At 41.4% G+C, this 71,735-nt stretch overlaps 2 protein-coding genes across 6 annotated transcripts; one reads left to right on the forward strand and one right to left on the reverse strand.

Annotated features, from left to right (window-relative positions):
• Nucleotides 1–11,493: 11,493 nt before the first annotated feature.
• Nucleotides 11,494–31,856, forward strand: SLC46A3 (solute carrier family 46 member 3). Of its 5 annotated transcripts, none has more exons than XM_050713468.1 (6): nucleotides 11,494–12,041; nucleotides 18,940–19,152; nucleotides 24,364–25,237; nucleotides 25,560–25,643; nucleotides 27,063–27,219; nucleotides 29,174–31,856. In XM_050713468.1, exons 2-6 carry the CDS (start codon nucleotides 18,961–18,963, stop codon nucleotides 29,259–29,261), a joined length of 1,395 nt encoding a protein of 464 aa, XP_050569425.1. In that variant the 5' UTR covers nucleotides 11,494–12,041; nucleotides 18,940–18,960; the 3' UTR covers nucleotides 29,262–31,856. The 5 variants fall into 5 exon arrangements, with proteins under 5 accessions (XP_050569425.1, XP_050569441.1, XP_035398401.1 ...); XM_050713484.1 differs by lacking the exon at nucleotides 11,494–12,041 and adding an exon at nucleotides 18,225–18,296; XM_035542508.2 differs by lacking the exon at nucleotides 11,494–12,041 and adding an exon at nucleotides 18,615–18,786.
• Nucleotides 31,857–33,892: 2,036 nt separating this feature from the next.
• POMP (proteasome maturation protein) lies at nucleotides 33,893–41,591 on the reverse strand. Its single transcript, XM_035542511.2, has 6 exons — nucleotides 41,511–41,591; nucleotides 40,330–40,427; nucleotides 39,486–39,546; nucleotides 38,056–38,157; nucleotides 36,094–36,187; nucleotides 33,893–34,413 (listed from the first exon to the last, which is right to left on the reverse strand). The coding sequence occupies exons 1-6, from the start codon at nucleotides 41,511–41,513 to the stop codon at nucleotides 34,346–34,348; spliced, it is 426 nt and encodes a 141-aa protein (XP_035398404.1). The 5' UTR covers nucleotides 41,514–41,591; the 3' UTR covers nucleotides 33,893–34,345.
• Nucleotides 41,592–71,735: the final 30,144 nt, after the last annotated feature.

Consider the following 71,735-nt stretch of genomic DNA (forward strand, 5'->3'; position numbering starts at 1 on the left):
ATGCTCTTCCATTTGTCGAGTTATTGGGGAATCCCCAAGAATAAACCTGACTTCTGGGGGGATTGCAGCTGCTTCCACAGCAGCGGTCCCTGGTGAAAGCTGCAGTCCGCAGGCACCCCAGGAACCCCGCAGGGACCCTGCTGTTCCTCCAGGCTGTCCCCGGTCAGCAGGGGGCAACACAATCCCAAAAAACACGGGAAAACTTCGCAGGGAATGCGCAGCCCCAGCCCACACCTCCCTCTGCTAACCTGAGTAAGGATGAGGCTTCAATCTACCGCAGCAAATGAAACGTTTTGTATCAGTAAAAACTCTTTCTTCCAGCTGATAAACAGATGAAAGAACACGACATAAGCAAACTGCATACAGTTATCAACATCCCAGTAAAATATTACAGACTTTCTGTCTGTAATAACCAACCAGCAGCAGGCTACAGCAAAAACTGTGAGCCGGCTGCATGCACTTTAAAGATGAGTTCAGTGCATGAAAATGGGGCAGACGCTAAGCTGGAGAAGCAAACGAATGGAAGTTCTGGTGTGAGGTTGAACAGAAATTGTAAGAAAGCAATTTTCATGACTGATGGCAATGGTACAACTCTGGGATGCTCCTCTCCTGGAGCACGGACCTCACGTCGGGCTGGGGTTCAGGTGAGGGCAGGCATGTCCGCGGTGAGGATGCTCAGTGGAAAAAGGAGGAAATGGCAGATAGGAAACGTGGCAAGAGAGAGGCATCCATGGGAGATTTCTGGGCCTTTATATGTATATATATATATATATATATATATATATTATTTTTTTTTAAATAGCCGCTGTCTGTATGCCAAGTCTTAAAGAACATAAAAACCATATCAGCTTGGATAAAGTGCCCATTTATGTTTTTCTGACAATGACCAGAAGTAGACACCTAGATAAATGCTTAAGGCAAGGAAACTCCTGTAGAGATACTGCCCAGAATATCCTGCGGCCATGTATGTTCTCTGTCAATCTCCAGCCTAGATATTCAAGTGAAAACAACTGTAACCATCCCATGAGCTTTTTCTAAATTTGGGAACCGTTTCTATCCCCTTTAAGTTCTTAGTACTAGATTTGGCATCAGGGACTGCCTGAATGATGGGTGGTATTCACCAGCCCTTCATTGATTCCCCTGGTGACTCTTTAAACTCTTGGAGACCTTTATCATTCCTTCTTTATTCCCCGTCCTGGAAAGGAAAAATCTCGCAAGTGACCGCCTTCTTTCCCATTCTGTGACACAGCATCCTGCATCTTACTGCAATGGCATCTGTTCGCATCACATTCCCGTGGTTGGAGAGGCAGTTCCAAGTTTCCAAGCCATGCACAGCTTTTCTGCTCTCCTCAGAACTGTGCCATGACAGCATTTCAGACATAATGCAGTTGCTATGGAATTCAGTTTCTCTATTGCTGTTAAAGGCTCTTGCTCGTTTAGCAGCATGCTTCTCGATGGCCAGGGCTTGGAAGTGTCTCCAGCATGTGGCACACCAGAGGCAACTGCTGGTGCCTCTTCAGGTCCTGATGACCCAATTCTCATTTTCCATATGGGTTCCGACAAAACAGCCACCCATTTTTTTTTATTCTTCTCTTTGTGGAGCATGATGAGCTACTAAAGATTTTTGAACAGAAATTTCCATTTTTGGAACGGGAAAAGGCATAAATGCAATCTGTAGCTTTGCTTGCTACCAGGCTGCTCACTGCCGCCAAAAGCATTTCTGCAAACACCACAGCACCCTTTGCTGCTTACTGAACCCTATCTCTGAATTGATGCTGGAGAGTTTAAAAAATGATTTGTGACTCTTACGTTGTTGGCTGCCAGGGAAAATATAGCATCCCACTGGGTCAAAGGAACCAGCAGCCTCACCAAAGGATGACCAGACACAGCGGACTGCCTCTTGCCTGTCACTGCAGAGCCTCCTGTGAAATCAGAAGAAAACTGGAGGCTGTCAGGGGACATTTACTCAAATTAGCAGGGTCAAAATATCAGGCTCCAACCAAAAATGTGTAAAAGTGATGCACTCTAGCACTCGGCTAGCACTCACCTCAGCTGGTAAGCATCTGCTTGACTAGAGAACACTGATTTTGTCATAGAAGAGATAGGAAATAGTGAAAGTAATGTGTGTGCTTTTTTATTAAATAAAAACAAGAATAATCCTTAGCTTACAAAACAAGTTGGACCTGTTTGAGTGAATAACACGTTGGCAAACCAGGGTAAAGTTTTGTGATGCCTGCCAGCCGCCCACAGGCTGGGTGGTGGTGGTCAGAGGAGCAGAAGTCCTTCCCCCACTGGGGCTGAACCTGGAAAACATGATTTGGAAGAGCACCTCTGGATTTGCTTACAAAAAAGCAAATTACAGCCTAGGTAGGTCAAAAGAAAGATTTGGAATATTGGAATGGGATATCGTCCAATCTGCTCCATCAAATCAATATAGGAGGATGGAAATCCCTATTAAAAAAAAGGGACTTTGGTCAGTGCTGGGCTCAAAAGTATGTTCAGTGTTTTCTCATCTCTGGGAAGATCTTTGGGGGTGTACGGGGCTGTCCTGGGAGTTGGGAGCATGTGGTTACACATCGCTGTGGTTAGTTAGGCAGCCTGCCATGGGGCCAGGAAAGCCCCAAATTCCCAAAAGTAGCTAATTCCCACAGGGCGACACTGCACTGCTGCAGAGCGTGAAAATCCCTTCCAGCAATCTGCTGGTGTGGGAGGGTCCTCATCAGCCCCCCAGCATGGTCAATGAGGAGGCACAGATACATTTAAGAATGCAGATTTGCATTCTGATGCATGGAAGTACACAAAACTCCGGCTATTTAAGGTGAAAAACAAATACCCTGTGTGGCCTAGCATTTTGTCTGTATGCAAAAACTGTGTCAGCACCATGGAGGCTGGTGTGTGCTTGTGATCTCCCACCAGACGTCATGGTCCTTTGATTAGAAAAAAATAAGAAACCCCCTCCTGTACTGTCCCTGGGGGATGTTTAATTTGGATGTCTTCCCTCCCTGAAATCCCCTTTTCACTAGGGGAGGTGGTATTTAAGTGCTCTGACGTTTGCCAGCTTGTGCCCAGCACAAGGACCTAGAAATACCTCTGTGAATATTTAGAATAAACAGCACGGGAAAACAGCAACAACAACAGATCACATTAGGAAGGTTCCAGCATTCACCTAGAGTGTCCCGTTCCCTTTTTACTGAGTGTGTTAGTGGGCTTGTGCCCACCAAAGGGCAGCCGTGGCTTCGGAGGAGCCGCATGTCCTGAGCTGCGCATCCTCTGCCGGCGCAGCGCAGGGAGGCAGTGTTGCATTGCCCGAGCTGAAATTCTCTCTGTTTCCCCCCATAACTCAAGGGAAAGCATCACTCTTAGAACTGATTCAGAGCAAGAGACTTTATTCAACCATCTTTGTTTTACCAGCGGGAGCTTTGTGATTTCCTGCCCTATTTGGAACAACGTGCCTGGTAATACTTTAAAGTCATTTGGAAAAGGAGAATGTGTGTATTGAGCCCTGCTACTCCTGCAGAATAAAGAGAATTTGGGAACAGTTTATTTATTTATTTATTTTTTGCATGTAGATTATGTTATCCAGTTGACGGGGAACTGTTACTGACAGCTTCAGGGATGGAAATGTGTTTGCTGTGGATTAGACAGACTTTATTGCTCCTGCTCCTAATCACATCAGTGCTAAGGAATGGAAAGTTTGTTTTGCAGTTGGAAAACCAATTAATCTAAGTCTAGAATTAATCTGCCCTCTAGAAACAGGACTCCACTGTATATCTGTTGCCAGTGCTCCCTTGGTGAGCCGTGGTGAGCAACAGGTGCTGTCAGAAAGTGCTCCATTCACCGCCGTAGCAGACTCTGCCCTAAGATGCACGCGCTGCTGCTGTTTGAGTGGCACTCCAAATCTTGAATTATTCATCACAGGAGTCTGCAAATGAAGAACCCAAACTCTGGGGACTCTCCATAAGTACTTCCTGAAGTTTGGCTAATCACACGAATTTTTCATTTGTAGTTGATAATACCTTTGTAGTTGATAATACCAAATAATGCTTTAAGGATATCAGAGGTCATGCAGCTCCCTGTGACACATTTGCTACTCTTTTAATTTTCCAGACCACAAAACAGGATGTGTAATAATCCATCTAATCCTTTATTCAGCCAGAGGGGAAAAAAAAAATCACAGCAAACCAAAAATACACCTTGATGCTCTTTGCTGAGGCTTGTTTACCTGCAGGGCCTGGAATTTCAACCTTCTTGCTTAAACAAGCTTCACTCCTTGGGATAAGGCAAAAGCTGTTCTCGTGACCAATCCCACCAGAGAGCGGCGGGACATGGGACATGTTGAGTGGGTCTCCACGCACCTCCTCCCAGACTCTGGTCACCCAGACCCACTCCTGAGAACTGTTAGGCTACGTGGGCTGGTACTGCTGAATTGCCTTTCCAAATCGATGCTCTGGAGCCCCAAGTCAGGTGCGGGAGGCAGCAAACATGGACCATTAACCCGTCTGCTCACTGGGTGCCTGCTGATACCCACGTCCAGCTCTGCCGTAGCTGCTAGAAATCAAGGCATTGTTGACTCGAGGGTGGACAGAGAAATGAAATGGTGGAGGCACCTATGACTGTGAAACCTGCATCTGGATATAATTTCTAAAAGGATCAACTTTGTGCTTGGATCTGTAGCCACTACTTCTCTTCCTTTTCAAAGTGTTTTACACAGGAAAAGAAATAAAATCCCTGACTCCTAAATTCATCGCTTTCTCCTGTCACATGGCCACAGCTGCTTTGTAACCTGGAAACCCATCTGAATTTCCTAACTGATAATTTTGTCACGTATTAGCATAATGGTTCACATAAATAGACTGCTTGAATATGAATGCAGCCATGGCTGTCACTCTTCACCTGCAGCAGGCATGACGAATGTGGTGGGTCTGTTAGTGATCGTTCATCTTCGTTTGCTCAGCCTTTGCAAACCCTTATTTGCTTGAGAAGGGATCCTACTGTAAGTAGCAGTGCCCTGACATACTGCGGTGTTTTATTGTCCCAAAGATGTTGCCATGCCCAAAAGATCTGAGCCGTGTTTTTAGGTAGGAGTTTAAGATAAATCAACAGCCAGTGCAGGTGGTATTGCTGTTTCCCCACTGGAAATAAAAGTCTGAAAGTAAACAAAAGAGCTGAGATATTTGTACTGCTCACCTTCAGAGTTTCTTTATACGATCACACATAATGCACAGTGTGCAAGTAGGATTCTGAGGCAGTATTTCTCCTCCTGCTCCTGAACATGTATTATTCCACTTCCTGCCTTCATACGTGCATTTTCACAGATTCGCTGTAAGAAAAGTGCCTGTGTGCCATTCAACAACCAATTCTAGCACTGCAACGTGTGCTCCAGAGTGTCTGCCTGACACTGCTCTCACATCCTTTCGATATGTATATGAAGGAGGCAACAAGAATAGTGCCAGATGGCAATGGGAATGGAAATGATATGACGTACGTACGTGATGCAATTTTCTTTTTTTTTCTTTTTTCTTGTGAATAAAGCATCTTGTGAAAAGAGGAATTAGATGCGGTATTTATAACAGCCCTTCATAAACATCCCCAAATTCCTAGCAGAAGACAAAAGGCATGAATCATATCACAGCAGGCGCTATAGCTGGGGAAGTGGCCTTTATGAAGATTGCTTCCGTAATTTGGGCTCCAGAATGAAAGAGAGCTGCTCTTACAAGATCTGTAGGAAGTTGATAATGGCTTATTTAATTGTAGTATCACTAATAAAATCTGGGTTTTCATCAAGAACATTTCCTTAGCTAAAAATGCCACGATTCTTCAAGCTGTGGTTTGATCCTGTTAATTTTGTCTATAAATGATATAAAGCCAAAAAAGCAGATTGGGACACTATAGTTTCCTTTAAAAGGAAACTTTTAGGCTGTGGCTGCAATCTACACTTTACAAGAAGGTAAAACCCACAGTAAGTGATTTGGTAGGCAGAAATAAAACAATTACTCATAAAACTGAAATTGGAAAGCGTGGAAAATTATTCTCTATATATTAAAGAGGAAGTGGGACTATACTTTGCTCTGTATGACTTGACAGCTGAATATCTCCCATCAATTGATAAGAATTAAAGGTGGTTCTCTTGCATCATTTTCCCTTGGTTTGGTGATAATTTTTATGTTCTTACTCTAGAACAGCAGTTGGCCTCATTGAACTTGGATTATAGTGCTTGTACCAGAAGAATATCACCACGTTCATACTATTTATGTAGGGAAAATCCTGAAATTGAAAGGATTTCAATAAGGCTGTAGGTCAAGTGATCTAAAACAACTTGTGATGACTATGCTAAAAATTATAAGACCCTCTAGATCCCCAGCATTGATGGATACCAACTATCAAATCAAAGGGATCTACACACACCAATCACTTTCTGATGTAGCTGGTTTCTGGCGTCTACACCAGAAAACAGTTGATATGAATATAATTTATTATTAGAATTTAAATGCAAAGTATTAGCCTACCTGCTTTTCCCACTATTAAATAGCAAAAAAAATGGCAAAGGTGAGAGTAAATCTTAGGTGATCCAGTGATGCCAGTTCTGGTTTATACCTAGATTTTTCCATCTGAAAGCGGGTTGTGATTTTTTAGGAAGCAAAACAGTTAGGGGCATCAGTGAGCTGTACATATTGTTGCACCCAGAGAGCTGCCAGATACGTTCCCTGTACACCTACAACAGAAAAGCACGGGACAGTGGCTCCTCTAAACCATAGGGCGATGCAGGGCAGCAATGGCCAAATAATACCCAACAACCAGGTGCTGATTTTACCACTATTATCACTGAGTCCGTGATGCTGCCATGGTGCCCTCTTTTTGTGTGCCCTGCCTGGCTTAGTCTGGTGTTTCCTTACTTTTGTGCCACCCATCCCCACTGAAGAGTCCACAGCTGGACCCAGATGATGCACAGAGGGCACAAAAGATGTATGCACCACAAGGGTGAAGAAACTCCTCTTCTTGCATGCAGACGTTTTGGCAGAGCCCGCCTCACCCTATTTAAGGTGCTCAGCAGTTGGGCACCACCAGCCATCGTACTTTGTACCAGTTATTACAGCAGAATTGCCAAGGGTCAGGGCAGAGAGTCAGGCAGAGCCCGGTGAGGGATCCTGCACAGCCTCGGTGGCTAAGCTGCAGGAAGGCCAGAAGGAAGAGGAGGCAATGAGATGCTAATAGGAAGAAATATATTGCCTAGAGGACCGGTCTCCAGCTCATTAGGACTGCAGTCGCCAGGGGAAGATAAGGCTGGGGCACTGCTTGGCACTCTCCCATCAAATTGAGGAACTGCAAACGATAGCTGACAACAGCTCTAAGGAAAAGGATGGATAAAAGCAGAGCTTTGGCAAGCAAAGCTTCAAAGCATGAAAAGGCAAAACATTCTCAAAGCCCTCTACTTGCAACAAATATCAGTCTGCATGCAGATCACTCCCAACAATAAAAATTGCCTCGAGGGGATAGGCAAGATATTATGATAGGCATGAAATCAAATACTGCCAGCTATGCCACCACAGTCACATGTAAGGCATGGCGGAAATGATAACCACTGCTCCATAATGGCAACTTTACGTGCCGTGTGATATCGCACAGCATTCAGAAAGTTGATCAGCATGAAAAACAGGGTGGGAGGGAGGGAGGGAGATTTATTACACAGAAATTTACAGCTTAGTCATGGCTGAAATGCTATTGCTTTTATGCGAACTGTTGGAGTAAATTTGATCGCATTCAACACTTTGCATATTTTCATCAGCAGGGGAAAAAAGATCTATAGGCAGTAATTTGGAAAATAAAAACTCAAAATGCAACCAGAAAATAAACATCACCTGTCAGTTTTTACTAGCTGAAGAAAATGTCGGGAAAAAATGGCTTTTGGGGGTAATTATTATCTCAGTTTCAGATGTGCTGTCTGGTGGGACTCAGCGACTGCGACAGGCTTGCTCTGATAATGCCAGCAGTGTCACAACGCTCTGAGACTGACAGCTTATTTTCTCATGACTGCTTGAAACATAGAGGACTAACTCATACCATCTCACACGAGCCAGCGATGAGGAAACCGAAGCCCTTAATACTTCGCTGCAGCTGCATGCAGCAGATTCCCAGGGGATGTTAGAGCATCCATGGCTTCTCACCTTTCTGAAGGAACTGCAACCGTTTTCTACCTGCAACCTTGTCGTCCTGCTGAGAGCTTATATTTCTACAGCACATCCAGTATCGAGGGGGAATGAATAAGATGTCATAACAAGCAAACAGCTAGTTGCTTTGTCTTCCTAAATTCCTTTACCACTGCAGAACACATTAATTTATTATAATAGCTACACTCATGTCCTAATCTGCATCCATGGCATTCATTCCATTATGCGCTGTGATGATATGGTCATTGCACAGGTATTATTGTTAACTGCCATGAAACATCACAAAGCACTTTTGGGAGGAGGTATAAAATCAGTAGTCCTACAAATCCCACCTTGTTCACGTTTTTTCCATTGCAAAGTCATATTTGAAGAGAATTTTCATTGCATTTTTAACAACAGTTTTCCCATACACTGCTCAAAAACTATATTACTGTTCAACAGCCTGCTGATTTTTCATCATTCAGTAGAGGGTTAGTGTGTTGCTTTTCTTCTCTAGCCGCCTGGAGGTGGCATGGGACAGCTGGGGTGTAGCTGCTGCAGGGACACGAGCAGTATCTGATGCCCTATGTCTGCAATTATCTGATGCCCTGTGTCTGCAATAACGGGGATGTCATGTGAAATGCTCTGATTGCAGCAAGGCTTTCTTTGTTTTAGCCTTCTTAGATCTGTTGTAAGCGGGAAGAGAAAAATTTCACTTCACAGCAAGTGATTCTTTATCTCCCTCTTGCCTTTCCTAAACTACAGCATATATGAGTTTCCAGCTCATAATTACATATATTGAGTTGTACCCATGTAAAAAATGGAGAGGAGAGGAGAGGAGAGGAGAGGAGAGGAGAGGAGAGGAGAGGAGAGGAGAGGAGAGGAGAGGAGAGGAGAGGAGAGGAGAGGAGAGGAAAGGAGAGGAGAGGAGAGGAGAGGAGAGGAGAGGAGAGGAGAGGAGAGGAGAGGAGAGGAGAGGAGAGGAGAGGAGAGGAGAGGAGAGGAGAGGAGAGGAGAGTCCGTCCTTCCTTCCTTTTCACGCAGTATCTTCTACCTGAATTCAGACGGTTTCATCATACAGGACCATAACACCATGTCACTGAGCAGAGGTGCTCAGAGGGCAGGTCTCCCTGGAACTGGGATATTTTCACTCACCTGCATTGGGCTGCTCTGGACTAGCCCCTAAGGATGGTGAGCAGTGACACTGTGGCTGTGCCTTCCCTCCCTTTTTCCCAAAGATGAATGGCTTTTCATCACAGTTAGAGCCCACTGCAGTCTTTCAGCTGAACAAGAACCAACAAAATGCAGGTGGCCTTAGCTTTGTGACCTCGAGATTACCCCATCAGAAAATCTTTATCGCTAACATAAAGTATATAACTTAAGAGAAACACCAGCAGAGCAACTTCTGTCTCTGAGGCTTCTCCCCAGTATTGCCTTCATCATTCTGACCTCCCAGCATCCTCACAAAAGCTGTTTCTTTTAACAAATCTGACCACTGAAATGGATGTAATCAAATGGGACTTTCTGGAAAATATGCCCTGCTTTTTTTATGGTAGGCAGTGTGATTCTTTTATCTTAAAATTTACTCTAAATTTCTACCGTTTCACATTAGATTTCATACTATGTGATCCCAAAATTGAGCTGAATTTTCTACTAGCTTGGGAACAAAATCCACTCGCTCTTGAAATGCTGAGAATAATAGCCTTCTCTCTTTCATGCGGTGTTCTCTGAACCCTGAAAGTACACCCATTTCCTTCAGTTGTTCTTGCTATAAAGGTAATTAGTATAACGGGTTTGTAAAAGTCTGAGGTGATTTCACCAAAAAAGTGTGAAGTGTTTTCTAGGAACTCGTCAGCAATGAACTGCGAAATTGTATTGGGCTTAGGCTGAAGAATTGCACTATAATGAAAAATTAAATCAGTCTTTGATCGCTAGTTATGGGATACTTAACATTTTAAAATGTATTTTGCTCATCTCAATTAAAGCAGTCTTGAGGCTATATTCATTTTAGCAGCTCTTCAAAGACATGTAAATAACACCAATCTTACTAAGCAGGAAGACTCGTGTAGTGCAGAATAGTTAGAATACCAAATTTTCACCAGAAAATGCAGAATCCTGATGTGCTGATTACAGCTGCAATTAATAGTGTCAGCCTAATGGGCATGCATGCACTGACAAATTTGATTTATAGCTACCAGGTCCAAATGCCATGTATTTCTTAAGATGCCTGCTCAGGAAAACTAGTAATTGTCATTTCTGGCCAGTCTCTGTGTGCCCATGGGCCTGATAAGTTGCAGAATCTTCTCATCCTCACAGTAAATAAAAGTATTTTAAATATTTCAGGTTGGGCTTTTATTGTAACCACTGTAAACAAGCGTGGACCGATTTCTGAAACCTCCAGAAAACAATTCAGCCCCACCTCATGGGGCTGAACACCTTGATGTTCCATTACCTTTGACTACAGTCCTGTTGCTTGCATGTCCCACAGCATGACAAATAGTAATGCTTAGGCAAATTGAATTCCTACTTTAGTTTACTAAGGGACAGAAAAATAATTGTAGAGGACAAGTGACGGCAGAAGCAGAGGAAAGCAGCAGAGGTGCATCTTGATGCGCAGCAGGCAGGGGTTTTCCTTCGCGGCTCTGCCACCGACTGCCAGATCATGTTGCAGGAGAAATGTGTTCCAGATTAGCTGCAGGCATTATAATCACACTTAAATCAACTTAAATAGGCTTTCTCCTGAAGTCGTGTTTTCATACTGGCTCTGCATGGCAGAGGGAGATAGCCTGTAGCTGTCGTGTAGGCATAACACGACAGTGGGGTGGTCAGGCACCGTCTGACCTGCAATAAATCTTACCAGCCAAAGCAGCGTTGGTGGTTTGGATCCTGGATGAAGCACTTGAAATTGGATTTCCTGTTTTGTTAGCCCAAGGCCTAAGGACAAAACCAGTGCCAGTTGGAAATGTTATTCCTGACTAGAGATTAAAAAGAAATAACTAAGGGTGGAGAGGAGATGACAAAAAGTAAGATAATGTTTTGCTTGATTCTCACAGTAAATCCATTAATATCTTATTAATAATTATAGTCATCAGTGATACTTTGTGCACATGCTAAAAAGTCAGGTCAGACAGCCTGCCAGTCCGACACGAGCAGCTTACACCCAAGCTGTGCACATGGGCAGAGGCTGGTAGAGCTCCTGGGGCATCCCAGAGGAGCTCCAGGCCCTCAAGAAGGCAGAGCCAGGCGTGGAGCTGGTGCCTCCAACAATTCCTGCACAGTCATTTAAAGACTAAATAAAAGTCGCAGCCAGGAAATATGCAATAGAAAAGACAAGCTTAAGGCTGTGATATTTCTGAATGAGCATGTCTCCATTTAACTCTTACAGCATTTTCATTTATTTATGTATTTAAAAAAAATAGCAATGTATTTAGTGATGTTATAGTCAAGTCATCAGAAAGCCTAAAACCATAGATGAGGGAAAATTCAAGTATTCACTGTCTCACATGGCCAGCTTCTTCTGAAATGCACGTTATTTGTACTCAAATACACTGTGATTTTATAAATCGATTTTATTATTTTCTTTGAATTACTGAAGACATTTAGTAGTGTCTTCACTAACGTCTTTCTGTTTTAAAAATAACAGAAATGTTCAGTTTTGTAAGAGAAACTTTTCCTGCATTGTCCCAGAGAATGAATACAAGTTTGTGCTCAAAAAATCCTTCTTGTAGAGGAATTTTTCTCAACATAAACTTGAATAAACTCTGTCAATTCTAAAAAGAAAAGGTACGGGAAAGTATAACCACTTCAATACTGAGGCTGAATCACCAGTGCTGAAATAATGCATGCGGATGGAGCAGGACAGGCAGAAAGTGAAACTGGTGCGAAACAAAAGTGAAGGTAAGTAAACCTTACTGCTTTCACCTAGAGGGGGTGGAGAGCAGCTAGACCTGCTGGTGACAGCTTGACTTTTTGCTTTCCAGCTCCTTTTTGTATTCCTCCTGCCTCCACCAAGGGGGCTCAGCTGCTTCTGTGAGGTGTCAGTGCTGGGGAATCAGGCATGGGAAAACCAGGAAGTTATTCCCAGGTCACAGGCATGCCAGAGGGACAGGAGCTGCTGAGGCCATTGCAAGACCTCAGCCAAAGAGAAGCGGTCAGAGCAGAAGGGATGTACGAAGCTGGGCAGAAGATGCACCAAAGGAGGGCACAGGATAGCAGGGATCTTGAAGTAGTCATGAAGAAAACCCTCATGACATAGTCGACAAGAATGAGAAAGTAAGCAGCAGACAACAGCTGCCTGGAAAGAAAAGGAACAAAGAGCTGAAAGAGTCAGACGATGTTTTTCCTGGTTGTTTTTCAAGAAGGCTGGATAAATTTTGCAATCAAGTCCCAAAGTGCTTTGCTAGCAATCCTTTTTCGCATTAAGCAGTTAAGGCATGATATGCAAACACAGTCGGGGGAGCAGACAGCACAGCTCTGAACAGGAGGTCACTGTCAAGTCTGTTTTGCAAAAACCCTTGTTAGCTTCCCCACCACAAACCTTACCTTAAAAATAGACAGAAGGCAAAACTTGCTGCCCACAGTGAGGCAAACCTCGTGCTCAGCAAGTTCTGATCAAGTTCAGAGAGCCACTTGCAAAGCTTTCTGGAAAATACTTGTGCCTTCTCCTAGAAAAAAGCAACTCGAACAGGCCTATGCAGAAAGCTAAAAGTTTCTCCAGTATTGTCATTCAACTTCTCACCAGACTTCTGGAAAAAAGGAAAATAAATAAATAAATAAATAAAAATACAGCTCTAGACCACATTAAAAAAAATACACTGGCTCCTACTGTAACAAATCCTCCAATTTTAACAGTGCCAAGTTAATATGTAAAATTGAGTATAAAACGGGAGATTTCCCACTCACATACTATCACATCCACAGTCAAACCACTGAACAGCATGAGCCTTTTGGCCCTTCCCAGAGGCATAAAAAGTCATAGAAGATGATCTCTACTCGCTCTCTGGATGTGGTTGAGAGCCTGTATCTTGACGAAGATAAGGCAGCCCCTAGCATGGAATAAAAAGAAAGGGCATGAAATAACAAGACGGTTTTCTGAGCAGGATGTATGCACCTTAAAGGAGAAATTTCCGGTCTGTGCTATCGCCCACCTCAGCTGTGTGCTACAACTTGGCGACCCTCTCCCATCGCATACTGAGTAGCCAGAAGCCCATGTAGTTCAAATTCCCCTCTCTGACTAATGAGAGCTGCTTAGGAAACGGGATGAAACCCAAGCAAATGTTGTACTGACTGTTCTCGGTGTACCTTCCCTGCTTCTAGGAATCAGCAGTTCAGGAACAGTTTGAACCAGGAGCTGCATCCGTCACGGTCAGGCTGCCGTGGCGAATGTGTCCCCAGAGGATGTGTTACCAGGTGCTTAAACTTGGCTGTCACACTTGTTATTAAACCAGGTAAGCTGACGACCTCCCAGTAACAAGTAGCAATGTTTCCCCAGGAATGGAGCTGCTCTATCTATTATTTACTTTCCCTGTGGGGCTAGTAAACAGCTTTCAGTACTATTGTAAAAGCAATTCACTTCTTATGATGCCTAAAGCTGGATCCACGTGCCTCTCTTGAGGGTGATGGGAGACAGTAAGTCCTCGTCTCTGAAGAGGGAGTGCAGCCAGCCAGTCCCACCCAGTTTGCTAGGAGTGAAGAGCACTTTTCTCTAGCAAACTGCAATATTTGTGGAGTATGGGAGATAAAGTCCCCTGAGACAGTCTCCTTAGTTAGGTCTCTGCTTGTATCAGGTAACAAGGAACACCAACTCAAAAGTAGCACGCAAGATGTTTGAAAAAGAGCAGATAAAGTTTAATGGCATTCTACAGCAGCACAGCGGGTGACTCAGTGGCAGCTACTCCAGCCCTGCTTCAGCTGCCTGTTTTCAGTTCCTCATTTCAAGGTATTGTTTACATCAAATAAAAAAAAAAAAAAAAGAAAAAAAAAGGAAGAAAAGAAAGAAAAAAGGGGAAAAAAATAAAGAAACCTATCAAGTTCAAAATTTTTGTGCAAGCAGAATGCCTTTGTCCACTTCTGCAAAGGGGTGGAGTGGAATAAGTTCCAAAGAGAAAGCACTTTGCTGATTCACTTTGAGCAGGAATGCCAGCAGCCGCTGCTGATCAACCCCACCCAACGAGCAGCTTAGCAGGGAGGGGGCAGAGAGTGACAGGCAGGACAGCAATACCAATGTTTATTTTTAAAAGTGGTTTTGCCTTATAAGATGGTGCTGGAATGGAGAAATTAAGAGATGCAGTCTGACTTGTGCAACCTACCTCATGTACATGCAGTGGAAAAAAAATATATATATGTCTACTACTTCTATGCAACCGGAAGCAACATAGGAAGGAAAACAAACAAACCACAAGCAGAACCAAGCAGCTGCATAAAATAAATTTCAGCTCATCAAGGTGCCTGAAAGGCATCCACAGCAGGTTTCACAGCTCCATGAAGCTTTGTTTCGGACTTGATGCAAACACAAAGGGCTATCTATGCAGGCCACACCTGAACCTGGTTTGAAGAACAATTCTGCCCCAAGTCATTTAAACAAAAAATCCACCAGAGTGAATGGCTTTGAAGGCAAAAACCTGAATCTGAGATATGACATAATCAGAGACAAGAACTGAGGACTTGTAAATACCTAAGTATGAGAGGAAAGGTAACTAAAAAGCAAAAATACTGAATAGATTTGGAGATGACTGCTGTTATTTGGTGTGCGTGAATGAGAAGCCAGCAAGAAAATTTGCTTTGTTAAGATCATCTAATTCAGAGAAAATAAATATATCCTGAGGCCTTACAAATGTCTGAGGACTCAAACACGCACAGATTTTCAACACAGTATTTAAGAACAGCAACAAGTACCATGTGACATGGAAACTACAGTGAATCCTCAACCTGTGACAGAGGAGTTCAGAACACTTCTGTAGTCAGCAACACTGGCTTGGTGGGATGCCCTCATTTGTAGGTGTTACCTTTCTGGCATCTTCTTCCACACCAGATGAACTCAGTCATGTTGTTTCAGATATTCTGGACTCCAAAAAAACAAAAATGTTACTGTTTTTGATTATTTACATCTAGTTATACCCTGGGACCAAAGGAGACTCAGACCAAACGCTACACAGTGTGGATGGAGCCAGTTGGCTCTGGGAGAAGATGGGGGTGAAGGTGAGAGCCTCTCTGCTCTGCTTGGGCTGCAGGTCAGGGCCACCTGATGGGAGAGATGCCATTAGTAAACAGTCAGAGACCGGAGATGCCATTTTTTGCCTTTAAACCCTGAAAATTAGTGATGATCTGCATTGAATGAAAATTAGCAACGTGAAACTGGCACAGGTTGAAACTCTGGGTTGGATTATGGTAATTATTTATCTCTTTTTACAGAAGAAAGTTACTTCAAAAATGTGTGGATTTTTTTTTTTTTTTTGCACAATTTTTCCCTAGCATGTTTTCTTTCAGCCTCATATTTAAATCTTCATTACTACTCTCTGTTGTTACGGCTTGCATTCAAGCTTCATCAGTCACCTATGCTATAATAAACACAAAATGAACAGTTGCACCTAAAACCCTGCATGCCTCTGCAGAATTACACAGCTTATTCCTTTCTCCTTTTCTGCAGCCGTACTATTTGGAGAACTTCTGTCATGTATCTCTATTTGCCATGCTAGCGAGCAAGATGCAAGGTATGCAAGGTTTCTGCAGAGCTGAGTTTCTTTAAAACTGACTGTGCAAAAAGTGTGCTTTTTTCTTCCCTCTTTGATTTTTTTTTTTTAATTTGTGCTAAACATTGTTATCAAGACAGTCTTGAAACCATGAGCTGAATACTACCAGATACTAGTACTTCTTACTGTCATTGTGTAATCCACTAATGATATGTAGAAGGCTAAGGTTCTCCATGAACTCAGTAGATTGTTAACATGGAAAATTAAAGTCACCTCAATTTAAAGAAGTACTTAATATCTTAGAAGGCAATTAAAGTCACATTTTACATGGCAGTACTATTTATTAAATCACTACTAATTCTTTGAGAAAAAGTTCAACAAATGAGATGACCCAAATACCTCCAAATTAATTTTCATTGGAAGAACTCGCTAGAAAAAATAAATGCATTTAAAGAATTATTGATTTTTGAAAATATACCTTTCTTCATAAAACTATCTGGGAATGTAATCATAGCAATCACTGAATGCCAAGATCTTGCCACAGAAATTATGCACAATTTTTTGAAGTGCAGGAGGCTTTATTTGAAGATTTCTAACACTGTCTTTGCCCTTTGACCAGTGCTGGTGTGATCTCTTCAAAGGCTCCTAATGTTCTGAACTTTGAATTTCATTACATACCTCTCCTGTAACATATTTCTGCCTGCAATGAGAATGGTTCAAATCCTTCTAGCAGTTTTTTTCTGTGCCCTGACAAGCGAGGTACCACCTTCAAAGATCAGTAATCTGTTTGCTTTTTAAGATTGTTTGACTGAAAGCTTAGCAAGTGCCCCCAGAGAGGTGACCTCCACAATGAATGCCACACACACTGCTTCAATTCCTCATGCACTGAGGATGTCAGTAAACAAACAATACACACTCCAGAACAGATACCACATGCCTGTGACCTTCAGGAAGACTGTTCACCAGCACATCACTCAGATTTGGGCCAAATTTTGACTACTGGTGACTGGGGAGAGCAGCAGCTACTTTGCTATATATTTGCTTCAGAGGATAAACACCACCCAACAAAGTCTGACCTTAAAGGTTTAAAATCATGCCTGCTGCATTTATGAACGACATGCTGGACCTAGCGAGAAACCTAATGGGACTCTGGCATCCTTTTGTGCAAACAACACAAAGCTTCCAAGGGTTTAAAATCCCATCTTCACCCCACCCAAAGAAATGTTAACCACTGGCTGAGTGACCCGAACAGCCCCGCTCATCTTGCAGCCTATTCGCATATAACCCTCAAGTGATCACTTTTGCTTTATCTCGTGACAAACAAAACATTGTCACAGGACCGATCACACTTTGGACCTGGATGGGAAGAGGAGGACAGCACTCTCTAGAGCTGATCTCAGGCCACAGCTGTACTTCTTTTGAATCGCTGTGTCTGCGAGCAAGCCTACATGTGAGACCAAACCATCCGAAATAAATGATCGAGGCCACTGAGCTCATACTTTGGGGTGATCCTACACTAAGAGATGTAACAGCCCACCGCTGCCCCCAAATTTGGGGCTGACTGATGTGTCACATGCCAGTGAAACACATTCAAGCTTTGAGGTCTTATGACCCATGTTGCTGTTTTTAAATAAGTTTATGAAGGAACTGAAAACTCGTGAGGTAATGAAGCCCTGCTTCTTGTTTTAAGAGAAAAACTACATCAGGAAACCTTCGAAATTTTGACATTGTGATAAATTAGCGGGTGTTTGTTCATTGTCTCTAAAAGGAATGCAGAGAATATACTGAGAAGATAAGGTTTCACAATTTATGGCCTTGTTAAGGGGGAGGATTAAGAAAGTAGATAGTGGGGAAGGGGGTGCTGGGCAAACATCCTTGATGAAATAAAGACTCTGTGATCGCAAGGCATCGCTTCACTACCCCCTTTCCTGAGCACGAGCATAACGCATGAACACTGAGAGAGGAGCGACGACCCCCCAACAACGGACTGCGCAGCCTCAAGAGATTCAACAGGAACTTGGATGCTATAAAACAGCGATGCGAAAAAAGGAAAGTTGCGTGCCGTGGCGGAGCGGAGACTCCCTGGCCGCCCAGCGCTGTTTTGCTTGTGCCTGCTTACTTAATTAATAAAATATTTTTGATAGACCAGAAAGTCTCACTTGAGTGGTCTCACTTATGACAGACATGTTTTTAGCAAATACATCTTTCTGCAACATTGGTCATCAATAATCACAGATTCACAGAATTGTAGGGGTTGGAAGGGACCTCAAGGGATCATTGGGTCCAACCCCCCAAAGTATTTAAGGCTGAAAGGAGGTCCTTTGGGCTTCAGTTTTGCAACTATGTCTCCCGTCCTTGTCCACATTAGCATGCTCCAGCCCTTGAAGGTGTAAATAGTTGCCATCTAAACAGCAGCACCACAGCTCCACAGACACCACCAACACCCAACTGCTGGGAAAATGAGGTGTATGAACCAGAGACGGACCAGTGGCTACCAAACGTTGCTGGCACACACCATGTCAAGCCAAAAGCGTGAAAGCGGAGAAGCCCAAGCAGCAGTATCGCTCAGCCCACTAGAGGAGGCTGCGAGCGGGGCGAACACTGGGGCCCGCTCAGCCACCACCGCCCTCGGCGGCGCCGCCCCAGCCGCCCCCGAAATGGCGGCGCCGCAGCCGCCCGCCTTCTTCCTCCCGGCTGCAAGGGGCGGGAGCGGGCCGGCGTCCCCGCCGAGGACACTCCTCCGGCGGAGGGACGAGGCCGCCCCTGCCGGCTCGCCTCTCGGTGTCGGGCAGCGCCGGCACAGCGGGCCGCGGGGCGTGGGGGCAGCGCCGGAGGGCAGGGGGCGGCCGGCTGAGGGGAGCCGCCGAGCCGGGAGGCACCCGAGGCGGGCAGGTGCACCGGCCGCAGGCCGAGGGGCTCCTGAAGGGAGATAAAATTACCGGGTGCTGCTCGAGGTGGGTGTTTTGTGGGTGAAGTTCGGACTTCTGCCCTTTCAGGACGGCTGGCACACGCCGGAGCTGAGCCTGCAGGTATGACAGTCGTTTTGCTTTCTTTCAGTGAATTCTCGTGACCTTTTTTTATTTTCTTTCCTCTTTTCTGGTGCACAGATTTAAAAGCCGAATCCCGAAATGGGGAAGGTTTTCTTCGTGGAGCCGGTCATTTTCATCTACATGTTTGCTTCCTACTTGACCAGCCCGGTGGTGCAGCAGTTTATTTACCGGAGGCTGTGGGAAGAGGAGTACAATTCCACTTTCATTAGCAGTAGTAATACTAGTTATTGCGAGCAAAACAAAAGTAGCACAGCTTATATCAAGCAGAAGGTAAGAGCGAAGAAAAACTACAGTTGTAAGTATATGAAATGAAACTTTCAGCCAGTAGGTACTGCCTCAACATAACCTCCTTGTCTATAAACTTATTTAACCTTGTATATGTAGAAAAGCAATAGATTTGCAAACTGCTGTCATTCTACTGTCTCCTTGCTCTTGTGTTGCACTGTACATAGTTGTCTAGGCTATGAAGTATGTCCAGGACGACACTGAGATAAATTCATCTCTTAATGGTTGAAAAACATCGTAGAGGATTGGGCCCAAGCTGGCACTGGCCTTGCTTGTCAAAGTGTACAGTTGAAGGCTCCCCTTCCAATAACTTCAGTAACAGCTGTGCAAGTGTTTATGCACCCCTGGTAGTGACTGTGACTTCTAGTCTTCTTGCTAAGTATGTAGTTTACCAGTTGTCCCATAATTTTCAGGTCTAGTTTACAATGTATGTATGTCAGAAGAATTAAAAGAACGAAAGGATAGGGGCCAAAATATTTTTTTTTCTGATTTTAAAATATGAAAAATGATTCCACTAATCTTTGCACAAACGAATACAGTTGATGTTTAACCAGTCAGAAAATCACTTGTCTGCCTTGTTGAAATACAAAGATGGCACAATGACGGCATCCCATGGTCAATTACGTTTTTAGCATTTTTTCATGGTCTAGCATGCTGGATAACTAGATGTTGATTGGAATCTCTGCTGTGGTAGTTCAGTTCAGTTTTAATGCTATGTGTAAGCATAACTAGCTGTGGGCTGTCAACAGAAGAGGTGATCATACTCCACTTTTCCTTTCCTCTCTCGCCATTGTTCTCCCCACGTGTTGTATTTGGTAATTATTACAGTTAGAGGTTACAGCTTGTGTTGGATCAGAGTGCTGGTTCAACAGAAGGCTCATCATTTTTCAAGTTCGTGTTTGTTTTTCTGAAGCAGCGAATTGCTCTGACACACTCTGTAGCCACATGATTGCAGTATCTAGCACAGGGATGACAGAGGGAATGTATTAACAGAAGAATACAGCAGAATTGTCCTTGGCAACAACAACTGGAACTTAGACTGGATTAAGTGCAATATGAAACTACACAGTAGAGTCAGAAAAGTAGATGGCTTGGACTGTAAATTACACAGAATATGGAGTTAAATTACAGAGAAAATGAAGTTTATAAAAACTATCAGCCACTATTCTATGCTGCTGAAAGGGATTGCTGCAGCGTCACAGGTGGCACTAGAAAATTTTAGTCACATCCGAGATTTGAATCTGACGTGCTGCGTATGCACAGGACTGAACAGCTGAGCTTATCAACCTCATTTGTCAAATATAAAAGAAAATTTTAAATGATTCGTGCTTCCATTGAAGGTGATTAAAGAAATAGTTCAGAATTTTTAGCATGGAGTTGGTTCTTCCTCAGGTGACAAAAGTAGAAAGAATTTAAAAATAAAAAGGTGAATAGAATTCCAGTCCAGCATGCATTCTGGGCTGCCTGATCAGCCAAGGAAGGTAATATATGCCACTCGTTAGAACTGACTTGGAGCTAATAACCAATTATTGGCTCCATAATGTTTGTATGTTCCTCCCCCAAAGTGTTTTTCTTTAGTGTCAGCTCCTCATTTGGTGCTGTATGTGGACATTTTGTCATACAGTGTTGTGTCAATGCAAAGGGCAACTATAAGAATTACACGTGGTGCTTGCAATTCCAATCACAGATCCCATCAAGAAACCTACATTTCACAGACATTTCTGCACTTTGCATTTGCTAGTACCCCCTAAATTCAGCCTGATCTTCAAATTGTGATCCCAGATGTTTCGGGATATAAGACTAGACTTCTGTTTTGGCAAAACACTGAAGCAGAATACTTAATTTCACATGAATTTTAGATGGTGTCTGTGATTATTATTTACAAATTACAGTATTTGGGGCATAAAGGAAACAAATTGTGTTTTCCATAAACAAAGGAAACGATACTTGAGAATAAAAGCCCTTCAGGATGGTGGTTGAGTAATGGCCAACAGAACTTCTTTGTTTCCCTTTCCTGACAAATTTCCATTCCCTTCATTTAAGCGATTGTCCACAGGCCATGAATTGTTGAACAGTCATGCTCTTGTCTGGATGACTAGCCTGTATTTTTGTACCATACTTGTTACCATAGTATGTGAATATAAAACTCTCCAAACACCCATTAATTTCAGCAGAACCTGGTGTCTGTGCTGAGCAATAATCCCATGTATGGTGAAAAGAGCAGATCCAGTAATGCAGTCCCATGCCCTTTGCCGATGATATAAGTAGGTGTTTTGGATTTTCCAAGACCCTCCTAACTGGGTTATATATACACATACTGTAAATTTTACTGGTGGGAGTGTTTGGTGTTAACTTTTAGAGGGACAACTCTTTTATCGGTCGGTTTAGTTTAAGTCCTTCAGTTTTCAGAATGGAGAAGCTCTTTACTAATCTCATCTGTTTCAAAACAAAATGTAAAAAGAAATTGAAGTCAAAATCAATTGAAGCCTGCAAAAAAAACGTAGACTGTAATTCAAAATGGATAGTCTTGGCAGTTTTTAAATTGATTATTTTTTTGGATCTGAAGGAACCATAGTCATTTATAATAATTGAAAAGTAATTAAAATACAAGCTGGAACATTCTAATCACTGGCTTGAATAATCCTTTTTCTAGCTCAGGAAGAGCTGTACTATTAATTAAACGTTGTTTATCACTCAGAACATGCATTTTCTGTTGTTACACACTAATATTTTTTAATTTTATGAGCCTGTCTGTTTATCTTATCCTGTACATTGTAGCTTCAGGCAAAACTCTTCTCTCGTAAATTAATTCTTATATAAGTGAATCATTTCTTAATTTTCTTGCTTTTAATTTTGAAATCTGTATTTTTGAGAATTACTTCTATGCAGCGTGAACATTTTTTTCAGAGTAGAGTGAATTTACAGATTAGAAAGACTAGACCTTTGAATTTATTTAGGTACATTGACTTTAATAGTTACAGGATTGTAAAGGAGCTGAGGGTTTGAGCAGTCATTTTCTGTATTCGTTTCCATTGACGTTATAAAAACTTGGAGGCAGGTTCCTTACACTCTAACAGGAGTTTTTCTTTACTTCTCTCTTTTAGTCATCTTGTCAGTAGACAGCGAGTCATTTATGTCAGCAGGGTTATGGTCACTTGGGGTATCTGGATTTGTAGCCACGTTCTTTATGTTGCACACCTACTTCCTAAACTAAAAGACCCAAGTCTTTGTTGTTTTATTCCTCCCGTTTCATGCTTATTTATGTTTTGGTGATATTTGTCTAGTATGGTTAACGTGGTCTAGAATAGAGTTAGATAGATAGATTTAGATAGATTTAGTTTTATTTCCAGTATACTAGCATTTCTATGATGGTCTTTTCCTAGAACCTGATACTAGTAAAGAAGCAATGCCTGTGACAACAAAAGAGTTCTCTTTGCCTGATAAACTGTACAAAAAGCACAACCTGTTAAAGAGTGTGGTGGTTTTTTTTTTTCAGGCTTCATAAATGCAATTACTCATTGCCCTGGAGTTGCCTGTGCTTTGTGTGCTACGCCCCATTTGCTGAGTTGCTTCCCTTGCCATTGGCACTATCTTTTCAGAGAAAATAATGTCCCATCCCGTGCTAGTCCTGCTGCCTTTCTCCTCTGAGTTTAGGAGTTTAAATCGCTTCCTTTCCTACAGCTTTCTTCTCTGGGCTGTCCGGCTTCCCCCCTGCACTGCTGTACTCTGTAGACAGGGGCCCCCAGCACAAGAAAGGTATGGACCTGCTAGAGCAAGTCCAGAGGAGGGCCACAAAGATGATCAGAGGGCTGGAGCAGCTCTCCTGTGAAGAAAGGCTGAGAGAGCTGGGGATGTTCTGCCTGGAGAAGAGAAGGCTCTGGGGTGACCTCGTTGCAACCTTTAAACACTTAAAGGGGTCTTCCAAAAAAAGATGGAGAAGGACTCTTTACTTGGGTAGATAATGATAGGACAAGGGGGAATGGTCTTAAACTAAAAGAGGATAGAATTAGACTAGACGTTAGGAAGAAATTCTTCCCTCAGAGGGTGGTGAGGCCATGGCACAGGCTGCCCAGAGAAGCTGTGGATGCCCCATCCCTGGAGGTGTTGAAGGCCAGGCTGGATGGGGCTTTGGCCAAGCTGATGTAGTGGGAGATGTCCCTGCCCATGGCAGGCAGGTTGGAGTTCGATGATCTTTAAGGTCCCTTCCAACCCGAGCCATTCTATGATCCAATGGCTTCCTCACCCACTGCATGTAGGCCGCATTTTATTCCTTGTTCTCAAGCACAGCCAGCAGGAATGCAGAATAAAATCCACTGCTTGTCCCCTAAAATCCACTACTTGTCCCAAAATCTGTCAGCAGGGAAGGAATTAAAGATCAGAATATCATTTTCCATCTCAGTTTGGTCAGTCGATATGCTTTTGACCATTCCAGGGTGGCTACAGTGCTGGCCAGCAGACATCATGAATCCTAAGGTAGTCAGATAACATTAGAGAAGAAAGTAAATGACTCCACAGCGTTAAGGGAATTGCAGGCTTTCTAGGAGTGCCTCAGCATCAGCTGAATTTTCCTCTTGCAATAAAACCTTATATCTTGTAAACAAAGAAAGAGGTTGAACAAGAAATTGATGGTCTTTGCCTATAAATATAAATAAGAATTCATAAGGAGCTTTAAAAATTGCCCTAAGTACATTCCTTAAAATTCTGGTGTTTTTTTGTTTTTTTTTTTCATCATTTGGATGCTACTTGGTGGGGATTATGTTGGCTACAGAGGAAACACCGGAAACTTGTAAAACAGATGGCTTGAAGACAGGCTTAGAAAGCTAGGAGACTTTCATGCCTATACTTTCTCCTGATTCTTGGAGAGTGCAGCCCCCTGCCCAGCTCTGTGTGATGCCTCAGAGAAATGTCAGAGAGTGACTTTACTCCCTGCATCTGAAGGTTTTATTTTGTGGGATGATTCAGGAGGAAGGGTTTGTGCGAACGAAGTTACTGCCTTCTCTGCTGCTGCTCTTTTATCTGATCTGCTTGTTCTCTTTGAAGGGGCTGTTGGGACTGCTGTTTGTCTAGCCTGCATGAATATATTAAAAGCATGATCTGAATCTGTTGCATGCTTGTTATTGTTTAAGTGTAGTATTATACATATATATTTACAATGTATTAAAGTGTTAACTATTATTTTTTGTTTTCTCTTTGCAGGGAGTTCAAGAAAAGACTTCTCTATTTAATATGCAGCTGGACTTAACTGGGGCAGTTCCCAGCCTCATAGTTGCCTTTATCATTGTAGCTAACAGCGATCGCCAGGGACGAAAAAGATCTTTAGTTTTACCATCAATGGGAGCTTTGATTGCAGATATTTTCCGGACTTTAATATCATATTTTTCCTTGTCACTCTCTATCCTATTTGCGGTTACGTTTATTTCTGGACTGTTTGGGAGTATGGCAACTTTTCTTGGAGGAGGCTTCGCTTACATAGCAGATCTGTGTCATGATGAGAAGCAGAAAACAACGCGAATAGCTGTGGTCGACTTGATTTTTGGAGTTGTATCCGGATTGGCAGGACTGTCTTCTGGCTACATTTTAAGAGAAATAGGCTTTACGTGGACATTTGTGACAGCATCTCTGCTTCATGTTGTTAATATTATCTATATTATATTTTTTCTGGAAGACACAGTAAGCATATCTGAAACCCAGCAACAGGCACAAGTATCTTATAAAGAACTTCTAAAAGAAACATTTTCTGGAGTGTACATGCTTTTTAAAACTGCCCCTTCTAAAAAGAGAATTTTAATAATTGTGTTACTTTTTACATTTATGACTTACTTGTTTACTGTGTTTGGTGGGAGTTCACTTTTTACACTGTATGAACTGGATGAGCCACTCTGCTGGAATGAAGTATACATTGGATATGGAGCAGCTGCATTCACTTCTGTCTCTCTGACCAGTTTTTTAGGAGTTTACTTTTTTTCAAAATGTCTCAAAGACATTTATATTGTATTTATTGGGATATTTTCTTACATTGGAGGAATAATCATGGCTGCCTTTGCCAAAACGACCCTGCTCATGTTTCTAGGTGAGTTCAGAATCATTCAGTCCATGCTCAAAAACATAAAAGAAAATAGTGCTACGTTATCTTTAGCAAGTGTTGTTGGTAGATATTGGACGTACCACTTTGAAAGGGTCATAATGAGGTAAAATATACAAGGTTGGGTCACACTGATTTAGGATTTAATTAAAAAATTAATAGTGTGGAGAGCGAATTACTTGCTTATGATTTGGTTTTGGTGCCATATAGATATATTGGATTTAGGAATTTATAATTCATTTACTGTGTGTCTGTAAAATCCTGGATTTTTATTATTTTAATGTCTCCCTACTGAATCATTGCTTTACAGTAAGAGTGCCATCTTTACTCTGCCTTATGCCTGTTCCTGTTCTCCGATCCATGCTGTCAAAAGTGGTTCTCGCCAGCGAACAGGGTGAGTGGGATTTGTTTTAAAAAAATACAATAATGGTATTTCAGAACAGAGATGCATCAAGGTTACCTTTAAACAAACAGATATAGAATTGGCATTTTAAGACTGCTTTTTTTTTTCTTTGTTCCATATAATATGACCCTACGTCATGCTACTAATGGCTTTTGATTTTGAATTTAATATTTAAAAAGTTGTGTTTAAAACTACTGCAAGTTTCAACCTTGAAAGGAATTATTGATCTAGAAATAAAGATTATAGAGAACGCGAAGCAGAAAGATGTTCAAGATTTATACAGATATTCATTGTAAATGTGACATGTAGAACAGGTTCTACATTCACAAGATTTTTGGCAGAGAAAGATAACGCTCGTGTTGTTTAATCAGTGTCACACTTTATAATTTAGAAAGGTAGGCTACTAGCAAGGGCCTTTGGCTACTTGTACTTGTCCCAAAGGATATAACATATTATTTTTAGAGGTACTTTCTGTAGTGGAACACAAACACAAAAAAAAAAAAAAGCATGTGAGGCCTCAAAATGTGCCTCTCGTGTCTCATATTTTGCTGTGACCAGATTTTGAGGAGCACAGACTGTCTAGAAGCATTCTTGTGAGCTGTTTGGTTTTATTTTTGAAAAAGCATTTCTTTAGACGCTGAAACAAAGATCTCATTGTACTGAACTATGCTAATATACACTTGTTTTTGCAGTTTCTTGGCATTCTTCAGAGCTTGGGATTCTTGAGTAGTTTGATACAGGGGTCAGGTTGCCTCTTGCCGTCCTTTTCTGCTTACCTATTGTGATTTTTGTTATAGTCCCATGAACATGAACGCGGCTTGGGAAAATATGTTTAAAAGTCCGCTGATGGGATAGACTGACACCCCAGTGTCAGTGTTCAGCACAAAAAAAAAAAAAAAAAGTTTGCTTCTTCCCTTTCAAAAATGAGAGGGATATAGTTATGTGCTGAACCAGCAGTCTTTGTTACTTCTCATTCCAAAGAGCTTCTTCCATATATATGGACAAAAATTAGGAAAGGAGGAAAGAAGAAGGGAGAGTGAGAACAGAGAGGCGTACTGGAACAGGTAAAGGATGGAGCTGTGCAGAGGATGTTGAGTGAGGGTGAACAGCTTGCATTTCATGTAATAAGTAGATTCCATAGAGTAGGTATGGTGACAGGATAGCAGCAAAGAAGAATAGTTTTCACTAGCAAAACTTTTATTTTTTTTTCCATTTAAAAAGTCTTTTGTAGGAGTCCCTATGGAAGACACATAGCAAAGACGTATTATACTCAGGTGCTTGTTACTTGCAAACTTGCTAAAATATTGCAGATAGAGAGATTTTTTGAAACAAGTTTTAAAACTGTAGTACTTTGAACGGGTTTCTGCTTTAATTTGTTTTGTTTGTAATCCATTCATTTGTTTTTGGCAGGTGCTGTGTTTGCTTGTATTGCCTGTTTAGAAGTTGTGACCGGCACTATTTCACTTTCAGTTTTTAATGTTCTCTATGCAGCTACCGTTGCATGGTTTTCAGGCTTTAGCTTCCTCTTATCAGCAGGCCTTTGTCTAATTCCACTGAGTGCACTGTGGTGAGTACATGTCAGGAGGGTCCTTCTGGCTACTTTTACTAGTGATTTCTGTTTTGACATGAGTTGAAGCTAAATGGCATAATGCATTCTCAAACTTCCCTGTTTTGTAATGTACTGGATGTATTTTGTGTAGCCTTCCCTTTGGTTCCCACCCAGTTATATATAGCTTATATACATCAGGCCTATGGAAGGTACTCTGAGACTTGGGCGCAGGGAGCTGCTTGGAGTGGGGCAGAGCTGCGACTGGGGTAACGTGTGACTGGGGGACAGGACAGGACAGGAGGGAGGGAGCCCAGGCTATGGAGAGTTGTTTTGTCTCATGAAGCTTGTGATCGCTTCTCCAAGAGCTGCTAACAGTTGCTGTAGTTCCTGCTGCTTCTCTCTTCAACACCTACCCTTCAACACCTTGCTAGAGATTTCCCACCATCAGTCCAGTTTGAACCATGATCCAGCTACCTCCTCACAAATTCATGCTGTGAATTTGTCACCTAATTCCCCCAAACTGAAATCTGTCCTGAATTCACTACGAGATGGATACGCAGTACCCTTGACTGCATGTGTGTGCCTTCCACTGGTTTGAGACTTACACGTGCCTTCCACACAGAACTGAAGTAACAGATCGCTTTAAGGCCACGAGCGTAGTTTTGCAGCCCTTATAGATGCTAAAGGGGGTTATAAATATGACCAAACACCCAGTGAATTCAATGGAAAGTTATCTTTCCATGTCATTGGTCATGGATACCTTGTGACTTAGAGCCATTGAAACCTGTAAAAGATCTGCACTAACTTTAAGCCCCATGTAAATAAACCTCCAGACGTGTTTAAAAAACATTACTGTGTAGTACTTGCATATAATCACATTTAATGACCATCTAGTCAGTGAAAGATCATTTTTCATGAGTATATTCACAAAAGCTGAGTTCACTTTACATTATTTGAGCATAAATTGTGTCTTTTTACGATGCTGGAACATAGATTTAAATGGCAAAAGGATCACTTCATTAAATAGATTTATATTCAGAAAAAGAAAAAAAGCTATTTTTTAAAGAGGAAGGTACTTCTGCTAGAGAATTGTATCTGCAGCAGAAGCGTTTACCTTGCAGAAACACCTTGCATAGCCTTTACCTCAGTCACCTTTTATCTCTACATCAGCTGCATTTTCAGTTTTAAATAGGAAGTAATTATGCTGTAGATTTAGCACATGTCACATAATTCCAAATCTGTGCCTGCCTCACCACAGTATTTTACTCAGTCTATTCAGAGAAGTTATACTAATGGCAACTTAAAAGAAGACTAAGATAGTGATGGGTCTCATACCTAAGGGAATTGAAGCAAAGGGGCCTTGGGCTGCGAGTTGAGAATACTTTTTAGGAAGGTAATAAAACTAGAGGAGTTCAGTTATATGGTTGTACGTATTTTTGTTTTATGAAATACTAGTTTAGTTCAGTGCTGCATGGTATAAAAGTTTCTGTTAAATCAGTATTCTCTCCGGAGAATGTCCCGAGCAAAAGTTCACAACTATTTACTATGAAATCACCACCATCCTGCAGTGAAAACTAGCATCATCATCATAAATTTTGGAAAGCTATTTATCTTTTTCTTCCATCAGTATTGTCTCAAATATGCCACCCTTTCAATAACCTCTCTCTAAAACCTTTCTTCTGAGTGTGTCATGTAATCTTACTGTTTGAGAGCAGGAATGGTATTAGTTCCAGTCTGTAATATATAAGGCCTGGTAGTTTGGTGCTTTTCACAGACAGCAGAAATGACTTCACCTAATTTGAGTAATAAGGGGGAAGAATTGTCATTGCTTTTGTTTACTAAGATATGTCAGCTGCTTTCTGCTGCAGAAGATGGCTGTAACAGAACTATCGGGTGTGTTTGTTGTTGCTGAATCAGCACGCTCTACTGAAGTATCTCAGCTAAAGATATCTGTCTTATCTGTGTCTTGCAGCTGGCTTCTGTGCACAAGCTGGAATGGGGAGGACTTGGCTCTGCTTGTACCTGACGAAGTATCCAGCATAGACAGTGTTGATAGTTGAACAAAGGATTCAGCTACCTGACTTATCTGACATGCAGTGGCAGAGACCACATGTCATATCGAGACCGCAGAGATAACACAAAAGTTGCAGATGAAATCTACAACTAGCACTGAATTGGTAGCACTCTATATCCAGTCTCTTTTTTTAGCACTTGAATAAAGCAATCTCCTGTACCTAACTATGCAAGTAGGCTGGCAATGGAGATTTTCATGCTGCTTTCAGCATGGAGAAAAAGTAAGGTAGGATGACACTCTTCTGCCACTTACCCTTTCTCACGTTTGAAAACGTCAGCTGGGGATTGTGATACATCTTGTGTCATTCTAAGTGGGGTGACAGAGATAAGTTTATCAGCCCCTGAGCCAGAGGGTGTTGGCAGTTCTCCTGAAGCTGCTGGAGCTCGTGCCAGCTGTGCGCGCAGTCCACTGTGTACATCTGAAAAGGTCTGTCTTAACTGTGGAAGCCCACAAAACTGTTTAAAATTACTAAACCTAAAGGTACTTTTTTTCAGAAGGCAAACAAACTGGAAGCGGTACTTGTACCTGCTGTAAGGGGACTTACTGCTCTGCAGTTAGCAAAGAATGTTTGTGCAAGTTTAATGTATGATGTGTGGACCTTGCCTGTGACTTAGTTCTTAAAATGGATTTTCACGCAGAACTGTCATACTTAGAAAATTTCCAGCTTGCGGAGTGTGAAGTTAGGCCTATGCCTACATTTTACAGAGGCCATATTGCACGTTTATTTTTAGATTATAAATTTCTCATTGTTTTTATATATTAGGGACTATGTACAGACACCTCTATTTTTTTGTCCCATAGATGTTTTCCAGCTAAGCTGGCTTTACTGAAGTTTCTTTTTTTTTTTTTCCTAGTGAAAGGGTGTAATAGCATTATTTTCAGAAGATCTTTGATTATTTTTTTTAATAATTTAAAAAATCTGAACCACGTATCTAAGCATTTGCAATGAATGCAATAATTTATTAGCATTTGAATAGTATTTCTTATCTCCCAGACACTTTAAAAATGCTATTGAGAACCTCCCTCCACAATAGATACTATCCTCCCTGTTTCAGAGACAGAGGAATCAACAGAGAGGACAAGTGACTTGCCCTGGGCCACAGTGCAGATTGGTGAGAGTGCTAAACCTAGAAATCAATTTCTGTGTTGATTCTTCAGCTTTTTGTTTGAGATCTATATGTAGAAACTAGCCAGAGTGTTAGCTTCTGGAATGCACAGCAGAAGTGTGAATGTAAACACCATGTTGAAGACCACTGCCATGTATTATTTTAGGAGAGAGTTTTACAGCCAATATTGCCCTGATCCCTGAAAGTACAGGGAGGTAGTATGTGACTTTCTACTCCCAAAGGGGATTAGGTAGAAAAATCAAAAGAACAGCAAGTGGCTGATATTCACAGGTGGAAAGCTCTAGGAAAGCAACTGTGATATGGGAACTGACTTCGCTTGCACATAGTGTGTAATAAAAATGAGGACAGCCCTAGCATATGCTGTATTATCAAAGATCTACTTACAGTCATTAATACTTGTCACATCAACAGAGTACTTCTCAGAGGTACTCCACCAACAAATATTAGCACCTCATCATGATGATGCTATGATACTATTGCAGATCCTTTCTGTTTGAACAATATTGTTTCCATACTGTACATCTTGATCACTGAGAAGTTTGGAAGAGGGGTCAAATAAGGTGAAGGAGAGTTTATACTATCCAGAAAATCATAGAATGGCTCGGGTTGGAAAGGACCTTAAAGCCCACCCAGTTCCAGCCCCCTACAGGGACACCTCCCACCAGACCAGGTTGCCCAAAGCCCCATCCAGCCTGGCCTTGAGCACCTCCAGGGATGGGGCATCCACAGCTTCTCTGGGCAGCCTGTGCCAGGGCCTCGCCACCCTCTGAATACAGGGGACTGCTATTAAACATAGCCAGCCCTTATGTTTCTGTTCTCATGGACCAAGGCTGATGTTGGCAATTAAAGGTCGTTAGCTTTTTCTAGCTAGTTTATATACTAGCCAGTAAATAAAACTGCTGAACTCTCCTCTTCTGAGGTGTGTGAGTTGCTGCCAAGTTGTTGAAATGAGCTGAGTTTTAGAATAGTCACTGGGTCCAAAACATAGTAAGTAACTGTAAAGAGTTTAAGAATATGCTGATGTAAGGGATTTCAGCACAAAGACTACATTGTCATCCTTTCCTCTTCATTATGCAGTTTTGTAAGAAAGACTTCATGAAATTAACTATTTTGCACAAAACTGCCTGGAAAAAGTAAAGCATGTGAAAGGGTATATGCCTTCACTTCTTCAGTGCAGACCTCTGCCAGCACTCTACAGGTAGCAACAAAACAAGTCAGTTCCATAGCAGCATTCAGTTTGAGAACAAGAAGGTGCACGTGCACTTTAGAAGTGGCTTTGGTGAGGTTTGATTTTGCTGTATGAAGTATTAGCTGTTTGCAGAGTATTTCTGGCAGACAGAATGTAGGACTGGCTGTGAGTTCAGATCAAAGCACATCGATACAAATCGTGTTTTTGAAGTGTATGGTACAAGTTGAGGAAACTAGGTACTAATGTACTTCATATTATTAAATCAAAACCAAAAAGTTTGTTGTAGTTGTTTTATTTCTATGTAAATGCAATTATTTTGACAAATTAACAGTGAAATTTGGTCTCGTAAACTGTGTTGTATGTAGTACTTGATGTGGCTTTTGACAAATGGCCGACAGGAGGACAGGTGGAGTAATGTTATGTAAACAGAAGCAGCAGCACTATGGTGTCATCTATTGTTGCAGTGATAACAAACAAACAGCAGTGCAGGAAGGTGCGCTTCTGCTTTCCTTCGGTGCTGGGGGAGAGGCAAGGCTGCTGCCCAGAACATCAGCACCAACAGGAGGTGGGGAACTGCAGTGCAGGGACAACTTTGCTGCACGCAAAAAGTCAGCACGAACTCAGCATGGCAGTGCTTCAGAGCTGCATGTTACACCTGCGTGCTCAGAAGCACCTCCATCCCATGGCCCACCTTGGGTCCAGCACGAGACCCAGCTGCCTGCACACCTTGCTTAGCATGCCTCTGCTCAGGCCACGGGCTGTGGGTTGCTCCTTCAGCGCCTGCCTTACACAGTGAAACCTGTGTGAAATAAGGAGAAGGGGCTGGGCCAGGATGACCAGCCCTCACATCATTCCACTGCAACACTTAGCAAGTGCAGCCCTTCGTTTTTGTCTTGAAAGCACTTTGCCTCAGTCCTGTTTGACTCCCATGACTTTGTTAACAGCATACCACATAAATTCTCGATGTGCCTCTTAAATATACCATTTGCTTTCCAGCCTGGCTAACCCTTAAAAGCAGCTTCCTTACAGACACGATGAACAATGCAGCTTCCTTGCTCTGACTATGGCTTGATCTCACCAAAGATAAAGTATACTAAACCTTGAACAAAGCCACCTAGAAATTAAGTCAGGCCTCCTAACATGTCCACTGTGCTTTCACTAATGAGAAACTCTACTAAATCCTTTGTCTTATGTAGTTTTGCTCAGGTGCAACAGCGTCCATCTCCCAACCCTCACTAGGAAAGGCTGACTAGCTACATACGCAGAGGCAGGGAGTTCACAAAGTAGCAGTCATTGAACAACCGTGGGCCAAGTGTTTCTTGCACACCCATTCCTGGAACAGTGCCAGCAGGAAGGCAGACCTGAAAATCCTCCTACAGTATCTTAAGTCATCCCAGACCTGTCTAGGTAATCTCTTAGCCTTTCTGGCCTAACCCCTGACCCAGTTTGCTTTACAACAGCTTACTCTTGCTTTATACATAACTGCCAAGAAACTTAAGCCACGTATAAATTAGCAGCCAATCCCAATCATCAATGAAGTATACCAGCTCACTGAAAGAACAGCAACATAAGATAGTGAGTAGGTCTATGCTTTCATGTCAAATTTAGTCTTATTGTTTAACCTCACTGAGGCAAAAAATACAAAAGAAGTCTTAATTTGTATTTCATAGCAAAAGCCTCTAATCTATCCAACTCTCAAGAGGCAATTTTAAAGTTTCACTTTTAAATGAATATATATAAAACAAATAAGACAGCCAGTAAAGTACCTTGTGTCATCTCAGTTTTTAACTTGTTTTGCAATCAATACACAAAAAAGCACTGCAAAATTTACAAGGAGGGGAGCTAGAGGCTTTGGTGCACACGGGTAGGGAATTTGTGGCAGCTTTAAGCATACTGAAAAGTACAAGAGATGGTTGAGATTTTGGGATTGTGAAAGGAGGTTTATAGCAACATTTCTGCTAAAATTATCTACAACAGGACACTAAGTGCACTTAATATTCTACCTAGGAATAATCAAAAGCTGCTGGATAAACATAGTTCCTGCCTTACACATATTGTTTCAAGCTCCCTGTAGATGACAAGAGATTGGTCCTTTTGAACCACAGACTTTTTTCCTCCATTAAAAGAGAAGGGTAGGGAGTCACCCGTGTCATATATATACAGTCAGTATAGTGTCAGATACCATCACAAGCAATACAGTAAAATCTGGAAAAGATGAATATTTAAAATCCTGGTCTGTAAAATCTGTAGTCTGTAAAAGAGATTTTTGATTTACGAGTAATTATATTTTGGAACGCAACAGTATTTATAGCAAACCTTTATTCAATACTTTAAAAAAGTGTATGGAAGTTTTTCACGAACAGAGTTACTCAATGGAAAACACCTTTTTTTCCCCCCTTAAAAAGTTCTTCTGCAAGAACATCCATTAAGTGCATTTACCTACAATAATCAGTTTTAAAATGCATGGGTATTTCTGGGTTTCGTGTATACATAGATAGGATTTCCATAGTTAAGAAGCTATTGTCCTGAGCAGTGTACAAAGAGACATTATTTAAACTATTTAGTTACAGGACATTTATATAATTGACAACAAGCACAGAACAATTTATAGACTTTAAACATTTAATGTGCCTCTTCATCAAGGAAGGCAAATGATACCTGTATGACTGCTTAACACTGAGTGTCAATTTAGTAATTGTGTATTTAGATCTGCAGTATAAAGACATGCACAAAATGTTTGAGGAGTACATTTTGTTACAATAAACCAAGCTTGTATTCCATCATCATGTGTGGCTCTCCCATAACCTCACTCTGGGAAGGATCTGAAAAAAAAAAAAAGTAAACAGCATTAGGCTTTTACTTTGCCACAAAGACCAACAGGAACTACAAAGATAACCATATTCAATTTTTTTTCCCATTTTAATGCTTAGCGCAAAAGTTATTTGACTGATTCTTGACAGTACCATGTAGTGCAGGTCTGTCTAACTCATAAGCCTCTGTCCAAAGCAATAATCAGATAAGCAATGCACCTTCAGTGGAACACCAGTACAAGTGTTTCGTGAAGGGGTAGGGGAGAGAACAATCCAAGTAAAACCAAACATTATTACGTAAGCACTATCTCCTATAGCCTCAATCTCCAGGCTGAGCTTTGTGTCTAATAAAAAGCAACTCTGACCAAAGCTCTTCCCGTAAGTGCCATACATCTTTTCAATGCAGCTTCTCTGGGGTCTAGCACAATAGGAGCTCACACCCCAGCCCTTCTGCTAGTTGGGACATACTTGTGGTTTCTCTTCTCCAATTAACTGCCTTTTTTCACAAAAATTATATGCCCTTAAGTATCTTTGAGATCTCCACTCTATAAAGTATGGTTCGTGTCAGCCACTATATTCAAAGGTTAGCAGGGAACATGCAGATGACACAAGACATGCCAATTACTGACAGTATGAATTTCATTTCCGTATGAAAACCAAAGCCAAAAAAAAGACTTCAAACACCTTGGAAGAAAGATACCTCTCTTTGCAGGTATTCTTTATTTTTGTTCCCCCGTAACTAAGGTATATTAATGTCTTTTTGATGTTCGTCCAGAGACACCAAAATTACCCAATATAGCTCCATATGATAAATATAGCCTTACTGTAAAGGATTTTAACTAACCACTCACTCCGTAGCACTCTATAAGCATGCAACAGCTTGTTACAAGCTATGGCAAACATCAAGCAATTTATAGGAGTTTGGTTATCGCTTCACCTCCTGAACCACAATCACCTGAGATTCCTTCCCTTGCTCCCTGTAAATTCATCCCAGAAAATAACACCAGATTTACCTCATGTCTCTAGATTCCCATTTGCTCCTCCATTATTCCCAGTTTCCCATATCCCTGTCTTTTTCCATTCTCCAATCCTACCTCAAAACACCCTCTGCTTCGTCCTATGTCCCTAACAGCTGGCTAGACAGAAGTCAGAAAGTCATTTTTTCCCCCTTTAAACTATTTTTCCAGGTTTATTCTATTTCACACATACTGTCTGTCAGTCAGTAGCCCATCACACAGCTGCTAGCTATTGAATTAATATGCAGTGGTGGGAAGACTCCCTTATCCATGGTACATTATTTCAGTATCTCCTTCTGCCTTTCTTTCTAAGGATAGAACTTATAAAAACATTTTATCTTTATAGCCTCTGCCTGTCAAAATTTGTGTAACTGGTTCAAAAATTTCTGGAGAACCATGCATAAAATGTAAGCTACACATTATAGTACACAGTCTTCTGCTCCTTAAGAAACCCAGCCCAGAAGCAAACAGATTTATTCAGTATTTCAGAGTAATTTCCACACAACTAGCAGCTGAACCACATATTCCTCCTTCCCCTGGTGCTTCTTTACCTTTAGGAATTCAGTTTTTATTTGCATTTTGCATGTTTAAAAGTTCTTATACCCTAGAGGCAAAGAACTTCAGTTCCCAAATTTTACCTTTAAATGTTTCTATAACATTAAAACAATGTATTTACCATTAAGAATATCCTCAAAGCCAATGCATTCATCATTTCCCCTCAGAGTATCCACTGCCATGTTTGAGCTGTGAAGAAAGGGGAGACGCTGGGCCTGTAAAAAGACAGCAAGAGTTAAAGCTTTTGCAAAACTGAAATTGAGATTTTTGGATTTCTGTCTGAATTGGCTGAGAAAAGAGACAGACAGTCACCTCCTCCTTTGAGCATAATGACGGAATAAGAACTACTGGCACACAACAATATCAAAACCTACCCAACACCACCATCCTCTGTTTTTTATCACTGTTTTGAGAACAGCCTTTCACTAGATTTGCAGGTTTCACTGCAGTGCAGCTAAAAAAAAGTGCAGCAGTCAAAAAAAAAAAGTTGGTTTTGTCCCCTTCCCTGATCTGCTCCCACATAGCTGGCAAGTCCCTGCAACACATCTACACCCTGAAGTCAGTTTTGGAGACTGACCTTGCAATGTTTGGAAACTACATTCTAAGTTTCCTATCTCTGACAAGTCAGAAACATATATGAAAGAGCTATGCTAATTTTTATAGCTAAGCATAATCCTCCTTACAATTAAACTAAATCTATTTCTCAGATCCCCTACAGTTTTTAAGCTTTAAGTCCACTCCCAGTTACTTTCAAGCCTATTTTCTGTGCCCTTCACCTACAGGATTACAACAAAATCCAGTGGTTATGTACAATATTCAGACTAAGTATTCCAAGAATGGCATATCTGTCCTCACAATTACATTCACTACTAGTAGTACAACTAATAAAGAGACCTCAGTTATACCATGAATGTATTTTACAAACAGAAGTATCGCGTAACTATCTCTTTACACACACAGTGTCAAGATTTCCATAATAACTAATAGTACAATTGTCCGAAGTTCAAATGCACATACTATTTATTCCCTTAAATTTTAGGTGAAAGGTGAAATTAAACCAAAAGGGAGCTTATATATCTAACATGATACACAAAAGCCAGCGGTGAACAATCTTCTAATCTCCAATTTGCACCCCACCACCCCCAGAAATGCATTTTGGAGACACTTAAGAGGATCTTTGTCCTCACCTGCCTCACTTTCTACCACATGCTAACATCAGTAAGAAAGAGATGTTTCCTCACAAGAGGGCAATGTTGAGATCAAGGGATTTTTTCTTACATTGTTTGCCTTTTGCATCTTCAGGGCAAGAAATTTCTACCGAGTTTAGTATCGCTCACTGTGGTTCAGTAGCAACTGATCCGCAGAAAGGAAGTATAAAATTGCTCCCACTCACTTGGAGAGACAACTAACAGCTTGCTACCCTCAACAAGCCCCAACAAGAAGTTCACTAAGACCACTGAGCTTTCTGTGTATCCTAAGGGACAAAGTCACCCACCTTCCACTTACTCTCCATCCTAGGAGATAAGAAGGAAGAGAAGGCAGCCTCAGCTTCCCAATTAAAAGTTAAAACCTTTGAACTTAGCTCTCAGTAGACCTCCCCGATCTTACAAGAACAGCTGCAGAACAATAATAAGGACATAAATTTTCTGCTTCAGTTTTTACATAACCTCTGTATCCACTCCCACATCACTACCTGCTTCAAACCCTTAAGGTCTCCTTTCTCTACAGATGCACAGATTCCTTTTTATGAAGGTCTCCTGTTCCACATAGGGAAGTATTAATTTTAGAATTAATACTCAATTCCTCCTGCTTTTCTCTGAAGGCTTACAGGAAGCTCGTCCACAGAAAACCTAGAGTGCTTACCACTTCACCACACAACCAAAAAAAAACTGCAGCTGAAAGCCTTTAGCATATTGACCAATCTGGACATTATTAACTGCACAAGTTGTTTTTAAATAAAAGCAGTTCCATGAGAATCTCTTTTTGGAAACAAAGTGGTTGTATTTCAAGACAGAAAGACATCCTCCCAGATAAAAATTCCCCCAATATTTTTAAGTTATATCAGTTAGATAAGAACACCTACCTGTTTCACTGCTCTGAGTTCCATCTGCAGCTTTAGAGGTGCATGGAGTCCTTGAATATTCCTCAGTGTGGCAAAGTTTGTTTTGTCTTGATTTAACTGGAACTATCACAAACAACATGGTTTTTTTCAGAAAGAGCTATTTTCAAGTACAACTACAGAACAGATTTGCGACATTCTACTTAAATAAACATTTACTTAAATGAACATCTACTTAAATGATATTTACATGTAAAAATTCAGGGATACCATCACATACATCTGAAATGCACATGGAGGGTAGTGATGCACTAACATCTGTTTTATAGAACTAAAATTGAGTTTTGCTGGATTTGACTATAAATCAAAAGTGGCAATTTTGTTATTTTTAACAATCAGGACATGTAACTCCACCAAGTGGTGGAGTTGAGCATTACTTTGCTACAATATTACAAGCACAGAAATTGGAAAGCTAAGTCTGGGCTAAAGTAAGACCACAAAGTGGAAAGGCACAATTTATGTTGGTTTTAGCTATTAAAGACTCTACATAAAAATCACTTGAACTATTTGTTTTCTGATCATATAGGAAGACAGCATCATATATACTCTGTACGACTGAAAAAAACAAAGAAAAGCTCAATTTTACCAATTGCTCAAAAACTGATCAATAATATGAAGAAAACGTGCTTCTCTACCCAGTGGAGTATTTTTTTTTTTTAAATGAAAAAGTGCTGTCTCGTGACTACTCAAGTATACAAAAGAAACTTCTGCTCAATGTTTCTGAAGCCTGGGTAATCCATCCTCAGCTCTGGCTTTTGCCATACTGACTACACGCTTGTAGTGCTAACGCAATACACTACTGTAAAGGAAAACAAAAAATACAAACGTCTTATTTTAAACCTGTACTCCTTGAGGGTGACAAAACCTTGAACCTGTGATCCACAGACCATTCTTAAGCAGCCCGCAAGTGATGGCTAAGTTTGATAAGATTACATCTACAACAAATTGCATGTGTAAAATTTCTACACGGAATCTAGTAATTTAGTGAGAAGTATTTATGGGTTCACAGTCTGAAAGCCTGAAAACGAAGGTGTATGGCAAACCTAAAGACAAAATAGGAGGATCAGCTCTCCAGATGTGGCAGGAGTGCCAGCCACCTAATGAGAGGCAGCATACACAACCTTTAAATGACTACACCTTACTAAGTGAACCACAACTCGGAAGCCCACCTACAAACTTGAAGAGTCACAAGTGGGAGGTTAAAACCTAAACAAAGTTGCCAACAATGTTACTTCCATAAATAAAGTGTTACTGTTGCTACACACCTTCATTTTGTTAAAGGCAAGACTTTGCTCATTACTTGCAGCTGCACAAAGCAGCCCAACCAACCACATTGCTAATTCAATCCATAAGTAGTTAAGTGTGAAGAAGACTACATGTAACGCTGTACTTACATTTTTTTCTGACAACTCCAGGGGGTGGCTGGGCAACAACTCACTTCTCACACTTGTAAAGCTAGAAACACAAGGATAATTTGAACTTCAAAAAAGTAATCAGGACACCAATTTTTAAGTTGTATTCCAAACTAACCCCAGATACAAGCATCAATCCTCAGAGACACAGGACTGGTACAGTTTGAACTGTTAAAAAGAATTAATGCTTAATGGCAAAGAACAAATAAGAGCTATCTACAGCACTGTCAGAAGACAGAAAGTGTTTAACTTCAGGCATCTTTTTTCCTTAGGTTTTAAGTTCAACAAAATATAGCAACAGCTGTTCTTCCTTGACTCCCTTCAGAAAGAGAAATCCATTAATAAATGAAAACTGTATAGGTTTAATTACGTCCCAGCTAGATATCTGATTTTAGAAGTCGCCAAGCTTTTGCAGCTGAAATATACAGTGTGTTTTAGGCGTACTTAGATATATAGATTTAGATAGATTAACTTTAATTTTTGTACCAGTGCTGAAATTAACCACTTCATGCACTGCTACAGAACACTTGTATATATGTATAACTAGGATATATTTCATATCGATTAACATTCGGACATCACTTTTCTAAAAAGGAGCAAACGGGTGGAAATCCATTAATACTACCTAGATGTCAAAGTGATGTTCAACAGAAACTTTAAGCTTGAAGGACAATCTGACTAAACACACGGGCTTTAGGCTATGGCATTTGCAATACACCTGCCAAGAACCTTCTTTAAAAAAGAAAGATTTAATACGTGCTTTCTTCCTTTATCTGAAGTTCAGCATCAGCTATGTCAGAATTTAACAACAAAAAGCAAAGTGTACCCTCTGCGCAGAAGATCATGACCTTCAAATGATCCAGAAGCTGAAAAATCAGTAATTGGGATACTGTCCTTCAACAGAGAAGCAGCTCCTCTGGAATCCTGGAACACAAAGTGAGGATTACTTCAACAAAATCAGCCACCTTTTGCATATGCTCTTAGACAAGGTAAATGAAACAAATTGCTAAAAGGCTTCCCAAACTACTCACACGCGATCCCTAGACTTCACAGTCTCTTTACAAAAAACTGCCACTAAATTCTTTTGGAGAGTCTAATGACAGACAAAGGTAGTGATGAAACGTTTTGAGGATCTGGCTAAATCAGAAATTCACAGTTACCCCTTCTTTGTTCCCACCCTGGGCTGTGGGGGTGGAAAGGAAGATTGCAGGTCATGCTCAGCTGATGAAGCAGACAGCTCTGAGCGTTCATTTATTTCAGTACAGGCAATATCAAGCAAGATCTAACTGAATATGGACAAATGGTTTAAGGTTCACATAAAGAAGGTGTGCTCAAGCATTCTAGTATTTCTTCATTGAAAGAACACAGGAGAAACAGTAACTTGTAGCGGAAAACGAGAACACCACACCTCCACAGATATACAATGTAAAACCAACTTAACCCACACCACCAATTTAAAGCTAACCTGTTTGGTTTTAACGAGGTGATTTTCAGATTGTTCACCCAACGTGCCTCAGCAAGAGAGCAACGAATAATAGCCAATAACCTAATAGTTATTAGAAAACCCTTAAAATACCTGTTATAATATGCATAAATATATATGGACTTGGGGTGCTGGCTGTTGAGACGCTCGACATGAGCCAGCAATACGCAATTGCAGCCCAGAAAGCCACCCGTACCCTGGGCTGCACCACCAGCAGCGAGGCCAGCAGGGTGAGGGAGGGGATTCCCCCTCTGTGCTCTGTGAGGCCCCCCCGGAGCCCCGGGCCCCTCACGAGGGCAGGGACCCCTCAGAGCCAGCCCCGAGGCCCCACCAAGGCCGCGCCGCCCCCGTGACTCAGCACGGCCCCGCCACCCCCCAGCGGGGCGGCCCAAGGGCTGGGGCAGGCCGTCAGCCTCCCTCCATCCCCTCACGGAAGGGAACTGAGGCGGCGGCAGCGGCACCCCCAGCTCCTTCCCCCCACCGCCACCGCTGCTCCCAGCCGCCCGCCCGGCGGCCCCGCTCACCATCTTGGCTCCGCGCTCCCGGCCACTTCCGCCTCCTCCCCCCCGCCACTTCCGCCCCGCCCCCACCGCCCCTCGTGGAAGGGGGGCGTGGTCTCGTGGAGGGGGCGGGGCTTGTGGAGGGGAGGCGGGGCCTCGCCGAGGGCGGGGCTGTTGATGGCGGCCGTTGGGGGGGGGCCGCCATTACAGGGGCAGCCATTGCAGGGGGAGGCATTGGTGTGGTCATGAGAGGGGCGGCCGTGCCAGGCCTTTAGGTGCCGTGAGGAGCAAGTGCACCCTGCCTCGCCCCTCTATGGCCATTCCTGGGTTACCTCAGCCCTGTCAATGCTGGTGGCATGAGGGAGTGCGTCAAGGCAGCGACGCTTGATGTGATGCTGCAAGGGGGAAACATGGCCTCATGGCGTCTGGGGAGACCCCCGGGGGGCAGCACAGGGTGAACAAGGGGTGTCAGGGTGTGCTGCCCACCCGCGGGCAGCCCTCAGTTGACCACTGTCAGACACCAGCACCAAAAGGGTTTTGACAACTTCAATAAAGGCTGCTGTGTTAGTAGGCGTTAACAGCCACGATAACAGTGTGGTAACTCAGTTAATGTTAGCTTGTACTTAAAGAAGTTTAAAAAGCTTCCTAACAGCCATAGAGTTTACCACAGTTTTTGCTGCAAAGCTCCAGATGTGCATCTGGCCTATCTATATTACGTATTTCTTCTGAGACATGTAGTTAACCGAAGCCCTTAACAGTTTTGCGCCAAATTGATGCGGTGCCATAAATTTGTGACAATTAAACATTAAATTTTGTACAAAAAAAATGATATCAAAAAGAGAAAATTATATATGTTTTTATGTCACACAGCTTTGCATAATTATTCAGAAATACAAACCCTTTAAACTCAGTTTTCCTCTTGAGCAAAATAAGATCACCACTTAGAAAAAAAAAACAAAAAACAATCAAAGTTCTGGCCCTTTGTGTTAAGGTCTGAGGCTTAAAGCACAGACTTCAAAAGAATGGGAATGGAGGTTTGGGTTTTTTAAATCAATTTTAGGAAAATGGGTACCACAAAGGTTTCTCTGATCTTATAGTGGGTACTCAGATATTGTGGTGCTGGATTCATTATTATAGAACAGACGTGAATACAAAAAACAAATCAAGTTCCTGTTTAACTGCAGCTTACAGAAAAGCTAGGTTTGTCACTAAATGTATTTATTTATTGACTGAGTTTGTTGATCAGGATATGACTAGAGATGAAACATTTAACTTTCAAAGTCATTCTTGCAGGACACAGACAGGATACAGTCACTCCATGTACATTTTTGACATCACTGCAATCCAGTCGAGGCTGCATAACATAAAAGAACGTACATCGCAAGAAAGATCTGGTTTTCCTTTAAAGACAGGCTTTCACGCTAGGGAAAACTTCCAGACATAAACACAAATCGTGCACATATTTTCTCATCAAATTATCAAGTATTTCAGATTTGAGTAAGGTTTCTTTTAATGAATCTTACAGTGAGCATCTCAACGGTGGATGGCTGTAGTAGTATCTCATTCCTATCTGTGGCTCTGCTGCCAGTTAACAGAAGTTACGTGAGTGATTGTCAGGCTGAGCAAGCCTTTGATGAAAAAAAAAGAGCGTGTGGTGAGCGATGAGTGCTTCAGCTACTCAAAAGCAACGGGTATGGCTGTCCTCAGTGCTGCAGATGTTTTCAAGGCTGCCCCAAAGCCAGGCTCACCGCAGCGCAGACGGCAGCCCACAGGCACAGCCCCAGGCGCGCACAAGGCGCCGTGTGCTGAAGCCAGGCTGCTGGGGCAAATTGCTGGCCTGCAGGTCTGTCTGTCTGTCTGAAGGCATCTTCCAGGCTGATGGTAACAGGGTGGAAGGTGGGATGCTGCTCAAGACGCCATTCTTTTAGTGTTTGTGGACACTCTAAAATTAGTGTGGAAATAACTACCGCTCCTATAAAATTACTATTTTTGCAAAGTTGAGGTGGTGAACTTCACATGTTGCTTTTAAAGATAACCTGAAAATTATGATTTTTTAAGAACGATTTTTTTTTTCAACGTTTTGCGTAGGGAAGGTCTGAAATGTGTGAATGTTTTAAATTCTTTTCTGCATGTTTTTTTACCTCAACATTTTTGGAATGTCAAATATGGTCTCTTTGGTTTAGCTGAGGAACTTCCCTAAGGTTACAAGAGATATATAGACCATGAATTGTTTTATCTGTTAGAAATGGGGAAAATTACCTATTCTTTTTTAAAAAGCATACTTTGTTTCAAATGCTCTTTTAGCAGTTAAATTGGTATTAACAAATGTAAAACCTCATTAAGCTAGGTTTTAGACAGTCTGACTTAAGGTAAATTCCTGTTTCAATTACTTAGCTTTTTCCTGCCTGGATCCCAGCACGGCATCATTTCACGTGAGGTCTGTACGGTCACATCAAAGCACGGGGGAAGAGACCTTCCAGGTGGATTGGAAACTTGTGATGACAGAGGTACAACATGGCCAGCTGGACAAAGGCTGGAACATCCAAGCTTCTGCCCAGACCTGTGGAAGGCAGCTCTTACTTGGGAACTCTACTGCCATGTTACAGCAGTTTTTGAGCTAATATATCCTGCACCTCCAGTAAATTAATTTTTTACCTCTCCCATCTCTCCCATTCCCAGAGCTTTTTTTTTTTTTTTTTTTTTTTTTTTTTTGTATGAAGGGATGGAAGGTATAGAGATAACCATTTACGTACACCATCAGGCCTACTTAGTAAGAGCAAAAGGAGTATGTTGTCCAAGGAAACTGCCTTTTATCCATAGCCTTTAATATTGATGCAGCTTTGTCTCTTTTCAAAATATAATACTTTTGACGTATCAGTGGGCAAGCTGTTCTGAGTACGTGAACCTCTACCAGCAGAAAACCTTTATCCTGTGGTTCTGGGAAACTCTTTCCCTGGTTTCTGTCAACAGCCAGCTATAACCTGTTAAAGTGAAAGTACTTTTTATTTGTTTTTAATCAAATCAAATAAACACATTTTCTTTGATCTTTAAGAAGTCCATTCTTGTTAACTTGTTTTATACTTTTATGTTTTGTCATTCATTGTAAATCTAATTATTTAAAAATTATTTTGTTTTAAATTATTAAACCTTTTCTGAATTAAGATAAACAGGGGCATGTTTTGTTAAAGATTAAAAATAAATTTCACACAAAACTGCAAAACGTAGCAAAGATAATAATGTGTAGGCGTCAGAGTGTTCCAAAACAAGACTCTCTAGGGGCTCTTCTGAACACACGGCTACGTTAAAACCATGTTCTGAAAAGGCTCAGGAAACCCCTGACTCTAACCCACCCTTTCCTGAAGCTGGTGAAAGTATTTAGAAAAAAAGTTACTGTCGCAGGGGGAAAAAAAAAAAAGAATCTCACATATTGCCAAAGCAGATGATTTTTTCCTGTTTGTTTACCAGCAAACTCTACAGCTTGCAGGATTTTCTTGAGTCAAAACTTACCCATCCTCATCATTCACATGCAGCAAGCAGTCCAATATATGACAAAAAAGTTCATTGTTATCTCTCAATGAAAAGTTAACTTTGTTAATGTGCTCTGGGATCTAGTGGGAAAATGATGCCAACAACCTCTGTTTCTTTATTTGATGTATAAGTCATAACTAATTTTAAATGAAAAGATAAAGTGTATCTTTAGAAGTGTCTTTAGTTCCCATTTTGGTGGATCAGTTAGGGGCTGCCTGTTTTTAAGCCAAGTTAGGTTCTTGGAAAGAGGTCCTCGTTGTCTTGAAGTGGTGGCTTATTTTGTAGCTCGTCGATGCTCCTTTAAGTCCAGGTTTGGCATCTGTACTCCTTCTTCTTTATTTGGAGTAGTCTCTTGTTGAGACTCGGAGAAATCCAGGCTTCTCTTTTTCTGTGCTGCTGATGTGGAGCCAAAAAAGCAGGAGGAGGCTGCAAGGTGCAGAGCCAGTCGCTAGAGGATGCTCCAGAGCCAAAGTCCCTGGCCCTGCCTTCCATCTCCTTGCTTGCCAGCTCAGTCTAGCCGGCAGCTAGGTGCTTGTGGCATTTTTTAAGTAGTTTTCCCCTTTATCCGCAATGCTATGAGAATTATGAAAAAATAAGGTCAAAAGGGGAAAAGCAAGGTATGAAACAGCTGAAGCTACAAGGGCAGTACCAGGGAAAATGCCTCTATTAATGGCCGAATGAACTATTTTCAGTGAGCCCTGCTACCTCCTTGTGATACTGTTAATCTTAAATTCATTTTACTGTTAATCTTAAGATATCATACTGTTAATCTTAATCTTAATCTTAAGATATCATACTGTTAATCTTAAGATCTTCAGCCCGAGTCCAGTGTTTAACCTATCCAGTATTCATGTAGCCAGGACCTCACTGCTCTGTAAGCTCTTTTTGGCACCAAAACCAAGTGTCTCCTGAGACCTCACAGAAAGATATGTTTGTCTGCCCCCTCCGCCTCCCAGAAACCCCACTGCCCTGCACATATAGGTGAGACTAAGAGCACGTTTCCTGTGAGGGTGTCTTCCTAAGGGAAGCCTTGAAAATAATTAATAGTAGTCACAGCTGAAAGAATTGAATGGAACATTACTTCCCATTCCTGCTGCTGTGCAGGAAAAAAAAAATCCCCCAAGAGTTTGCCAAAATGCCTAGCTGCAAGAGGGGAGTCTGAGACTGCTCTGAGTCATAACCATAACCATTAAGCATCAAGATAATCAGAAGTCACCCTAATTTCCTCTTACAGCTGAAAGCAGTACGTGAGCCAGCAACCGCCAAAGTGAAAAGCCGATATTTTGCCAGAAAACAGACATTTTTTAGCAAAAAGATATGTATCACTCAAAATAATATTTCTTTTCACCATAAGAATCTGTAAACTGAAAATTTTCTCAATCTTCTTCTTCTTCTGTCACTTTAAAAATAAAACAACAGAGTGACGAAAGTTTCTGATCCAACCACAAAGTGCTTCTTAAGAATGTTATAATTAGTCACATAGATGATGGCTGGCTTAGAAATAGTTAAGGCTAATCGTGAAAGGTAATTATGTGCTGAACTCCCCAGGATGTGAGCCAACAGTGCCTACTTTTAGCCAGCAAAAGCAGAAGTGGGTCTAGAGTCTCCTGAATTTTGGCCAAGCTTAGGTCTGAATCTGATGACTCATTTCGGAGGGAAAACTATGGTTTGATTGCATGTACATAAACAGAAGTAGTAGCTTACAGTAAGCAGCTTGTGCGCCGAGCCTGGCACTTGCAGGGAGCTTTCTTGAATTTCCGAGGGTTTCATGCAGATGCAGTGATCCCACTGATTCACTGAGTCAAGATGGGAGCAAAACGGCAAGGCTGGTTTTGTACAGAGGAATTACCGTGTTTCCTCAGGAACAGCTTTTAGTAAATTCAAAGCTTTTATATTTTTGAAGGGTATCAGTGGTTAATAAGTTGTTTCTAAGGAGAAAAATATGTACTGTGAATTTTATTTTTGTTCATTTTTTTCTGGAAACTATGATTAAACATTTTCCATGGGTGATTTTATTCATACTTCCTTACTGCAGGTTTTCCGCACAATGGGCTTAACATTTTTTTGCTCTTTGTATTGCATTTCTTCATTCTGAGTCTCTACAGCTACCTGTTTTATGGAATTAGTTACTGTTGTTGTTGTTGTTGTTGTATGTGTTATACTAATTGCATAAGTCATGTTCCTATGCTCAGATTTATGGTTGAAAGATGCTAAAAATATGCTGCTGAAACTTTGCTTTACAATGAGATTTCCCATTCGGTTTATATAGCATCATTAGGAAGTGCTCGTGACAGAAACTGTCAATGAATTTAAACAGTGGCAGCCCTATACTTACTGAATTGGCAATGTTGCAGCAGATAGCCAATATAAGTTTATTTACACTAAGGTATTTAAGCACGGCATTACAGTGTTGTAGAGGTATTTTTAGTTAACATATTGAACTAAAACTAAAAGGAATTGGAGCAAATTAAGATAGTACCACCAGGAAAATTCCCCATTTCAGTTCCAAAAGAAATCTGGAGCTCTGTTTTGTAAAGAAGGATTGTAAACTGGGTTCAGAGGGACCTTCTGGGTAGAATAAAATAAAATAAAATAAAAAATGAAAGCAAATATTTTGAAGAATTAGATTTCTGGAACAAAGAAGATGCAAATGAACTGAGAAAACTTGTGTGGTTTCTTCTTCGGAAGGACTTTTTTAAGTTTTAAAAGATTACCGGAAAAACAAACCCCAAGTCGTTTATTCAAAGAGGCAAACAGTCCTGAAAGGGTTTGGGAAAAATATACAGTGGACATTTCATGAGAGACTGTCATATCCTCCTCTGAGAGTAAATTTGTGTGAATACCTTTGTGGTGGAGGATCTGAGTGGGCAGATCAAAGTAATACACAGGCTCAAGGGAGACAGGGAGGGGGAAGGGAGGTTGACATAGGATCGCATTTGAATTCAAGGGCTCCTCTTGGCTCGTTGAGTCCTGTCCACTGCTGTTACAAAGAGCCTTGTTATATAATTATTTTCATAACATGTTAATAAACTTCCATATTAAGTTAACTTGATCCCGTTCCTCTTCTTACCTCCCTAACTGTTCTTATTCTGGGAAGTTGTGCTGGAACCTCATTGCTCTGGTTACAAAAATTTCACGTCTGGGCAGAAATCCTCTACAGCCAGGTTATACCTATTTGCTCTTGTGGCTATGCTGGCTTTTAGCTTGCATGGTTCTTCCTCCATGAAGGGGACATGAAGCCTCTAGGCTGTCTGTTCCCCTAGTAATCCCAGTAACCCTTCCCAGAACATGCTCCAATTTTACATATCTTGAAAATGAGTAATCAGAATTTTGTACAGTGCTTCAAATGAGGTCACATCAGTGCCTACTCAGTTTCATTAATGCAATTCTCTTTATACAGTTTAGGATCACATTTGCATCAGACTGGTGTTTCATAGGCTAGTGTCAAACTTTCTCTTCACCTGAGATCTTTAATTGGTAACTCCTAGTTTGCGATGGAGATTCTTGTTCTTAGCCTCTTGACAATGTCCTTATTTTATTCTGTTACATTGCTATTATTCTAATGTCATCTGTGTGTGATTGGTTTGATGTTCTTCCCTCTGGCTTGAGATCTCCTGACTCTCTGGGCAACCATTAACTATAATTAACAGATTCTACTTCTTGTGGCACCATCAGTTATGGAAATATTATAGAAGAGTGGCCCTAAAACCATTCCCTGAGGAACTCCAATATATCATGATTCATCCAATTTCAAGGCAGTTCAGATTATTGACTCTATTGTTATCTAGAATGCCCTTTCCCTCTCTTTCTAAAATATTGCTCCTAGGTGTACCAGTAGTCAACAGATTTGTACAATTTATTGAACATCCTTATTGTAAGATTTGTGATTGCTGTGCTAGTTCTTCGAGTATTTGAGGATGATTACCTAGATGATTAAATGTTGCCCATTCAGCTTTTATTTTTTTTTCTGCCATCTTGGAAATTAGACATTTCCAGTTCTATGTTTTCTTCAAATTTACCGTTCAGCCCTACTACTATGTTCTACCTTCTTATTCTGCTTGAAAACTGAGTCAGAATGCTCATTTTGGGGGCTCTGCTTTAGACAGAAGTTGGATCTCTACCAGATCTCATGAACAACTATATCTACATTAAAACTATGATTATTATTTTTTTCCAAATTTAATTTTCCCTCTAGTTTCCTACTAAATCTAATTGTAGTAAAAGCTACAGGTTTTGGCTTCTGTTTGAGAATATCATGCTGACCATCCTGAAAAGATGAAAAAAATCCTTTGAAAAAGAAAGGAAGGAAGAGTGTCTGGAGCCTTCTCCTCTGGGATTCTTCTGTCTAAAGAGCATAAATAAGGTCTCTACCCTAGAAGGTGTGCAGTATTGTAGCTTCTGAGTGCAATACTGATTTGCTGTGGGAGATCAAAATTTTCTTTTTAAAGTCATGAGGTGACATTGGGATCTGCTCTGTGTCCAAGAGAAACAGCTTCATTTTCATTATATGCTGAGAAGTAGCATTGAGATTGGGTGGCAAGATGTTTCAACTTCTCCCTCCCTCAGTACAGGAGAGATTTCTGAGTATGCTTATGTTCTTTGTCATTTCACACTCGTTTTTATAAATGCAAGACTAAAGACCAGGCCTCACATGCAGATACCATACAGAGGCGATAACTGTGCCGTTCCAGTGTTAGTCACACAATTCTTAAAACAAAATATATCCAGTACGTTTCCAAAGCTCTACAGAGCAGCATTTGCCTGCCCTTTAAATAAAGAAAAGATTACAGACATCAGGTGTACTTTAGCATTTTACATCACCCATGTTTACCTCTGCCTGCCAAAAGTTTAGTTTGTTCCTTGAAGTAGTCCTCGGATCCAACCTAAAACATGTGTCCCTGCATTTTCACTAGGTGGTTGTTGAAGACAGACTGAAAATCGCAATGCATCTTAGAGATATACACCCAAACGTCCACTACGAGGAGATCACCGGTTCATTTCATTAATAAATCCCAGAGAGCTTCTTGCTAGTCTGAAAATGAGAAGCCAATACATTAATATTCTGTTTTAATGCCACATTTCCACATGCCTTTTTCTGGCAGTTTTCCTTAAAGACTTGTGAAGTTATTCATCCTTAGTTTCATGCCCAATGTGCTGCGAGCTTATGCTTTCTTTAGTCTAATGACATATATTATGGAAAAATCTGTTGTTGGTTGATATCTTCATCTGCACTGCTTTCAGCTACAACTCACATATGTTGTGGGGACTGATAAACTTGCTGAGTTCCCTGCAGTTTGTTATCGCTGTGGTTTCCAGAGAAGTTGCCCCAGATTCCAGAAGAAGAAGAGAATTCCTCTGAATGAAGATTACAGAGATAAGGAGCATGAAATTATGTGTTTGTCCTTCATTCTTAGATACACTTATCTATTATTAATTACTGTCTGGTGTATATGAATGTAATAAGAGGTGAATGGTAGGAGATAAGAAAGAGAAGAGTGGATTTCAGGATTATTTCTCTGTTCAGAAGATTTTGTGCCTGTTTTACCCCTACTCACTCCCTCTCCCCACACCTTTCCTGGCATTTTAAAACTGCAAGCTATGAAACGATGATAGGTAAAATATCACAGAATCAATCTTCATACTATTCCTAAAATATTTTCATCAGTTGGAAAATGATGGAGAAAGAAAGTAAGCTCAGTAAGCTTACTGAGAAGTTAAAAGCCACAGCAGGAATTGCAGAAGAGAACTCCTTGAACCTGTATCTGTGCTTATTCACAATAAGACACTAGAGAATTTAACTGTCTTATAGGCAAGGGGAGGATGTTACGTGCTCACTTACTGAAATATGAAAGCTAGAAAACAGTTTTCCATTGTCTCCGTCTCACATATTTTTCTTGTTTTTCTGAGAATTTTCCTGCAGCAAAATGTAAGATGCTGACTTTGCAAAATATGTTGTTAAAATTTTGGAAAACATTTCCTGTTTTCTGTACAAATTATGTGAATGTAACAGTGCCAGGTTTTCCTTGAAACACTGAGGGAATCAGCGTCTGAGCATGGAGTCATGGCACTTTGTTGGGAAATCCCACTTCAGGGATATCTCTATAGTCTTTTACTTTCTTTTTCTTTTCCTGAGTGCAGAGCCATTTTCTTCTCTTAGAATCCATATTCAGCCTTGGCTTTGCTCCTTACCAGCAGTGAAATCCATATTACAGGTGTGTTTTACAAGACTTTTTCATCAAGCAGGAGAGAAGCAGAAGAGGAAAACAATAAAGACATAAAATAAAGCATTTGCTTCTTGTCATCTAGGTGAAGATTGTAGAAAGACTCATTTATAACAGGCTGTGAGCCTTAATTACAAAGTTTATAGGTAGGTGATGTTTAGTCCTCACATCGCAGCCTCTTCCTTCCTCACTAGATCACTGTTCCTTGGCGCTCACAATGTGTCTGCATTTTCCTAAAAAATCAGTGCATCTTCCTCTCCAGGAAGTGGCTTGTTCTTTTATAGCAAAGCCAATCTTTGTCCTCTTTAAAGGCCATATATCCTCTGCTGTCTAGGGACAACACCCCTGGACACATTTGTCTAGACATACTAGAGCCTGCATCCCTCTTCCTATACTCAATAATGGACATTTCTTTAAAACTGGCTTTATAGAAAACCTCATGTATCCAAGAAGTATGGTGCAGAACTGTGATTTTGAAAGGTATTTGTCTTTATGCTGTCACACAATTTTTATGAATTTTCTTCATAAATATGCATGTAATACAAACCTTAATTTTTAATATGTAAGCCTCTATGGGTCACTTCTCATTCCTTCTTTCCCATGCTATAAAACAAAACAAAACAAAATAAAACACATCATAGTATTTTTTGAGTAAGCTGGACCCTAGCATTTCAAAAATAAAGGACGGCCCATTAGTTCCCTGTTGATTCTTTGTGGTCCACTGGTAGGGAATGTGGGGTGCCCTATAAATGTTATTTGATAAAAGCTGAGGCTGGGCACCCTGCTGTTTTTAAGGATCATGCTGAGACGAACTGCTGGTAGGATATGCAAGACAGCAGATTTGTTTATCCTTATTTCTCCGCTCACATCCCTGAGCACACATGGTTGCTGTTTTTGTTTTGACTAATTTTGACTTTTTTTTAAATGTGAGAAAAGTGGTCAAAATGATGTAATCCCCGTCTGAAGTTCAGGCGCGTGTGAAAGAGTGGAAATGCTGACAGGCCTCTGGCTCGAGCTGTCCTCCAGGCTGAAGGCTGCCCTGCCGCCTCTACCCCCTTCGCCTCATTGTTCTCAGACACACTAAGGAGGAAACCAGGCAGCAGCGTGAGGAAGCATGCATGCTTCAAACATGCACTCGGTGGACTTTGTCAGACTCCAAGGGGATTGCCCAAGGCCTTGTATCAGCCCAAAATGTGATATATTTGCTGCTCTTATTTGCTCGAATCTACCTTATGACTTTCCTGAGGCCCAATCAGTTTTGTTTTTAATGATTTCAAATTGCATCCAGTCATTAGGATGTGCCAACAATGACAACAAATGTTGATCATTTTGTCTCCTAGATTTATCCTTATATGTGTAGATTTTATTGGTTTCTTAAACTGTAAGCCATTTCCTTCCCATACAGGTTTTCCCTGTTACACAGACACACAACAAAGATTTTGTTTATTGTTATTAATTATTTGTATTAGTGTAAAATATGCAGGCAATCAGATGTTGGACGATGATTGCCTTGTGCAAGGTGGTGTACACAGAGAGAATGAAAAGACCTTTTCCACTGCAACATGTTTACAGTCAAAGCATAAGCAAAATGTCAAGGGGCAAAGTCTGTAGACCAGCCCTACCACCTTTAATCTTTTTATGTTATAGCTGAGTGAGTGACATGGATTTAAAATGCCCTAGGTGTAGATTAAGATGCATTTAGAGGCAGAGATACATGTTTATAAGAATGTAAGCAATACTGCAGTAGAATGTGTGTGCATCATCTTTATGCTGATTAAATTAAGTTGGGATAATAGGAACTGGGATTCCAGGAAGAATGTCAAATGGAAGACATCAGAAGAAAGAGCTGAGCTGGGACTTTCTAGAAACATGGTTAGGAAAATAGACTTGGCAGCAGATAACATGTTGGTAAATTCCGTTTGCTTTAGAGAGAACTCAATAGCTTTATATCAAAGATAAAGTAGTTGGAGAAGATTTTTTTTTTTATTATTGAACTCAAGCTTGTGGTAGAGGTGCACTCTTGCTTCACGTATATGTTGTTTTGCTTACTGCCCAACACCTGGAGAAGTAATAATCAAGGTGGGATGACGGAAAGTGCAGGCAGACAGACCGCCAGGTATAAAAAAAGGATGCAGTCTCTACTAAGCATATGGAAGAAGTCATTTCATTTTTGTGGTGATCCTGGCATTCTAATAGTGCAGTGCAAATTTAAGACTGGAAGGGATTTGTGCTGTTTAAAGAACTAGCAAAGATCTTCTCAGTATGTGTAGCAGTCAATGTATTTGTCTTAAGACAATTCCAAAGGTATTTTTCCCAACCATTATTCAGATTTAGCCCAGGTTTATTTCTTGATAATCACTGAGATAGTTTTGTGATTGCAATATATATATATATATATTAATGCAGAGATTATCATGTGTTTTTATGAATGTAATATAATATATTCATTCCAATTCTAACTCTATTCTGATTAATGCTGCATCTGAAGGCTTCTGGCATAGGAAGCAGTTTTACATTATATCTTCCTGGGTGAGATCCTTCTAACCAACTGCAGATGTCTACATGATGCATGACCCCGGAGCTAATCCCCCTACCTTTGCTGTCAATGGCACTCTTATGGAACATTTTGTCTTACACTAAGACGGACGACTAAAAACTTAAGGAAATGCATCCTATCCTTTGCCCTGTTGGATTCCACTTGCGAACGTCATTTTAGTATTATTTGTGAGATCTGCAAATATCTAAGTATTAATGGATTTATCCTGTTACTTAATAGATCGGCAACTGATTTATTGTGAGATTAAGTTATTTATCCCAAATCACAAAAGATATTTTAAGAAATTTTGGAAATGAAAAATGATCTTGGCTTCAACCTTGCAGACTAGACAGAACATCCTTCCCCTCTTCCTGAATTTTTGAAGCTATATATAGGAACTTTATCTCTGTATGTATCTCTGTATGTCATGCAGCTGTATTTACTTCTGATTCAAACACATGGTTAAATACCACTGAAACTAAAGTGGATTTCACCACGTGGCTTAGGTTCTTCCCTGAATTGTGCCCTTGTCACAATGTTGTAAATAATACAATAATTTAGCTTGGAAGGGGTCTTAAGGACCTCATCTGGTCTAAACCCCTTGCCACACTCAAAATGGAGTCAACTTTGCAATTACACTACGTTGCCTATGGCCTTGAGTATCTCTGAAGATGGGGAGCCTGTTCTACCTGAGCACCTCATTGGGAAGATTTTTTTTCTTATGTCTAATAGGGTCTTCCATGGTTGCTGCAACTTGCCTCTCCAAGAAGAATCTGTTTTCTGTAACCACTAATTAATTAGTTGTAGAGAGAGAGATCAGATCCGTTCTTGGCCTTCTGTTGTCCAAGCTGAGCGAATCCAGTTCTCTCACCCTCTCCTCCTATGCCATGTTCTCCTGTGCCTTAAAAATTTTGTTCCCTCTTGTACTGGTCTCTAGCTTGTCTGTGTGTTTGTACTGAAGATCCCCAAACTGGACACTGTAGTTCAGATTTATCTCATAAGTGCTTGGCAGAGGGGAAAAACACTTTCTTCAGTCTATGGGCTATGCTCTTACTAATGCAGCACATGGTTGTCATTCACTGCTGCAGAGTGGACAATATGGCACAAATATCACAAGTACTGTGCAGGTCCTGTTTTTATTCATAACCATGTGAGATCATTTCTCTTTGTTGTCGAAGGACTATAGCCCTGCCATGGGCAACAAGAAATTCGTATGAGAAAATTCCACAAATTCAGCACATGCTACCTGCCTTTGGACTTCAGTTCCAAACCCTGTTTGGTTTCAAAACCATATTAGGTGATTTATTCTGTTTTGTCAATGTTTAATGCAATGCATTATTTTAATGCATGTTTTCTGATGTCTCAGCTGAACAGTGAATTGTTCTCTGTGCAAAACTGCCTTGCTCTTGTAAGGTAATAGCATCTTGACAAGTGCTGAATGCTTTGGGGAGAGGGTTTTAATCAGTGAAATTATGGCAAACACAAATACACCAGGCAAAAAGTAACTATTGTTGTACCTTATTTTACATTTGGGGTTTCATGCCAGGAAAAAAAAAAAAAATGTTTTCATGGCATAGGTTCTATTTTGAGTGGTAAAGCTTAAGCTTGTCAGATTGAAGGTGCTCAGTAGAAGACCAAACCATGAAATCAATCAGAAACTATGCTATTAATATCTTTTTAGTCTCTGTATAGGTGCTGGGAAATTGCTTCATCCCCTCTGAAATTCAAAGCTAGAGAGGAAAAAATAGGAGAAAACAGAATGAGAATACTGCCAGATGTTAAAAAACTAACTGAAAAGTATTGAAAGTATTTTTTAGAACTAAGCAGATACCTGAGTGGACAAATTTCAACATTAGCAGCAGCTAGAATCTGGGTTTTGATCCTAACTGCTACCAAATAGTCTGTTCACTGGACAGAAGACCTGCATCTGTCCCCTCTGTGTCTCCTCAGGAAGAGGCAGAGATTCAAAACACAAAAGCACAGAGAAATCATGTGTCCATTTGAATGGCATATTGCACCAGTGCTATCGTCCACCATTGCATTACCTGTCTTCTAGGTGAGCACTCCTAAATCATATTTTCCTATCAGTATATCTAAATGAGGGGCTTGGACTTCTCCGATTTTTGCATCTGGGAATTCATGCATCCTGACTTCATGTTCGAGCAAGACTTTACAGCCATCTAACCTTCCTTCTGTGACTTCATTTCCCCAGGGAGGACGTGCAGGGCTGCATGTGGTGGGGAGGTGTATGTCTCCTAGTCGCTGCGGGTAGCTGGGAGAGGGAAGTAGAGGGCACACCACCAAGCGCGTCTGCCCTGTGGTTCAGACATAGCCTTTGATGTCACCTGCAGTCCTACAACCAGGCAAGGTCAAAACATGTCCTAATTAGCTGGACTGTGCTCCAAACTCTCACCGAATTCCTGTCTAGTATGTAAAACATTTTCCTAAACTGAACGGAAGAGAACTACAGAGGCTGGAGTGGCACGTGCTCCAGTGAGAGTTTCTTCCATTGTTTTCATCATTTATGTACAGATCCCTCTCTTTTGGATGACCCTTAAGGCTCTTTTAGATGTTTAGTATTTGACTTTTCTTTAAACACACGTTAATTTTCGGGCGATGGGTTGAGTTATTGTTCGTAGCCTTTTGAGGTCCCTGATTGACATTTCCTATTATTTAAACAGCTAATCAGCCTTATTTTATTAGGTGTAAATGTTTTTCCATGCTCTGACTGGCAAACACTAATCTCTAAACTTCAGTAGCATGTAGGAATTTATTGCCTGTTAATTGTGCCCTAGGGCACAGTGACTTTTAAAAGTGAAATAACAATCATTATGTCTCCCTATATATATATGTACATATATATAATATATATATTGAAATGCCTGTGTTGTAGCATATGTCTAGTTGATATTATCAGACATTCAGAGGGCAGCCATTTAAAATTGTACTGATTTTTTCAAACAAGGTGGAATTTTGGGTATTAATACTAATAAAAAATACAAAGATATGGTTGCTTTGCTTCCATCCACAAGCGATTGCTTCTAAATGGTTTTGTGTTTTTGGTTCTGACTGTCCTTATGACAGCATAAGTACCAGATTGTGTGGATGTTACATGATTTTACTCTTTATGCATAATGATTTTAAAGCCTCTTACATTCTGCTGCTTCTGTAAGGGCTTTCTTGGCATTATGCTCTATTCTTTTGATATTTTGTATGTTACGTGTCAACAGAAGTACTTCTCAATGTGTGACTCAGTGATAACACACTGAGTTTTCACTTCACTTTTCAACGCATTTGCCTTTATGTCATAAATTCTGAATGTTTTGTGGGGTCTTATTCAGCCACCCACTCTTCCTTCTACAATCCTTTTCTCAGAAACAACAAATTAGTCAAGATTCCTTCTACTTGTCTCTAAATATATTCCTTAATGTGACTATGAATTCATGCAAGAATTCACTGTCAGTTTAGGTCCAACTTAATATATATTCTTTTCATTTTCTAGGCTAATGTATATCCTTGGAAAATGTACCAGCTGAAAAACTGTGAAGGGACTGGAAGAATGATACCATACTCTAAATGTTGAATATTTTGATCGTGGACTCCTGATGTAGGTTTCTATAGAATAAGATTATTGCGTTGCTTACACATTTTGGAATCCTAACGTGGTTCCCTTAGAACTCCTAAGGAAATGACTCCATAACTGTGAGTGATTAGATACAATATAGAGAGTGTGTGTGTGATTGGAAGGGGAAGCAGTGTCCTTGATTGCACAGTTTTATTCTTTTTGGGCCTCATTCCCAAGCATCTAAAAATATGCTGCGCTGATCCCTTTTATTCTGAGGCTATATCCTACCTCTTACTTCAGCCACCACTTCCTTTTGGCTTACCTTCTTTAAGTTCTGACCCTGCAAGATATACTGTATAAAACTGCTTCAACCGTAGATATCTAAAACCAGACAACCAAGGGGATAACTGTGTCCTGTTATTCCAAAGGATGCAGAACATTTGCACCTCCCATTAACTTCATTTAACAATGCCAATTCTTAGCACCTTTCGAACTAAGGAAATGTTTTCATGCTAAGACAAGAACCTCAGTATGAACTTCTTAGCATGTGTCTCTTCTTACAAGTCTTTGTCACAAGATAAGGGTGCACAAGCAGAAAAAGTTATATAGAACTCTATTAATCCTTTAGTTCAGGCTACAAAGTAGATTTTTGTATTATTTTAGAAAATAAGAATTTCAATGGAAGTCTTGTGTTGCTACCTGCCTCTTGCAGTGCTGCTCCAGTAGGCTCCACTTGGACGGTTTTCCATGAGAAAAGGAATGCAAAGAGAGGTTCACTAAAGGTCTTCCACAGTGCTTACAGAGATGTCACACAATTTTATACATATTAGGGAGCATACAGAAAGGTAAAATAAAGATAGTCAGATAGACCATATACAGTAAGTTATGTTATCTAAATGAAGGGGAAGAGGGAGAGAAGCCATACTGAATAATAAATAATATAGTCACTCTGACAGCAAAAATGGTAAGCAGGAGATACTGGGACTTTTAAAGAATATTTTCACAAATTTCTCTACATAACTTGCATTTTACATCTGATGGAAATGTTTCTGCTATCCCTTTAGACCAGCAGTACAGGAGAAAAGGAATGATCAAAATGACAAGAGGGTTTCAGGAGGGTTGGAAGGATGTCAAGCTTTTGCAGCCATGTTACAGGATAAAATATCACATCTTACAGTGTGCTTACAGTGTACCAGACAGTGCTAGCCAGGGAAACAAAACCCTCTGGGGTCCCCTGATAAACCCATGCACTCCATTTCTTTCCGTTCCATTCTACTTTTATTTTGGTTTGATTTGTTTTATTTTGTTAATTGCCGGAAAGTCTAAGGTGAAGAGCTTACTGCTTTTGCTGGCAGGAATGGAAAGGGCGATTCTACAGTCACTGTGTGGGCTGCCACAGAGAAGATTTTATGCTTCTGCTTAAGTTTCTTCCTCATTAGCTCAACAGTTTCCTGGCTGACACCAATATCTCTGTTTTACAGCCAGGGACTACCCTTTTCCACTATTGCAGTCTTATCTCCTGACATTACTGTCATCTCTGTCTTCCCTGCTGCTGCTCCTCAACAAGTTATGAAGTAACTACAGTGTTTACAGATTGTCAGAGATGGTTTTATTGCCTAATTTTGTAGGCAGCTTGCAGGATAGTCTCCAAAAATCTTGAATTTCAGAATGTGGTACTTTCTGAAGATCGGGTCCACTTAATATAATTCTAGTTGGACACTCATAATTAGGAGCATCCAACACCACTACTTCACTTGTGGAAGTTCTGGCTCTAATGGGTGCATCCATTCCCTCACCACATTAATACTGAGTGCCAAGGTTTCACTTTTATCTGTGTTCTCACATTATCCAAGCTGAGGTTTGGATTTGGGATCTTACTTTTCTTATGGTCCAGGTACGTTTATTATACTGACCATAATCATTGCATTAGTGGTGTTTTCTCTCTCATACAGGAAGAAAACCTCATGATGATTTCAGTTCAGCCTTCTTCCTGTCTTCTTAACTTTTGCAGCATAGGAATCTCAATAATAACATTGATCTCCTTTAGAAGGTGTTTTCAGATCTATTTCTATAACATTTCTGATAGCAAGTTTTAGGGTATTTATTTTTTTCCTGACTGAGCATTTGACATAGAACAGCTTTATCATTGCCAAGATCCTGCAAGAATCCAGAAGCCCATCATTTGATTGTTTCCTTCTCTATAAAGGCATTTCTGTTGTTTGCAGGTTCTTGCAGCTCCTCTGCTGAATTTCATGAGCCCAAAGGAAAATCCACTGGTCATCCATTGCTCTAGTTAATATTTGATTAACTGGGGGGAGGGAGGAGAGAGAAGGGGAGATAATCCAGATTTAAAATAAAATAAAATAAAATAAAAAATAAACAAAAAACCACAACAATACAAGCATCGGTCAGTTAGCTTATAAGAGCATATAAGCACGCAACAGAGAAAAGGAAATGCAGTGCAGCTGTTGATTACAGAGCACAGAGGAGTCAAAATTGGTGCTGACTTATTCTGCTACTTCCACATCATGGAGGACCTTGTAGAAGAACTGTTCATCAGATGGACTCACACAGCCACCTGGGTGTTCCTGTTTGGTGGCATGAGCTGGATCCACTCAAGGGTGACAGAGCTGGCTCGGTGGAGATCTTGGCAAGGGGCTGATGTAGAATGCATTTCCAGCACTGTAATAGTGATTAGGGAGACATGGACACGTCCTTAAACTAAATCCATGTTTGTTGTGTCTGAATTAGGATATGTTTAGTATTTTTTCTGAATTATTACTTGCATTTGGCAGAATGCACAGAGCTGGAAGAGGGCCCTGTGAGGGTGAAATACAGACAAGTATGAAATTACTCTAAAATATTGCAGAAACATCTTTGACAATGGTAATATAACTTACTTGGTATTACTCAGAAAAGAGCACTGCATTATTTGAAATTCTATATTATTAAGTTCTTCACCATTATAATTCAGAAATTAAGCTAAAGTGAACTTGAAGCTAAAGGAACCTCAGATCAATCTACTATTATTGAAATTAACCCAAAGGAAATCAATTTCCTCCCAGCTTTTAAACGCATTTAAAAATGTCAAGCTCTGCTCTAGTCTTTATGGGTCCTTTAGCAGTGATACACTGCCAGCAGAACAGGAGAGGCATGCGAGTTTCTGATTTTTTATTACCGGTTTCTGTATTTACCAAAATCTGGGTTTGCTATAAATTGTTTTAGTTACAGGGCACAAGAGGTGGGTAATGTCTTTCAAGAATCTGGCCAGTTGAATAAAATCATGTTGAATAAGAAGCTTGTGCTAGGTTAGGGAAGGTGGTTCAACAGCAGCATGGGTCTGTGGGTATCTCCAGTTTTTCTTGGCTAGAAAAGGATAAACAGCTTTTTTTCTTGGCCTTTTTCTTCAGAAAAGAAGAAAGATAAGTGCAAATGAATGTGGGTAAGCAGATATTAAATAAATGGTGTTTGTATACATTTTGATATTTTTCTAAATCTGCTTTCCTTCTTTGTAATGTCTGTTCTGCACATTCTGCTCACAGTGCTCAGAAGGACATTATTAACAGCTGTTGGCTAAATGAAGTTCTGGGATTTGGAAGAGGAAAATATGAATTCTTGCTTAGTTGTCTCTAGGAATTTCCAGCTCAGAAGAGGTAGATTTTAAGGTATATTTTCCATAGTTCATCTCAGGAAAAAAGTGTACTGACAAAGGATTGGTTCATCTGCCTGCTATTAACCATCAAATCATTTAAAGAGTATTTTCAGTTGATTTTTATGTGACTCTTTTTTACATCTTTCCTGTTTCTGCAGCATTAGTTTCTCTCCTGTTCTTTGACTCTGATGCTAGTCTTATCTTTCTCTCCCTGTGATTATTTAATGACTACTTCCATTTCCATAGCAATCATGTTACTATTGTTTTTATGTTTCTGTGCCCAGGGCTACTGCTGTTTGCCAGCATACTTCATGTTTTCTTTTTTAATTAGTAGCTGAAAACACCACACAGAAAAGCATAAAATGATGTATTGCTATGTTCTGGAGCAGTGGCTGTGGCATAGCTTCGAGGAAGTAGTTTGTAAAGCTATTTAAAAGTTTTAAAGATTTAAATCATTAACATTTAAAAGGGTGAAGTGATTTATGACCTGGACATTTTTCTTCTGTAATTGTAGCAATTTGAAAGAGAGACTGAGGAAAAGGTAAATGTGTACTTATGATACTTTATCCAGATAGTACGGGCTCTATGTTCTGGTATATGACAGACATTTTTTATTACATGGACATTTATTCTTCTTGTTCTTCTATTTCCTTAAAAAAAAAAAAAAAAAAAAAAAAAAAGCCAGGTCTCTTTCAGCTGACACTGATAGGTTTGACCCCACAATAATAGTTTTTGGGTAAGTACAACTTAAGTCTAGACAACTAAGAACAGTGCAAACTAAGGAAAACCAGAGAAAGGAAGCATCATCCCTTTTAGGTAAAAAAGCACGTGAAAGTCTGTATGAAATAAAATAAATAAAAAATAAAAAACAAACAACAGCAACAACAAAAAACAATAGCAAAGCACTACAAAAAAACAAAGATGAAGTAGTATAATGAAAATGTAACCGAAGAAGTCACTTGTGAAAGAGAGAAAAGGGAAATATCCTGTCAGATCTGCAGCCTCCAGGCTTGCAAATCCATACTAAACAAGTCCTTGGAAAAAGGAGAGAGAGAGAGAGAGAGACTGTGGGAGGAACACTCTAAAAGAATGCCAACCGAAAATGAAACACCGTACTAGATGCTGTAATATTTCCCATCACAACTGAAGTGAAAGATGCCTTTTTTTTTTTTTTTCTCACAAGAATGGTGCAGGTGAAGATTAACTTATGGGGAAACACTTAAAAGTTTGGATGGCAGTGATGAGGAAACATCATTAAGTCTCTGTTCTATTAAATAAAAGGAAGTTGTAAACACAATGACAAAGAAAGGTGACCAAAGTGACTGTGGCATCTGAGTGTGTGCTATGTTCTGTTCAGACACAGATGAGCTTTCTACAATATTATCCAAAGCAGAATAAAGGAAACAACTTACGATAAATAAGGGAAGCACAGACTGAATTTCAAAATAAGGAAGATCAGTTCTTCAGCCGCGATTCCTCAAGCTACTGCCTGTGAGTTAATTTTGATTCTGGAAACAGTAAACCACAGAATAATTTTAATTTCCATATTTCAGCCAGAAGAACACACACACACACATTCTCCACCCAAGCAGGGAAGCCAAGTGAATCAGGGGAAAATGAGCATAAAAGCATCTCAGCCTACTTTTCACTGAAGTGGAAAAAAAAAATGTAACAACCCTCCAAGAAATTCTCTTTAGGTTTTCTTTTCTTCTAAAAGGATGAGTATTCTTTGCATTAACAAAAGATTAACAACCCTTAAACAGAGTGTTAAATGGGAAAGAAAAAAAAAAAAAGGAGACACTCCTCATTCAGTTTATAGGTGTAAAATGATGTTTAGGCAACCACCATACCAATACATTCGGGAATATCTTAGGTGTTGTGGTATGCCATTATATTGACCAACTTTGTCAGTGGTTTATGTCAAGATTCAGGGATTAGAAGGTATATCCAGTTTAGATTTCAGCAGGAGTAAAAATCAATATCAATTACTTTCCACTCCTGTTTTGTATTGATGCTGAATTCACTAAGAGAAAAAGTCTATTCTACTGAATAGACATTGCTGGAAGATCTTGATGGTGCTGGCAAGATGGTGTAATAAACTCACAAGAGAAGATTCTTCATCACTGCAAAAGAGATGGGAGAGCCAATGCCAGAGCTTTTAAACTCATTCTCTCAGAAAGGAAAAAAGTTCAGGAAGAATTTCAGTTTTCATGCCATCCAGGAAGAACGCCACTAGCTGACAATGAAGCACCTGCATTCACCATCTTTGACATGACTTGGTTGCTGAAATGCAACCTAAAGTCCTTCCGACTTAAGTGCTGTCCCACCTTTGCTTAGGGGAAAATACTGAGAGAATGCAAAAATCATATCTCCACCAAACTCCAGAGCCTGGAAGGCAGATCCTCCTTGAGGCCAGGCACAGTCCATGCAACAGTTTGCAGTAGGGTGTCTTAGCTCAGAAACAGCCTCAACCAAACATGTCTGTGTCGTTTCCAGATCCAAGCAGGCTCTACTCAGTCATTTGAACTCATTCATCTCCTTGGCATTGCCAGTTCTAAGGTTAATGATACTACCTCTGTGAGGCCAGGTCTGTCTGCACCCAGTGGAGTGATCACATCCTTGAGCCAGGCAAACCAAAGCCCACTTGGTCTCTGTGCCTTGTGTTTCCTGCTGTCTCTCTATAGGCCCTCAAAGGTGTGCAGACAGTAGAAAACATCAGTTACAAGGACTTAGTCTAAATCTAGGCCTAAATGCCTTTGAAAGTAAATTCCTTAGAAAGTATCAGGTATTAAGTGGTATTAAATTACAAGAAATTTCAAAAGAACTCAGCAGGGTCTTATCTCTAACATGAGCCAGAAGGGAAGATGAAACTTTCTGAGATATGTTGATAAGAAAGCCTGAGGGACAATTCACTTGTCCAAACACTGGCATCTGGAGATGTAGTGGAGTTGTAGAGGCCCCAGTGAACTCTAGACATTGGATCCCTCGTGAACTCTAGACATTGCTCCTGAGGAACCTGGGCATCCTTGACCTATACCATCCCTTGGTGAATGACTTTCATGCCCCAGGTTATTAGAGGTGGGGTTAGACACCTATGTTTGGCACCAAACTGAACCCTGCATGTCCACCAGAATGGTGGGGGTTATTGAAGGAACATGAAGTATTCCACTCCTCAGCAGGGCTCAGGGGAAAAAATATTTCACATCACATTATTTTCACCTTCAAAGTGCTCTCCATCCTGGATAGAGAGGCTGGGGAAGCCTTTCCATGCCCTCAGCAGGATGTAGTCACTGAGAAGCAGGCTGGTTCAGAACAAAGCATGTTCCTCACAGAAATGTTGCACATTTTCATCTGCCGATTCTTTGAAAGAGCTTCAGGATCCTCCGGTGGGAGGAGAAACAGAAAAACAAGCAGGTACATTTCCTGTGAGTCACAAAACTAAGCATTCACTTTTAGATCCATGTATTTGGTTTTGAATAGACTGGAGTTTCAAAGGCACCTTTTTTTTTGTTTCAATTGTGCAGCTGTCTTCTGAAACAGTATGCAGTTTTGATGGTTGGAAACTCTATCAGCTACATTTCTAGACTGTTACAGTACAACCATGTGTTTTATTTTGTTTTACCTTGCAATATGCTCTTCTTTTCTGCAGAGTACCCATCTCTTGCCTTAGCAAGGTGAAACAAAACATTTTGGTCCTTACCTAGCATTACAAATTGCTGTGTAGATATGTAGGAGAGAGTAGAAGATCTCCAATAAAACCATATTTCAAAGTGAAATATTTCTGTACATAACACTTAAAATAACTCACCAAAATCTCTGAGCCAAGCTATGGTCACAGCCCCATGAGACTGGAAAGCAGGATGGTTCAGTGAGTTCTGCTTTGATTCCTCAAGTATATCTGCTGTAAGTTTGGCAATCATACATTGGCAATGACAGAGCAAAAAAATCTGGATGTAGTTAGTGTCTCAGAATGGTCACAACGCATCAGTATGAAATTTCCATGAAAAGATGTGGTGATTTTATATTCTCAAGTAAAATGAGTTAAAACTGGGATAGATGTAGGGAGCATCTACTAGAGCAATCCTGTCCTATGAAAGGAGGCAATTATAATAAAAATAAAGCTGATTACATCTGAAATAAATATTTATCAAGGAATAAATACCAGTAAATAGATGGTATTTAAGTTAGAAAGACAAAGTCAGCATAAAAACAGAAAACTGTAAATGTGGAATTAATTCACTTAGGCTGGAAATAAGAGTCATTTCTCTAATGTGGGGGAATAAGGTTCTGATACAGCTTAGAAAGAACAGGGACAGCAGAAAACATAAGCATATAGCACTGTTTTCTAAAGAAATGAGAGTTGTGTGAGCACCTGTGTGTACCCACACAGTTCCTACCTCACCAAAAAAGCACTTTGGAATATGTGTTCCAGTTTTAATTAAAGCTGATATAAAGGAATGGGTTTTAAGGCTAATTATATTTCTGCAGATTTTGTCAAAATGAGAGTCAGGTAAAGTAAAGACAACAACCCATAAGGGAAACAACCGAGGGAAAGGCTTTGGTATGAACTCATACCCCATTAGTCATCAGCGAGTCCCTGGGCATTTAAATGCCGTATGAATGCTCGCCCATGGGAAAAGCATCGAACAGAGCTCACACTTTCTCAAACACCGAAACCTCAAGCTACATAGGAAACCAGGTTTCCGTCATTCCTGTGGTCACAGCACTGCATTTCTAACGCTGGAGCCTGATATATACTGAAAGGGATTGAATAACGTGTCTGTCTGCAGGAGGAGTTCTTTTGAGGATTTGACTGAGAGAATTCGTTTTCTGACACTGTCACTCATGCCGTGTGCAACTGGGCACATCATTTTGTCTGTATGGGACCTCTAGAACTACAACGTTAGCACAAATGTACCTCTCACAAAGCAGATGGCTGACAACGACAGCCAGATCATGTTCTACAGTGTTTGAATTAGATCTTTTAATAATGGTGAAGTTTTTTGGGGGGTTATATTGATCGTGAACAGTTACAAATCTTTCCCCATCCAGACATATTGATCATTTCAAACACATTGAATTTTTTACATAGTTTGTACTGTACAAAGAAATCACAGGTAGAGGAGAGATTACCTCCTGGGTGTGTTTTTTTGTTTCATGGTTATGAAATATTTCTGTGGCAACTTCAACAATAGCTTTCATGGAACAGGAAAAACAAAGAGTTTATTTTTAGGTGCTCATTTGGTATATCCTATCCCGTAGGGCTGTGCCTATTTCCTCTCTTAATAAGCCTCATCCATCTCACCAAAATGATGGACATCTTAACTTCATTGCTGGCTGAATCCACGGTAAAGCCGGAGATGACTAGCAGAGACTAGCTGGTTCCCACGTTTCTAAATTCAAAAGAGCACTTCGTATTTTGCCACGAAGAGTTCAGGCACGTAAGACACAGCCAGGTGCAAGGAGGGCATCCCTCCCACTTCCAACCCGTTCCCAACTGGGACCTGAGCTGAGCTGGGTGTTTTTCCCTGGCTTGGTGATAGCAGTTTCAGTACGGATCGTCTGATACCCAGTGATCAGCTTGAGTACACCACGGCACAGATGCTGAACAATGGCAGCAGCAACAGCAGCAGCAATAACCAGGGAAACCCTGCCCGTGGCAGCCCGTAGGCACTTACGTGCTCTCTGTTCCAAAAATCGTGAGCAACTCTGTCGATTATCAGAGGTCTTTAGACAACTCCATCCCTCATTCTGATGGGAGTTAGGCACTTCAATGCCTTTAAGGATTTGTGCCTCTGGGGCTCGTTCTAGATAACAGAAGTCTATGGCGGAGTCTGTGGGAGATAAACTCGAATTGCCCACATCTGAGGGCTGGGGGAAGGGAGGCAGCACCGCAGGCAGGAGGAGCACGGCTTTTCCTGCCTGCTCTCAGGCAGCTGGTGTGCTGACAGCCTTAAAAACTGCTGGAGCTGGGCTTACGTGGGGGCTAAGGGCCATAGACGGGACTAGGGCATGGAGTTAGAAACAGCAGACCCAAACCTGGGTCTTGGTGCAGGGAGGCAAGGGTGTGCAAAGACAGCTGTAGTGTTGTTGTAGTGCCAGTGGTGATGTTCATCATCGTTCCCAACCAGCTGTATTCAGCAGTCAGCACCTTGCAAACTGCTGCAAACCCAGGTGACCTGCTCTGCCTTGGGGTTTTTGTTCTCTATTGTTTTCACAGCAAAGCAGACACAAAAACTGAGTGAGATTTAGCATTTTTTTAAATGAACCCTGCTCGTGGACCTGAGAAAACCCATTCTATTTTATATAATTATCCTTAAAAGTTCCTGTACCCTCTTTCCCTAAAATGCCATTAAATCAGCCCATCTACATGTGTGAAGAGGGACATTAGGCTTTCTTTTGATGGCAAACAGACACATTTAAAGAAAATGATTTGCATTCTCTTGTAATGGGTCGGGCAGAGCAACTCCATCCTGCAGACAGAGCTGCCAGAAAACGGTCAGAGCAGGAGCCTGACCCTGCTGCTCCTGCTGGGCATAGACTTCCCTTGGAAATGGGTTCTTTATCCTATTAGGAAAGGCAGGAACTCACCTTTAATAAGAACTAATAAGAAAATTTATAAGAACTATTTTAAGAATGCGAATTCTTCTTTTGAGAGCTGTTTTAAGAAAAGATTAACTTTTCAGGATTTATTTAACAAGGAATCAGCAACAAGGGATAGCATCAGCAGCATTGAATGAACCCACATAGCCAAGGATCCAAATGTCCTCTTTCGGACTGATGGATCCTTGGAGAGCAGGAATAAAGTCTTTCAGCCTTTATTACTTATTTAAGGGAAAGAAAGCCATTATATTTTTAAAGCCTCTGGCAGGAAAGCATGCCTCCCAAAGTGCCTTTGCAAACAGCGCGGCTCCTCTTCAGATGTTACTGATCTTTTCCTGCTAAGAAGCTGCTGGGACTTTGCAGCTGGCCCTGGCACCGTGGCTCCCCCCGGGAGGAAGGGGGCCACGGTGTCCCCGGGCCGGGGCTGGCTGTGGGGGGACCGGGACACCTCGGACAGCAGTGGGGGGGCCCCGTGAGCTCCGTCCCGGTGCTGGAGGGGCTGCGGGTCCCCTCCGCACTTAGCCGGGGGGGGGGGCAGGCAGGAAGAGGCTCCGCATCCCCGGTGGCTTTGTTCCGGCTCTCACACGTCGGAAGCGGGGTTGAAGTAGTGTGATGCCTTTTTTTTTTTTGTGGAAAAGGAAAAGCATCTGCAGGCATTTCGGTGCATCCCCGAGGGCCGAGCGGGGCCGGTACCCGCCGCCCGCCCGCAGCATCCCTCCCGGCCTCCAGCTCTCTCCCTTTTTTTTCCTCCCCCAAAGATCAAAAGCTCCTTGCTGTTGCACAAGGACTATTTTCTCAGGCGTCCTTCCCCACCACGGCTTTGTGAACAGGACAATAGACTCCTGTGTCAGTGCTGTTGGCACCGGCCTTGCATAATACAGGAAGCAGCATTTCCTTTCGGGGGTGGAAAATTAACTTGGATCGTGCGTTTCTCTTTTTATTGCTGAATCGTCCACACCCCGGGAAATTGGGCTCGCAGGCTCTCGGGAAGGGGAGAGGCACTGCCTCCTCTCCGCATCCTCCCGGAGCAGGGGAAGACCCGAGCCCGGCTCCGCTGCCCGCTCCGCCCCGCTCCGCCCCGCTCCGCCCCGGCCACGCGCGGTAATGGGGCAGGGAAAGAGCTTTTCCCGAGCCGGCAGGGGCTTTCAGGGTTTGCAGGGGGGAAGGAGGTATATTAGGGCCTGTGGAGGTGCAGAATTTAGGGGGAGTTTCAGCTCCGTGTGTGTGATGTGTTATGAGCATCCCATGGCATGCCCGCCCTTCAATGACGGGCTCTTCATTGCCACGCGACGTTTGAGGGTGGGTTTGGTAGCAGCTGGCTGCTGGCTTCTCGGCCTTCCCTGGCTGCCCCTCACTGGGACTGGTGAGAAATCAGTGCAGGCTATGGGGAGCCCGGGAATGGTCCTGCCACCGAAAGCTTCTGGTCCGCTCTGCTGGCCTTATTTCTTGCACAAACAAACTAAACCCCAGCTTCAGGTGAGCTGGTAGCTCTGAGAGGTAAGGACACACACAAACTGCACCAGCAGCTCCCAGTGCTTGCGAGATGAGCTTAGGCACACACCGTTCTCCCCGCTAGACCTGCTCTGGGTCCTGTCTGCTGGACCTGGTGACAAGGGAGCTTTCCCAGGAGGGGATTCACAGCTCCAGATGGGCAGCCCTGAGGCTTGCAGAGTCAGCAGGCAGCCCTCTTCTGCCCCCACGTTGTGCTGACCTGCCAGTTATGGTTTTCCTGCACCGAAGGAGTCGAAGATGCTAATTTCATAGTGTGCATCACCCAGGTAATAACCTCCCTCGTCACCACAGGTATCTCGTGGAACTGGAAGTTAAGCAGCCTTTTAACTTTTCCTATCTGCCAGTTTCAGTTCTTTACTTTTTTTTTTTTTTTGTGGTTCATGTCTTTGTTTTACCCTCTACATTTTAAAATTACTTTCAAGGAAACCATCACGGAAAAGAGCTATCTTGAAACAGTTGTCCTAAAAATCTCATTTATGTCTGGACAATGAAAGAAAAGACAAATCTCTGTGCATGACAGGGGAAGCTCCTTTAATTCCCCCAGGCTGGTGCAGCTCTTGTTAGCCTTCCCCTGCAAAGCATCATCCTTCCTCCTTGCTGCTTACACTTGGAGCCAGCGTGGTTCTGGGCAAACTCTCAGCAGACCCTCTTTTTTCCTCTTTCTTTGCTTCTTGCTTTCTCTCTCTCTCTTTCTTTCTTTCTTTCTTTCTTTCTTTCTCTTTCTTTCTCTTTCTGTCCTTGTTTCCTTGTTTCCTTTTTCCTTTTTCCCTTCCCTTTCCCTTTTCCTTTTTTCTTTTTTCTTTTTTCTTTCTTCTTTTTTCTTTTCTTTTTCCTTTTTCCTTTTTCCTTTTTCCTTTTTTCTTTTTTCTTTTTTCTTTTTTCTTTTTTCTTTTTTCTTTTTTCTTTTTTCTTTTTTCTTTTTTCTTTTTTTTTCTTTTTTCTTTTTTCTTTTTTCTTCTTTTTTCTTTTTCTTTCTTGTTTCTTGTTTCTTTTCTTTTTCCTTTCTTTCTTTCTTTCTTTCTTTCTTTCTTTCTTTCTTTCTTTCTTTCTTTTTCCTTCCTTCCTTCCTTCCTTCCTTCCTTCCTTCCTTCCTTCCTTCCTTCCTTCTTTTCTTTCTTTCTGCTTGTCTGGTGGACTTACATCACTGCTGTCTTAGCTTAGTTGGACACCAGAGCTCCAAACTTGCATCCCGAATCATCCCTCCTGCAACTGCTCTCTTTGCAGGTGTGTAAGTGAACTAGCATGTGGAGCAAGGATCACACCAGCCCTGCTATTTGGGACACGTGGGACAACCACATGCTTTGTGCCAGTGCTGCAGGACCTTGACAGCCCTGCATGTATCCCACATTTCCCAGTACGGCTCCCAGGATGCTCCTGTGAACATTGGTTCTGCGGTCGGAGAGCTGTTTGCTTTTGTTCACATTTTGTATCCGACTTGTTCCAAAATAATCAGGACATAGGCATTCATGCACATCCCTGAGTCACCAGCTCCTCTGCAAGCAGCAGCTGCACGAGTTCCTGGCTCGGAGGCCTGGTTTATATTATGGGGAGGGAAACACAGCCTCTAGGGGCGAGTGTTTGGGGTGGTAAGAGGAAAAGAGCTCTTCATTGTAAGGCTGGTTTTCTTTTCATGGCCCAATATTTTCTTGGGTAGTTTTCCCTTTCTGACATGTTTTGGTTTGGTTTTGTGGTTCTTTTGCTGACCTTCTGGTTGTCTTTCCCACTGAAATGCAGTGACCTTGGCCCGGTTCCACATGGATGAGATGCAATTGCTCCTTTCATGTGGTCTTGCCTCTTTCTAAACACTTCGCTTGGTATGTTCACGTAGCGATGGCTTCAGGAAAGGCATATATATATATATCCTCCCAGATAATGGGAAGAAGCAATGGTTGGAGACTGGATTTGAGGAGCCTGGAGGGTGCAGCTGACAGCAGTACATCCCCATCACTGCCCCAGCCGGTCCCAAAGTAGGTCAACCCCATATTGATGCAGGTGTGCCTGCCTGCGAGGGGGGTCCAGCCCGCGTACGTGTGCATGTAGTGGAAATGCTTACTGGCATTATTCTATTGTGCTTGCCTTTTTTTTTTTTTTTTCAGGGACAAAAAATCTCGTTCCACTCTTTTTTTTTTTTTTCCTGTTTAGCGAAATATTGCTGAATACACATATAAAATCAATTGTGTAGTATTTTGAAAGAAAACGTGTATTGTAATGGAGTTTGCTTTCAGTGAGGGGGGCGAAATCACTGGCATCCTGCTGTGTGGACCCGAGAGGCAGGGGAACAGGGGAACAGACAGAGTCAAAATCACGTAGGTACGTGACCAGGCTCAGCTGCTGCTGCACGGCAGCCACTCAGCATGAGCAGGGACTGATGGCATGGCCTCTATTCAAAAGCAGCCGCCAGGGACCGGAGGGGCAGCCCCTCACCTCTACCTGTCCCCACAACAGCTGTTACCAGCAACGGGTCCGACTTTGCCAGCTAAACTCCTGAACTCAGCCAACAAACCTCAGTGTGGGTACCCTCATGATGGGGTGTCCTGGAGCCTGCCCTGGGGGATTGTTGGAGGTCTTACTAATCATCTTCCTAACCTCCCAATAATACCTCTGATTAATTGCTCGTGCCAGTTGACTGATT

The sequence above is a fragment of the Cygnus atratus genome, chromosome 1, assembly GCF_013377495.2.
Source record: "Cygnus atratus isolate AKBS03 ecotype Queensland, Australia chromosome 1, CAtr_DNAZoo_HiC_assembly, whole genome shotgun sequence".
Lineage (NCBI taxonomy): Eukaryota > Metazoa > Chordata > Aves > Anseriformes > Anatidae > Cygnus > Cygnus atratus.

Coding starts and splice junctions, on each gene's coding strand:
- SLC46A3 (XM_050713468.1), top strand. CDS start 18,961: ATGGGGAAGGTTTTCTTCGTGGAGCCGGTCATTTTCATCTACATGTTT. Junction 25,238..25,559: donor GACCCTGCTCATGTTTCTAG/GTGAGTTCAGAA, acceptor ATTGCTTTACAG/TAAGAGTGCCATCTTTACTC. Junction 25,644..27,062: donor GGTTCTCGCCAGCGAACAGG/GTGAGTGGGATT, acceptor TGTTTTTGGCAG/GTGCTGTGTTTGCTTGTATT.
- POMP (XM_035542511.2), bottom strand. Junction 39,547..40,329: donor CATGATCTTCTGCGCAGAGG/GTACACTTTGCT, acceptor TTGTGTTTCTAG/CTTTACAAGTGTGAGAAGTG. Junction 38,158..39,485: donor TGGAGTTGTCAGAAAAAAAT/GTAAGTACAGCG, acceptor TGTTTGTGATAG/TTCCAGTTAAATCAAGACAA.